The sequence below is a fragment of the Humulus lupulus genome, chromosome 9 (assembly GCF_963169125.1).
Source record: "Humulus lupulus chromosome 9, drHumLupu1.1, whole genome shotgun sequence".
Taxonomy (NCBI): domain Eukaryota; kingdom Viridiplantae; phylum Streptophyta; class Magnoliopsida; order Rosales; family Cannabaceae; genus Humulus; species Humulus lupulus.
The window spans coordinates 13270623-13342711 of record NC_084801.1 but is presented as its reverse complement, the minus strand read 5'-3'; the positions used below and the strand labels follow the sequence as shown (position 1 = coordinate 13342711).

Here is a 72089-nt window from a genome sequence, read left to right as displayed (position 1 = left end):
TTCGAGCTGTGACATCTCCCAGAGATCACGATACTTCGAGCTCATACTTATGTCAGGCTCGGAGCCCCTGATCTGAGGCCATTTGAGAACAGACGTGCTTTGATATCTGTCTTTCGAGCTTGTAATGGTTTCGAGGCTACCATCTTCGAAGTTGTCTCTGCTTTGCAAGATCGGTGCCTAGGTTGCGGACACGTTCCAGACATTACGAGTCCATTCCTTACAAATCCAGCTTTCGAGATCACAATTCTTAGGGCTCGAAATCTGGGTGTAACATTTTGCCCCCTCAAAAGTATTTGTTCGAATCCCATGAGAAGGAAACTTTTGAACTACTTTCTTCGGGAACCGCACCGTCACACACTTGAAAATGGACACGTGTCAGTTGAGCATTGCTCATTCAAAGTACTTGAGTACCTTGGAAATCCGCCCACGATCGTTCGCCTGCCACCTTTCGATACCATCATGTCATCAATCCTTGTTCGTTGGATTTTATAAGGATTCTGGTCAATGGCTCAGATTAATCCTTTTTTATCATCTATATATAAGACCCCAGTCATCGTCTTCCTCTTATTTCACACTCATCAGAAGAAAGAAGAAAATAGGCAAAACCAGAAACCATCCCATAGAAATTTTTGCTTGTGCATGTTCTCTCAACCGAAGAAACAAAGGACCGCCAGTTTGTTCGAGACCGTAAGCTCATACCTGCACCCTCTCCTTCAATCAACGATTTCTCTGCAATCACCATCATTGTGTAAGTATCTGATTATCTTTTTGTTTTCCTTTATGCCGGTTTCTGTCTGCGTTATTCTTTTATTTCTGGGAATGCACTAGTTTATTTTCTTAGTATGATACGCTAGGAAACTTTTGACCGATAGGCTTTCACGTTTAAGTCTCCATGCTAGGTTTAAGTCACTGGTTCCAAATCCAGTTTTGATGTAGGACAAGGTCTCTTTTTTCTGGGTTTCAAAATTTAAAAGACATATCTTGCACACCAAGATATCGGGTACAAAATCTTGGTTTTAAAGAACGCACGATACCCAAGATTACCATTCCTGAATAACCGTCACCCTTTTTCCCTGATATTTCGGGATTTTCAAAATTTATCTACTCTCCTCCTTTTACTCGTAGAATACACGTTCCGACTCTTAACTGAGCTTTTAGTATCGAGCTCGTTTCGTACCCGAGCACTCTCCAAGTTTGTCTTGTCAAGCTCGCTATTCTTGAACCCTTGCATGCATGGCCCTCACCATTTTTTCTTTCTCGCTAGATGTCACATAATCTGGAAAGACGATGGGGGTCGTTGCTGGAAATTCCTTAATCGCCGAAAACCCTGAGCCCAGAGTCGCTGTTTGCTCATAATCAACGTCTAATTCGTGAATACGATCTCGCGCGCGAACAGGAGGAAACCCGAGCTCACTATCGCCGCCAAATCGTCGAGGTCATAGAAAAGAAGAGGAGAACCCTTCGAGAGGCTCTTTATCCAGAATCTAATTCAGGGCCCAGGCCGATCCCCCTCGACCCTAGGTTAAAAGTGACTGTTGCATACAGTCCGGGAGAGCTCCAATTCTCACTAATTGGGGAGCCTTCTACCTCGCAACCGAGGAGGGAATTCTTTGAGGCCGAGCACTACTGGAGCTCGGTCACCTCGATAAATTAGATAACTGATATCCTGACCTTCCATGGTCTCAGGTTGTCAAGCTCCTTAAGGTGTCGAGCTCCGACCTCTAGTGAACGAAGCTGCTATGCTCCAAGGAATGGAAACCCTGACAACAGGCTGAGGTATGCGGCATGGAGCCAGGAGCACATGAAGGCAGGAGCGCTACTACCTTTGAAGTCTTTCTTCAAGGACTTCACGAACTTTGTTGGGTTGGCCCCGTTCTAGCTCAACACTAATTCTTATAGGGTTCTGTCTGCCCTGAGGTCGTTATACCATGAATTGAAGTGGAAAGGACCTTCACCACAGGAGATTTTGTATCTCTTCTGTCTGAAAAGCAACCCCTCCCGAGCTCGGGGAGGAGACGGCTTCTACTATCTCTCGAGCTACCCCAAAGAGAAAAAGGTGTTTGAGGACCTTCCTAACCATCCACCTGGCTTTAAGAAAGCCTTCTTCTGGACAGATGGCTTGTCCCCGTCTCGATGCTACTCATTCAGACGGATTCGTAAGTACCCCAACCTTCTTTATCTCTGTGCTCGGGCTTTTGTTTGTAGGTTCGTACTTAGTTGAAATGTGTCTTGTTTTCCAGCCAACTTTCACCGTCCTACTCCCGACGACGCGATGAAGGAGCATAGAGAGACCCTGCTCCAACTCCCTTATGGCAGGAGGTCTCTCTCATATCTTTTGCATGAGAGTAAGCTCTGAGCTTGCGGGCTTTTGGGAGATGGCCAGTCCATCTCGGATTGGTCCAACAAAAAGTACGACCACTGGGAGCTCATGCCTTTGCCTACAGGCATCCTCCCTCCAAGGAGAGAGGTGAGGCCCCCGCCTCCAGCTCGCCGAAGAAGCCCGCAATCGGGGAACGAGGCTAACGATGAAGCCTCGAGCTCGGACTCGGATGATCAAGGTACAATCATCCTTAGCTCAAAAATGTGGTCCCCCACCTTATTAAAACACAAACCCGATAGGTTAGTTTTGTGCCCGGATGATAAGGACCACTTCTATATATGGACTTGGGTAGATGACCGAGTTCATAGGTTTGATAGTTGGCTCGGGAAGTATGACACTATGTACAGTCTGAAGGAGGTGTGGGACGGGATAGCCGTCCAATATGGGACCAATGACTATAGGGACCTTTTGAGGTTGACGTCCACCTATAGGGAAGGTACTCCCCCCGCCTCTTCTGAAGATGGGGGAATTTCATGGTCTCCGAGCTCAAGCTCGGGGGAAAGTTCCAGTTAGGTCTTTCTTTACTTTTTTTTTATTTTTTATCTTCCAAGTTTATCAGTATTATGTTTAACTTCGATTGGAACTGTGCAGGCGCTATGGATCCCGAACTTGACGCTGTGCTTTTCAGTGATGAGGGAGCTAGAGCTCAAAAGAGCAAGCGCCCGTGAGCCTCACGGAGGTCCGATCGGCCATCCAAGGTCCCCGGACGCACCGAGAAGGCCCCAACGGCTCAGGCTGCTACGAGCACAGCTGAGGAGCCGAATGTCCAGGTCAATGCATCTGTTTCGACCGCGCCCACCTTGCTTTCTCCAGCCGCAACTCAAATAACAATCGGCTGGCCTCCGAAAAAACCCTCCATCTCCAAGGTCCTCCTGCCGACGGCCCGACCTCATGTTGAAGAGTTTGTGCTTGACGGTGCCGCTAGGACCCAAGGGGTTGTGCTTAGCTCGGATGTTCTCTCTCGAGTGGGTCAGAGTTTTTCAGGCTTCGGGGCTGACCACTGGGATCTTGTGCACAAGGCCCCAGACTGTAATACTCTTTATGATAAGAGTATTGAACTTACTGCCGCGGTAATTTTCGCAACTTTCCTTTAATTGTTTATGTCTTGGCTCGTGACCTAATTCATCCTTTGTGTTTCAGGCCCTCGTCGTTTCAGCACAGCTTAATTATAAGCTGAACAATGAGGAGCATACGAGCATGTCTCTAGCCCAAGAGTCCAGAGATCTCCAGCTTAAGATGGCTGATGAACTCAAAGACTCGAAGGCCGAGCTTGAGAAGGTGAAGGCCGAGCTCGAACAGGGGGAGACTCGTCTTGCGGAGGTGGAGAAGATAAAGGCCGAGCTTGAACAGGCGAAGACTCGTCTTGCGAAGCTGGAGAAGGCTAATGCTAAACTCGAGGAGGAGAAAGCTGCTACTTTCGAGATAATGGAAGGCGAGAAAGCCCGCCTTCTTGACGAGTTCAAAGAGCAAAAGGAAAAAGCGGTCGACCAGGCCATGTACAAAATTTGGGTTGACAATGCCGACCTCGACACTAGCTTCCTAGGTCCTCTTGAGGCGAAGTATGTAGAGCGGTGGAATGCCCGTCTTGAGGCGAGTGAAGCTGCTCGGGAGGCTGCTTGGAAGGATAGTCATGCTATTCGTCCTGGGGGGTCTAGTGCCGTTGATGCTGAGAAGGCCAAGGGAACTACTCCTTCCTGAACCTTACCTCGGGGCTGCATCCCTTTATCTTTGTAATTACTTTAATACATAGGGCTGATATAATTTTTATTTTATTTTAATACATATGCTTTACATTTCTTGGTTCGAAATATTTTGCACATTTTATATTAAAGAATCGCATATGTTTATTTATTCGTACAAACATAGTTTGGATTTAGGCTCGAGACTCAATGTATTCATGCATCGTTTACTCGAATTATCCGCTTCTGATCTCGTTATTTATCAAGGTCGGATATTACTTTAATCATGAACCTGAAAGTACTTGTATGGTGTGTAATGCAAACGGTTTAGTTATATCTTATTTCTTAGTTACTTTTTCTCGTCCTCGGTTATTTCTCTGAGGTTATGAGTTCGAAACTATTTTCCCATAAGATATTCCAGCCTCGATCTCGACTTATCTCGAAGTAGGTTTAGGTTCCAACTTATTGTCGATTAGTTTTAGCTGGTTTGTTCCAAACCTTTTAAGGTTGTGATTGGTTTGTAATCCATACACTTTTTATTTTTATAATTTGGTTTTTAGCTAGTTATCCTAGCTCGCGTATTTGGTTACATTTAAACACTTGTACGTTTTTGACAGCTTGGTTATATCCAAACCGTCTTAACTGGCGCATTTGGTTATCTCCAAACGCTTGCATGTATTTCGTGTATGTTATTTTACTTTTCAAGCTGATGGTATATATACCAATGATGCCCCCTTAATATCCTATGAGTGTGACCATAGGTTATTAAATTAAGAGAGATTGAAAAAATAAAGAGAAATATAACATATTGAACGAAATAGATCTTTATTTGATGGAATTCAAAAGTAAACAAAATAGTACTAATAAATAATCATGGTTACAGGCGACATCCTTCCTATACTACTGGTAGTAAGGTCTTAGGTGTTCGCCATTACATGCTCGCGGTACCAAGCTCCCATCCAATCTCGCTAGTTTGTAAACACTAGGTCGGATGACTGACTCTATCTGGTATGGTCCTTCCCAATTTGGCCCGAGCACACCGGCTGCTGGATCTCGCGTTGCCAAAAATACGCGTCTTAACACCAAGTCTCCCACACCAAACTTTCGATCCTGAACCCTCTTGTTGAAGTACCTGGTAGCTCGTTGCTGGTAGGCAGCGTTCCTCAACTGAGCTTCGTTTCTTTTTTCTTCAATCAAGTCTAAGGTTTCTTCGAGCTGAGTATGGTTCGAGCTTTGGTCATAAATGTGAGTTCGTATTGTAGGGATTTCGACCTCGATAGGCAGCATAGCTTCGCAACCATACGCTAGCGAGAACGGGGTATGTCCCGTTGATGTTCGAGCTGTAGTCCTATATCCCCACAGGACTTGGGGCAACTCTTCGGGCCATCGTCCCTTTGCTTCCTCCAACTTTTTCTTTAATGAACTCTTGAGAGTTTTTTTTACAGCTTCGACCTGGCCATTCGCCTGAGGATGAGCCACTGACGAAAAACCCTTTATTATTCCATTCTTCTCACAAAAGTTGGTAAACAAGTCGCTATCGAACTGGGTTCCGTTGTCGGATACAATTTTCCTCGGCATACGATGTTTTTTACCACGAAGTCAATGACCTTTTTGGAAGTTATTGTTGCCAACGGTTCAGCCTCCGTCCACTTTGTGAAGTAATCCACAGCGACTACAGCATATTTCACACCGCCCTTGCCAGTTGGGAGAGAGCCTATGAGGTCGATTCCCCATACCGCGAATGGCCATGGGGAAGTCAACATGGTCAGCTCGGATGGTGGAGCTCGAGGAATCGTGGCGAATCTCTGGCATTTGTCGCATTTCTTTACATACTCGAATGAATCCGATTTAATGGTAGGCCTAAAATATCCTTGGCATATGATTTTCTTGGACAGGCTATGCCCCCCGGTATGGTCTCCACAGAACCCTTCATGAATTTCTTCGATGATTTTCTTGGCTTCGGGTGGAGTTACGCACCGAAGTAATGGCATGGAATACCCCCTTCTATACAGCTTTCCGTCCAAACTGGTGTAACGGGGAAGCTGATACATTAGCTTTCGAGCCTGGTTCCGGTCTTTTGGAAGGACTCCGGTCTCGAGATATTCGACTATTGGGGTCATCCATGTAGGCTCATACTCAATCATACACACGTCTTCCTCCTCTGGCTCGTTAATGCTTGGTGCCGAGAGGTGTTCTATGGGCACAACATTTAGTTCGTCATTCTCGGTGGAAGTAGTGAGCCGAGCTAAGGCATCTGCATTTGAGTTTTTCTCTCGAGGAACCTATTCGATTGCGTAGAACTCGAAATGTTCCAATGAGGATTTTGCCTTCTCTAAATAAGCTGCCATTCTCATGCCACGAGCTTGGTATTCTCCCAAGATTTGATTAACCACAAGCTGGGAGTCGCTGTAACAATGTATTACTTTAGCTTTGAGCTCCTTGTCTATGCGAAGTCCCGCCAGTAAAGCCTCGTATTCGGCCTCGTTATTCGACGCCTTGAAGTCGAATCTCAAGGCGGAATGAAATCTGCTCCCTGCTGGGGTAATCAAAATGACCCCTGCCCCCGATCCATTTTCATTAGATGAGCCATCGACGTAAAGTTTCCACAGCTTGTGGGCCGGGGTTATCACTTCATCGTTGGTCATGCCAGTACATTCCACTATAAAATATGTTAGTGCATGGGCCCTAATGGTCATCCTCGGGTGGTAAGTGATCTCGAACTGTCCAAGTTCAACCGCCCATTTAAGAAGTCGACCTGAGGCCTCTGGCTTAGACAAAACTTGCCTAAGTGGTTGATCAGTCAACACATGGATGGGGTGTGCTTGAAAATAGGGTCGAAGTTTACGAGATGAATGAATTAAGCTGAGATCCATATTTTCCATCAAGGGGTATCTCGACTCTGCCCCCAGTAACCTTTTGCTGATGTAATAGACGGGTCTCTGTACCTTCTCTTCTTCTCGCACGAGCACTGCACTTATTGCGTGTTCGGTGGTGGAAAGGTATAGGTAGAGTACTTCTCTTGTAACAGGTTTTGATAAGATGGGGGGTTCTGCGAGGTGCTTTTTAAGCTCCTGGAAGGCAAGCTCGCATTCCTCTGTCCATTCAAATTTCTTGCCTCCCCTCAAAAGGTTGAAAAACGGAAGACAACATTCCGTAGATTTTGATATGAACCTACTTAGGGCCGCCATCCTGCCGGTCAAACTTTGGATATCCTTGTGTTTTCGAGGTGAGGGCATGTCAATCAGAGCCTGGATCTTGTCAGGGTTAGCTTCTATTCCACAAGCGTTCACGATAAAGCCCAAGAATTTTCCTGAAGATACACCGAAGGTGCACTTATGAGGATTTAGTTAAGTGTTATACTTCCGGAGCATGCCAAAGCACTCTTCAAGGTCATCAACATGGTTTTTGTTAAGTTGAGACTTAATAAGCATGTCGTCAACATAAACTTCCATGTTGTTCCCTATTTGTTCTGAAAACATCATATTCACGAGCCGCTGGTATGTGGCTCCGGCATTTTTAAGCCCGAATGGCATGACATTATAGCAGTATAGCCCCTTATCCGTTATGAAGCTCGTATGTTCCTGGTCGGGGGCATGCATGGGAATCTGGTTGTATCCAGAATAGGCATCCATGAACGACATTAGTCCATGCCCTGCCGTTGCATCCACGAGCTGGTCAATCCTCGGTAATGGAAAACAGTCCTTCGGGCAAGCTTTGTTGAGGTCTGAATAGTCAATACAGGTTCGCCACGTCCCATTAGGTTTTGGGACCAACACCGGATTGGCTACCCAGTCAAGGTAAAAAGCATCCCTGATGAATCGGTTTGCTTTTAACCTGTCGACCTCCTCCTTCAGTGCCTTCTTTCTGTCGTCATCCAGATGTCTTCGCTTTTGTTGCTTCGGAGGGAAGCTTTTGCCTATATTTAATGCGTGGCTTGCTATGTTCAGACTTATCCCTACCATGTCCGAATGTGACCATGCGAAGACTTTCTGGTTTTTCTTCAGAAAGCAAATAAGTTGCTATTTTGCCTCTTCCTAAAGGTGTTTTCCAACCTTTACCTTTTTCGAGGGATCGGACTTCTCGAGCTGGATCTCTTCGAGCTCCTCTAAGGGTTCGAGGTCAGCTTTCTCCTCAACCCTTGGATTGATTTCTTCATCAATCTCTAAAACTGTCCCGTCTTTATTCTGAACAATGACGAGTGCTTGTGCGCTCGTCTATTTCTTTCCTCTTAAGGAAATGCTGTAGCATTCCCTTCCTGCCAATTGATCTCCCTTCAATGTCCCGACGCCACTAGGGGTCGAGAACTTAATAGCCAGATGCCTTAATGATGAGACTGCCCCCAGTTCAGCCAGGGCGGGTCTTCCGAGCAGCACATTGTAGGCCGAAGGCAAGTCTACTACCACGAGCTCCATCATCTTGGTTGTTGAGACTAGGTAGTCTCCCAAGGTCACGGGGAGTTTGATGGACCCCATGCAGGCGGTTCCTTCTCCTAAAAAGCCGTATAGCGTAGTCGCACATGCTTTCAGGTCGCGAAGGGAGAGTCCCATCTTTTCAAGGGTTGCTTTATAGAGAATGTTAACTGAGCTCCCATTGTCTATGAGAACTCGGTGGACCCTTTTGTTTGCCAGCTGGAGAGTGATGACCAGTGGATCATGGTGAGGAAACTGAACATGGGACGCGTCTTCTTCAGTGAAGGTTATTGGTTGGGATTCAATCTTTTGACTTTTGGGAGCCCTAGGTTCGGGTTCATAGGGAGACCCGTTCCCAGTCTTAAGCTCGTTAACGTATCTCTTTTGGGCATTTCTGCCCATGCCCGCGGGATGAGGCCCTCCCGAGATAGTTATCACGTCTTCTCCGTCTATTGGTGGGGGCCTATCTTCTTCCCTAGCTTGGGAGTTGTTGTTCTGTGTGGGCTGCGGCGCGGCTGTTCTCTGGCTCGCGGTCGCTTGATTAGTACTCTGGTTCTTGACATATTTTCTAAACTAACCTCTCGAGATCAATCCTTCGATCTCGTCTTTCAGCTGTCGACATTCATGAGTAGTATGCCCGGTATCTCTGTGAAATCGGCAATATTTACTGGAGTCCCTCTTGGACTTCTGATTTCTCATTGGGTCCAGACGCCTGAAGGGGACCTGGTTTTCATTAGCCAGGTATATGTTCTCCCGAGACTCGTTGAGCTCGGTGTACACTTTGTACACGGAGAAATATCTCTCCCCCTTCTTTTTCTTTCCTCCTTCGGCCTCAGGGTTACTCCCTTCATTCTTTTTTCTCTTGGAAGGGTTTTCCACAGCAGGCTTTGAAGCTACTGGGTCCGCCGAGGTTGAGGCAGAGTTTATGTTTATCGTTGTAGTTACGGGCTAGGAAGTCACATTAAGTGTCGACCTCGCTTCCTCTACATTGAAAAACCTCTGTGCTCGTCTATTAAACTCGGTTAGGGACCTCACCGATTTTCTCTGCATGTCGTCCCATAGGGCACTTCTTGGCATTACTCCGGCTTGGATAGCCATTAGGTGTCCACTGTCATCCACATTCTGAGCTCGGGCAACTTCCAAATTAAACCTTGTAAGGTAACTTTTTAATGTCTCACCTGGCTGTTGCCGAACATTAGTTAGGGTTGATGCCTCAGGTCTAACCCCCATCATGGCTCTGAACTGCTTCTTGAAGTCTTTAGACAGCTGCTCCCAAGAAGTTATTGAGTGTCTCTTATATTTTTCGAACCAGCTTTTGGCTAGTCCTGTCAATGATGCTGGAAATAACATGCATCTGAGCTCGTAACCCACGTTACTGGCTCTCATTATGGTGTTGAACATACTCAAATGGCTGTACAGGTCGGACTTTCCCTCAAATGTTGGGACGTGAGGGATCCGAAACCCTTGGGGAAATGGAGTGTTGGAAATATGGGGAGCAAACGGTTCAAGCTCCTCATCAGAATCTTCATATCGATCCTGACCTTGCTCGTTTTTCAAAAGTCTAAAGGCCTTTTCTAACTGATCAATTCTTTCCTGACTGGGTCCGCAAAGGGTCTTGTCTAGAATTGACTGTCGTCGATCACAATTCCAAGTTCGCACCTCCGTAGGGGGTCTTTGCGCCTATTCAGGCGATCCCTCAGGTCCGCGTTTATTGGGTTAACATTCCCTCGGCTTTGATTCAAGTGTTCTCATAGGTCGGAGCGATTCTTGCAGCTCCTAGCATTCTTTCGACCTCGATCATGCATGCTGACCGATCTGGTATCTCCAGAGTCGTCACTAGTAAAACTCATTGCATGATTATTTCGAGTTCGGTCTTCTTCGTGCCGCCTCATTTCTGCCATGCGAGACCGGGACGTTTGACTTTTTTCAGATACGGCGCCTCTTCACTCCTGGAAAGTTTCCCTGTTTCCTTGTCTCCTCCCCGCATGCCTTTCGTCCTGATCTCGAACTAGTTGAGCATTCCTGCGAGGAGGTGAAGGATATCTTATAGGCGATGGAGGGAACCGTATGGGTGATGGTGGTTGCCACCCATTTCACGGCCTAGATGGTCTGGAGTTTGCCCGAGATGGGTTGGTTGCATTTGGTGCGCTCCCAGGGACTTGAGTCCGAGCCTCTGCAGGGGCTCGGTTGTTCTCAGTTCCCACAGGTACTCCCGTAGGTGGATTAACCGGGGCCCTAGCCTGGGTACTTCTCTGAGGCCTAGAGGGGGCCGACTGATCTTCTGGTGCAGGAGGTTGCTCCGACCTTCTTGTGGCAGCATTCTTTCGTGGACGCCCACGGGGTCTACGGGGAGGAATATGCACGTCCCTCGGAGGAGGGGCTTGGTTTTCGCGCGGAGGCGGGGGCTGAGCCGCCTGCGCCTCGGCGGCTATCCTTGCCAACTCCTCATTTCGCTTGTTGGCTTCTCCCAACTGCTGTTTCAACTACCGGTTCTCAAGTTCCACAATGGGAACATATCGCTCAGGATTGTAATACATATCCTCATCTCTTGGTGGTGCGGGTGGTCCCCGAAAATCAGAGGATCCGCTTCTCTCTTCAACATCTGGGTTTTCCATCGGCTGTTTCCCAAGACGTCTCGAATAATTTTCTTCAGAAACGTTCTGATTATTAGCGGCCATAACTTGTTCAACGACTGAATGCTTAAGGCTCTCAATGAAAGCACCAAAATGTTGACGCCGTTTTTCATCAACAGTGAAATAAGAGCACGAAAACAATGATTGGTTATGGCCAAGAAAAATATGATAACACAAATGGGATTTTTTACGTGGTTCAGCAGTTAACTCTGCCTAGTCCACGAGTTTTTGTTATTAAGACTTAAGATGAAATCTGGAAATCCTGTAAGAATGAATTCTCCAGAGCTTCTCTCAAGATCACAAAAGTTCGGTCTTTACAATGGTACATGATCTCTTTATTTATAGATGAGGTTTCAGAATACTATCCCACATATTTCGGGAAGTTATTCTTTATATGCAAATAAATTTAATGGCGTTAAAAGCCTATGATTCTATATACAAGGAAACGTCCTCTGAAGATCAGGGGGCGTATAACTGCATAATAAATATCCCTTTATTATAGGGGATTTACAACAATCAATGCAGACCGCGTCTCTCCAAAATGACTCGCTGGAATATCCCAAGTTATCAATCTACAGTATCAGTGTTGTTCCCACCTGGATCTCTTACTGACGTTCGAGCTGTGACATCTCCCAGAGATCACGATACTTCGAGCTCATACTTATGTCAGGCTCGGAGCCCCTGATCCGAGGCCATCTGAGAACAGACGTAATTTGATATCTGTCTTTCGAGCTTGTAATGGTTTCGAGGCTACCATCTTCGAAGTTGTCTCTGCTTTCAAGCTCGGTGCCTAGGTTGCGGACACGTTCCAGACATTACGAGTTCATTCCTTACGAATCCAACTTTCGAGATCACAATTCTTAGGGCTTGAAATCTGGGTGTAACAATCATAATTTAGACTTATCTTCTATTAGTCGTAGTAGTAGGGAATAAACTACTTTGATTGTTTTGCTTTTAGGTAAATACAATACTTGGAATATTATTCCCTAAAAAAGAAGACTCGTAATATTATTTTAAGGAAATTTTAATAATATAGGTTGTGTTTGGTAAAATTTTTATTTTTGAATTTTTTAAACACAAAAATATAAATATTATTTTTATTTTTGTTTCTTTATTTTTAAAAAATAAAATATGTTTGATAACTATTTTGTTTTTTGTTTTTAAAAAAAATAATAAATACGTTTGATAATTTTTATTTTTTGTTTAACAATATAACATGAGGTGTTGATTTAAAGAAGAGAAGAAAAAAAAACAAAAAGTAAAAAACGGTTTAAAAAAATTTTGAAAGTGAAAAATTTTTGTTTTCAAAATTTAATGAATTTTAATTAAATTTTTTAAAAATAATAAATAAAAATAGAGTTACCAAACACTATTTTATGTTTAATTTTCAAAATTTTAATTAATTAAATAAAAAACTATTTTTTTAAGTGTTACAAAAATGATCAAAATTAATTATATTGTAAATTTTAGTAAGTTTTATGAATAAAAAATATTATTGAAGTTTTTATAAAATAAAAAATTAAGTTTATTATATAACTAAAACTAAAAAATCAAAATGACACTGATACCTATAGTAAAAACTATAGTACTATAGGTTATGCCTATAATTACATTTTATTATTATTATTGACCACTATTTTGCTCAACTGATACTGAGTAAAGTTGAACAGCGATTAAAGATAAAAAAAAAATTTGAGTTCAAGTAAATGAGACAAATAATTTTATAATGGTTCGACCCCAAGAGTTGATAATGACCTACATCCACTTGTACTTTTATTAATCACGAAGATCCCAAACACAAGATCAGATAAACCGGAGTTAACTGAGTTTCTTAAGCCTGAGAGAGAAAATATAGTACAAAAAGGGTTTATGTATGAAAGTGCATAATCTAGATTTAAGATTCTAGTTCTCAGCCCCCCTCAAATGACACTGAGAGGTCTTATTTATAAAGATTCTAGTGGACCTTAGACCTTACAAGTGCGAAATGGGCCCTACACGCTTAATGTGGGTCTTTTACAACTGAATATGAAATAAAATACATTCAAAATAGATTTACATAAATATCTTGTGAAATGCGGATTGATCAAGTCGTTGAAGCTACTTCTGAAATCCTCATTCGACTAGCATTCCTTCGAGCAACTTGTACATAGTTGTCCTGAAGTCTTCAATCAGCAACCTTAGACATACTTGGATAAAATCAAGGAGGAAACTCTTCATCCCCTTCTCGAGGCCATTCGACCAGGGCTAGCAAAATTAATGTTTCTTGTTGTCACGTGTCATTTTGTCATGCCACATCATCATGTCTGTTTTTTGGATAAACATTTGCCCCCTAAGTTTATCATAGTGCAATCAACACTGGATAATTTTTACTCTTCGACCAGCCTGGAGTTCTTTTATATTCGGACACATTTGAAAAAGGAAAATCATTAATTTGGAGCAATGATGACTCTTTCCTTGGTAAGCCAACTGATGGCTTTTCAATTCCCCATGCTTGCTGACGTCACGTCAACTAGAGTAATGATGACTTTAAGCATGTGTAGTGACATCACGCCTGCTCACGTGGGTGGAGAACTATATATAGCCCTACTTTTTCCATTACCCTCTTACTCTTTCATCTTCTTCAGCTTTTTCTTTCCTCCAAAAATACTCAAGAAACCGAAGCTCTCTTGCTTTATCCTCAAATTTCGTGAAGCTTTTCTCGTAAACCCACAAAATCATCTTTCAAGTAAGATCTCGATCAAATCCTTGTAATGTTTTACTTTCTCAACATGATCTATATAGAATCATGAAAATGTCTCTATGTTCTTTGTGTTTTTGATAAAAAAAAAGTAGAAAATTTAGAACTTATCTCAGTAAAATACGAATTTTCCTAAAATATCTTGTTTGGGGAGTAGGAAAATGGTACTTAGGCTTCAAGCAGGCTTAATTTGTAGCAATTTATTGGAAAAACTGTAAATTCAAGAGAAAATACAATTTTCATCTTTTGAAAAATGGTGGGAAATTTCCCGCCTAAAAGGTAAGTGGAAAGATTTGTGAAAATCTTTTCAACTAACTTTTAAATCCAAATACGACCCTGGTCGAATACACTCACTTGTTTGTATTCGACCAATACACTTCCTTTTAAGCACACATGACAAGGTTGGTCGAATGACTCAGTCACTATTTATATTCATACCAGATGTATGCACGCGAACACTGGGGAAATGATTATTTCGTGTCACCAGACTTAATACAAATGTTGGTCAATTATTTTGAACAAAATTGACCAGATACTTTACTTGAATCAGGAACTCCTGGATCATCTTCTCGACTAGGGGTTCAACACCATCATTATCACTTTTCTCTCTCAACCAGGAATATAGTCGTAAGGTCGGGGAATTACAACAAGGAATTAAGAGTAACCCTCCCAAGGACTGGACATACATTGTCCATCCAGATAATATCCATACTCTTCCAATCGGAGTCTCGGTCAGTGGGAGATTCGCGAGTAACAATTCTTTAGTTGACATGTCTGTAACTGTTGTTATTTTTCCTCTAAATATGACAATAGTTAAACAAACAACACATCAAAGGACTGCTACAGACCCACAGGTTGCTAGGCAAGTGACCAGTGCGGGAAATGAAGAAGTCAGAACCGAGTCTGCAGTTGAGGTAACCAATACGACAAGTCTCCAAGCAAAGTTGAAGCTTCAAAAGAAAACGATTGTCTCACCCTAGAGAGTTATGCTGAAAAATATGGAATCCGGGGAATTAACATGATCACCCCAAGAGCCAACCAGTGTGTTAACCTTCTTGGAGAGACCTATAATGCATGGTCACGCTTTCACATCACTTTTGGTGCAACTCTTCCTCTGCACAACTTCTTCAAAGAGGTGGCAGAATATTTTGACATTGCCCCCTTCTAAATAACTCCAAATGAATACCTAATGTATTTTGCATTATATCATTTACCACCTTCATCACTAGGTCCATTATTTGTTCAAGTTAAAGTCCAAACCTAACCAGCATGAAACTAGTTTCTTTTACTTGTGTCATCAGGACACGATCATAGTTTTCTTAAGAGTGACCACGTTTAGGAGCAACACTGGTCAATATCACGATGAGTACTTCTTGACGACGAACCTGCTTGCCAAAAATTTATCATTCCAGCGAGGTTGTAATAAGTACCTCATCCATTCATATCCAGTCTTTTATCTTAGAATTATACTTAGTTACACTTCTCTTTATGTTTTAGGCCCATGGTACCAGCCTCTTCCTACTTAGGATATGCTCGATCAAGTAGACATTTTGGATAGCCTTGCCAGCGAGGAGAACAATTGTCAACATGTGGTTAATACCCCTAAGACATGTCCTCTTCAGACGATGAGAGCAACACTCCAAGTAATAATAAAATTACTTCTTCATTTTCTAAGTGTAATAATAGGCCTTATGACTTATTCTTTCCCCTTCTTGATCTGTTCGAGGGGGAGGCAGATGTTTCTTGGTCGAACAACACTTCATTTTTAAATTGTTTCTCTGAAGATAGTGTAGGCATGGGTACTTTACTTTTCATTAACTCTTTTGCTCGAATTATTTATTCTTTGCTCGTTGAGTCTAACAAACTTGTTCTGTAAGTAGCTATTTCAGACTTTGATTGTAACGCCCTGGTAATTAGGGTCTGTTGCCATGTGTGTTTAAATTAGTGTGGGACTCACTAAACGAGTCATTTGGACTAAAACATGTGATTAAGCCACTAAGGGTTCAGGTATTAAAAATCTTGGTCGAGGAACAAACAATTCCATTAAAAGAAAACTTTAGTCTTTACATGGGATCCCAAAAGACAAGTTTAAAAATTGTTTACAACTCAGGGATTACAAAATAAGTCGGCCTAAGCAGCAAAACAGGGTCCAACCCTAGTTCCCATGCGATATCTCGGCCATGGCGGTCGAGCGGACTGCATATGTACACGTCACCTCTAATGCTCTCCAACTCATGGCTGGTCAAGTTTCTCCTTACCCTTACCTACACTACATAGCACCCGTGAGCCAAAAGACACAGCAAGAAAACAGATTAACAAATTCAAGTAGTTCACATAACATAATATCATGCTTAGCAGTAATAACTGGAACCAAGCATACACATTGTACAAGTAAATGACCATGGGGTCACACAAGTACTGTTGCACTCCTATTTATTCATATAGCATCTGAGCCAGTTAAGTGCATAATGCACTCCCAGGGTGGCCTAGCCATAACGGTGTGTGTTCTACGTGCATAATGCTGATCACGGCTTATAAGCAGAGTCTTACAGACCCTCGACTTATAAGTCGAGCCTTGGAAACCCTCAATTTATAAGTCGAGCCCCTTTTAACCAAATATACCCCGATTAACAGGTCGAGCTTTAATCAGATGAAACAGACAAATTCTCAACTTATAAACTGAGCTTCCTAGCCTGAACAAACATCCACATGATACATTCATCATACATAAAGATACAATGCATTACAGTATACTAAAACAGATATACACATGCATAATTACAATCATGCTCATTAGCTGGGCCCGAGCCTTAATCACGTTTACATTTAACAAATAGGCCAAGCCCCAATCATATTATATTAACAGCTGGGCCAAGCCTCAATCATGCATCTCACGCATCAGGTGTAGTTTTCTTACCTCGATCCTCGTGCAAATAGTGGAACGACCTTGAGTGCTAATCTTGACCCGAGCCTGGTGGAAACCCTAGTCACAACACAAGTATACATTCATCAGGATTTAACCCTAGAACCCAAGTTCCAAACTGAACTCTAACTCTTAAAACCATGGTTCCCAGTTAACAGGGCACTAAAAATGTCCCCCGAGCCCCCAAGAAGGCTCCCAAGTCAGATTCCCTGAGCCCCCGGGCCTAGCCATAAAAATCATAAAACTAGCATTTCGGGGCCCCCTGGCGTGGTCGCGCCCACAGAAAGTTTGGGGCTTCTGGACCATTGCCGCAGTCGCACCCCTCCACTCGAGTCCCCAAATTGGATTCCAATTTCCCATTTTCAGGGACACTAGCGCGGCCATGCTAGGTCCCTAGAACCTGAAAATATGCCCAGAACATGATGTTCTTCCTCGAATCACAAACCTAGCAATTTCTCTACAATTTCAGACACTACTTTCAACTAATCCAGGTGTTTTTAACAGAATTCCACCCATATAAACTATATACTAAACCTAGCCAACAAAAACCACTACTCCAAACACCCATAAACATACAATTTGGAAATCAAAAACCATACAAACTCAAGAACACCACTTGGATATTAAAGCAGGGGAATCTCACCTCTAAATTCAAAACCTAGGGATGAGGATGGCCTTAGCTACTTCTAAATCCAATCCAAAGCTACCACTCCTCTAGGATTGCCTTCAATTTCCACAAAAATCTATGCTTAGTCATGCCTTGGAGTGTCTTAAGTGAGTTCTTCTAAAAATGCTCCCAACCAAAGAAATTCTTGAACGTGAATGAGATAAGCTCAATGGTTGGCTTAGTCAATTAACCCATGTGGTCAAAAGACCACAATGCCCCTTGTCCCATTACCCCTAAAGGTTACTCTTAAGGGTAATTTAGTTGTTTGGCATAATTCCTGCTAACCTCAAATTATTTCATACAAACCCAAACAATCTATCAAACCAATGTTCATCAATTAATTCCCGTTACTCTATAATTCCCAGTAATTTACCAAATTACAAAAATACCTCTAAGCTCACCCTGAGCCGGGTATTTGACCCTGTTTTGACTTTTCTGCTAACTAGCTCCCTAGGATCGCCTCGTTCCGGTTAACTCAAATATATCTGCATAATAATTTGGTCGCAATCATATATCACCCATATTTACACTTGTACCCTCAATAGGTCAAAATTACAAAAATACCATTCTAATAAGAAACGGGTCCACATGCATATTTGATACACTTAAATATGCAAGCATAATCATATCATAATACAATTCACATAATAACATGCTCATCACACATAAGCATCTAATTAATTCAATTATTGCCACTCGACCCCCTAATCCAGGCACTAAGCCATATTAGGGAAATTGGGGCGTTACATTGATGCATTCGAAATCTATGCCTCAGCCTCTCATGTTGCTCCAACAAGAAAAACCTCGTCGAAGAGAAAGGCAACTAGCTTTGGGTCGAGTCGAGAGAGGCACCCAAGGAAACAAGCTAAATGCAAAGATCTCTTGATTATTGACCCACCTACTCTAGTCTCATCCAAACAGACTCCTCCGACCAGTTTTGTTGGTACTGGTCGTTCTGCAGATCTTAATGTACCCCGGCCATCCTTGAGCTGCTCAAGGCTTCAGCTGGGGACATAAGTAACCAGGCTTCGTCTGAGTACTGAGACCTTCTCTTCATTGGTCGATGCGACCTTGGACTCTGCTTTGCTCGAGCTCTCTGTGAGACATTGTCAAAAAGTACTTTGTTCAAATTTTCTTTTTTACTTCATTTTTATATAAAATCCTTTCATTTAATTCTTATATCTTTTCCATCTTCTGCAGGGAGCAATGACTCTGAGCTTTGCTCGACCACAAGCAAATGAGTCATCAGAGGAGCTGAAGGCTTCACTGGAACATGCTCGGAAGATTGCTTCGAAAAATAAAGTGAAAGCTGAGCAGATCGGGAAGGAGCTTCTCGAAAAGAATAATGAGCTCGAACAGAAGATTGAGATTATCCAGTATCTCCAGGATAAGGAAAAAGTGCTTTTTTAAATTCTCGAGGATCAAGATCAAAAAATCAAAGAGGAGAAGGACAAGTATTCCTCAGATATGGCTCGATTCAGGAGGGAAACTTTCAACTGCTTCTATATGTTTTGGAAGCACAACAAAGAGGCCAACTTCTCTTATCTCCCCGAAGAAGTCTAGAAGGAGATAGAGAAGAGTCTTGCTCGAGAGGTTGTGGAGGCTATTGTTCCCAAGAATCCGGATGGCGTCGAGGAGAAGGGTGTTGAGGAAGGAGTTGACCAGCAGTGAGCTACTTTTTGTTATTTCTTTTTTTATTTTTCTTTACCAGGACACTCAGACATAACTGTTCATGGTGTCAAGACATTAGCTGTCCGAGCAGCTTTTAATCTTGATATTTGTAATATTTTTTGGGCATATTTTATGTGATGCTAATACAATTATGTTGCTCGTATGTTTTTCCCAGATATAACATTTGCATGTCATATGTATTTTCCTAGGTACAATAATTTTATGTCATACATGTCAATTTTTCCTCTTTAGTATTTGAACAAACAAAGAAAAAAAATTCTAAGTACTACTTAAGCGTACTTTTTACTCTTTTGCTTACGTTATTGTGGTATATACCCTATGTGCCCCCAAGTGATCGATGAGGTTAACCTTGGTCACTAGCTAAATAACCAAAGCTTGTTCGAACTTAACCCAACTGTTCGGAACATATCACAATGGAAAATATACTTAGACAATGAAATCATACATTAAGCAATACTTGTGAAAATTACAATAATTTGGCAAATTGAATGTACTAGCACACTCCCTTGTAAATAACTCATAAAAAATGGACAAAATCTTGTTTGTACGAGCAACCAATAATTGGTTTTGGCCTTATAAATAACTAATCATTTGAAGTGGGAAAAATAGTGCTTTACGATTAATTAGCAATCATAGAAACAATATTTAGTCGATATAAAATGGACATTCATGTATTTTGACCATTTTAGAAATTAATGAAAAATAACTAGTCGTGTTAAAGTGGGAAAAATCGTGACATGCAACCAGAAAACACAAAATTAAAAACATTGATAACTAGTCATTTACAAAGTGGGAAAAATGTGTCTTACGACCATTAATCTTAATCTTGTGAAATAAAATAAAATAAAAAAGACTGGCGCTGGGGCGCCAGCTTCAAACCAGCAGCTACATAGTTTTTCCCTCCTTGCGATTCCTCTTGAAACCAACTTTCTAAACCAATCCAAAACCTTCCCAAAACATCCAATTCAACCCCTAAACTTCACCTACATCACCCCCCCCCCCCCCCCCCCATCAAAACCCAATCAATCTTACACAAAAACTCCCATTGATTCCAACTATCCACATCAAAATCAAGAGCTGAAACTAACAACCAAAACAGAGCATACATGGAAACTAGTGGCTAAAAACTTACCTCAAGTTCAGGTTGTGGTGCTCTTCAATGGTGGAACACTCTCCCAAAGTCCCAAGGCCTACTTCCCAAGCTCAAATCCTCAACAAGATCACAAAAATTCACAAAGGAGATGGAGGAAGGAGAAGGTACGAGTAAGCTCCAAACTTGCTCTGTTTTCTCTTCAGTTTTACAGCTTAACTCAGTATATATCTATCCTAGGGGTAAAAATACCATTATACCCCTAGGTCAATTAAAGATTTCTAAAGGCTCCCAAGGGCAAATTTGACCTTTCCAACCTATCTCGTTAATCATAATTAATGCTCTCCAATTCCCGCTATTCTCAATAATCTCAAACACCAATAATTCATATCTCGTTACCCTTTTACTCCCGGCAACGTTCTAATCATTAAAACATCCCGAGACTCATCCCGAGCCTCAAACTTAATCTCGTTATGACTAAACCGCTACTTAATATTCAAAGATCGTCTCATGCTGAATAGCTCGAACAAATCGACATTATAATGTGGCCTTAACAATATATCACCGACATGCATACAAATATACAATTACGCCATCAATGGAACAAATTACCAAAATACCCCTGTCATGAAATGTGGACCCACATGCATGCATTTAACATCATATTATAATATAACCCACATATACATGCATTTTATCAATTAATGGCATAATTAAGCAAGTATGGCCCTCCCGGCCTACTATTCCCGCCATTAAACCATATCGAAGATTTCGGGGCATTACAAATCTCAAGATGGGTGACCTCCTGGGAAGTTTTCCCAGGAAGCGTGCGAGTGAGGACAAAACACGCTGGAAAGACTTGTGTTGGTTTGTAGGGCCAGTCGTCATTCCAGAAAGCAGCCATTGTGACGTGGGGCGTTACAGTTTCGTCAAGGTAGCCATTCAGAAAAAAGTTGTTTTGACATCCATTTGCCAAATCTCATAATCCATGCACGCAGCAATGGACAAGAGTATACGAATGGATTTTAGCATGGCTAAAAGAGAAAATGTTTCTTCATAATCAACCCTTTCTTTCTGTGTGTAGCCTTTGGCTATAAGGCTTGCTTTAAAAGTCTCTACTTTCCCATCCGCTATTATTTTCTTCTTGAATATCCACTTGCAACCAATGGGTTTGATATTCTCAAGTGGATCTTCAAGAGCCCAAACAGAATTAGAATACATCGATTATGTTTCTTGGTTCATGGCGTCTTGCCATTTGTCCTTTTCATAATCATTCATTGCATCTTTAAATGTCAATGGATCGTCTTTGTTTGTGTCAGACACAAGCATTTGAACTTCGTGTTCATAGCGTATGGGTTGCTTACTAACCTTCCCACTACAACGAGGCTCTCCACTATTCTGACTAGAACTAGCAGTTTCCTCTTGCCATTTTTCATTGGTTGTTGCTGGTGACTTTGCAACTTCATTCGAGACCATCTCCTCCAGTACATCCTTACTGTGAGGTTTGTAGTTATTGGCATAGTCATGTTCAAGAAAAGTTGCATTTGTCGATACAAATGTTTTATTTTCTTTTGGACTATAGAAAATTCCACCTCTAGTCTCTTTGGAATAGCCCACAAACATGCACACTTCAGAGCGTGATTCCAACTTCCTGGTCTTTCCTTTAAGCACATGTGTAGGACACCCCAAATTCGAAAATGGTGTAAACTAGGTTTACAACCATTCCATAATTCCATGGGTGTTTTTTGGATAGACTTAGATGGAACAACATTCAATATGTATTGAACACATTGAATTGCATAGCCTCAGAATGACAGTGGTAATGATGAGAAGCTCATCATTGATCTAACCATATCTAGTAACATTCTATTCCGTCTTTCTGAAACACCATTTTGTTGTGGCGTTCCAGGTGCTGTGAGTTGGGATTGAATACCATGCTCATGTAGATGGTCCTCGAATTCAAAATACAAGTACTCTCTTCCTTGATCAAATCGAAGAACTTTCAGTGATTTACCTAATTTCTTTTTAGCCTTTGCTTGAAATTCTTTGAACTTTCCAAAAGTTTCAGATTTTCTTTGCATTAAGTATAGGTAACCATATCTTGAATAATCGTCAACAAAAGTGACAAAGTATTCATAACCTCCTCTTTCTTGTACATTAAGTGGACTGCAAACATCCGTATGTACCAGCTAAAGTGGTTCTGTAGCTCTTGAACCTTTAGCAGAGAAAAGTCTCTTGGTCATCTTGCCTTCTAGACAAGACTCACAAACAGGGAGAGATCCAATAGATAGTTCTCTTAAAGGACCATCCTTTACAAGCCTATTAATTCTGTCTAGACCAATATGGCCCAATCTCAAGTGCCACAGATATGTTTCACTATCGAAATCAGTCTTTTGTCGTTTAATAGATCTAGGATTAGCTATTTTAAATAATTCAGAATAAAAAATTTGTCATTCATTATAAGTATGTAAATTTGTTTATCCCAAAGCATTTGCATAACAAGTGAATAGTTAATTTCTTTAAATAATAACTATTTTATTAATAAAAGATATAAATGTCATGCAAAAATAGAAATAAGTTTACAAACATTAATAATCAAAATTACTAATAATAAACTAAATTTCTAGACTGTAGTTTTCTTTGTTCAAAGAAATCTAGAATTTATAAAACAAAATAAAAATTTAAATTATTCAACTAACAATAAAATTTCTAAATAAAACTAATCTCCAACTCCTCCAGCTTTACTTGCTATCAAAATCCTCATCAGTCTCTTCCTCCTTTTCAGGGTTCTAATTCTGCAAAGGGAAAAACAAAGAAAAATAGATTAGTGGCATATATTTTTTAATCTTCTATCCAAAAAAAATTTAATCTACTATTCAAAGTTGAAAAAATATATGTAAATCTCATTTACCTTTTTCGTTTGATACAAATGATGAGACTCAGCAAAGACTTCCTTTGTCATTGCTTGCCACATCTCATAGGCTAAGTCATAGTGTATATATTTTTCCTTTGTTTCATCAGGCATGGTTGAAAGCATGCAATAACGTGCTAACCGATCGGATTTCATCCAATTTGCATATTTTTCTTCTGCTTCATAGGTAGTAGCCAAACGGTTCTATTGGAGGTTTGTTACAAACGGTTGACATCAATTTCTTATAAGGCAAAATTGTTAAAATGCCTCGAAACCAGTGTCGCAGGTTTTCAGGTTCAAAAACCAAAGATTTGAGAAAGGCATTGGTGTGTAATTCACCAATAGACTTTTTTGCTGGTAATAAATAAAAAAAAAATGAATTTATGCATATAATAAATATCAATAATTTTCGGAATAGTAAACGCGATGCATGAATGCAACAATTAAAGAACACATAAAAAAATAATTACTAATTCCACGATTAATTAATTTGAACATTAATGGACCAGCTTTAGGGTAGGTCAGACTAATTCCAAATTAATTTTGAGACAAGTTCTCAAATTTATAAGTGAAAACTTAAATCAACATTTCTCTTTTGACTTATAAACAACCGCTTGTTTGGTCAAGAATACACTAGTCTGCTCAAAAGCCTAATGTACCTTGTGGGTGTAACCCATTATTTTAGATCAATGACTTAACTCAAGAATGTGCCTTAGGGTCATTCAAACTTGAAATACATCATTAAATCTTATTCTTGAAAAAGAAGTTTTCCTTGAGAATAACACAGTCAGAAGCCTTCCTTAGGGGGACACAAGCAATGGTGTCGCGAGGCCCTCTCCATGTCACCTCGATGCTAACTAATAATGGAGACCATGTGACTTATTGTCATAACTCCCTCTCCCACTCACTATTTTAAAATATGTGTTTTCTCAAAACATCCTATGCTTTTTAATTGATTTGTAAAAATAAAGTGATCTATTTTTACCAAATGATATTCTAATAATTACTAACCAAATTAAGCAAAATTAAAAATATAGAACTATGCCCTTATTAATTCAATTTTAATTTGCTATAATTACTAGGAATATCATTTATTATTTAATAAAACAATTTTATTAAATACTAGAAATTAAACAACTTTTAAAATCTATTTCCGCTCTTGAACTAGTTAAAACTAGATTTATTATTATATGGTCCATCACATAAATCATATAATCACAAAGGACAATCCTAAGGCATGTTTCTACTCATATGAGATGCATGCTAAATACTATGTGGGCAATATATATGGCATGTCAAAAATGCATGATAAAGTATTAAACAATTTAATCACATTCAAACATTTAAATAAATAAATACTAATTAAATAAATAAATAAATGCGGGTCGGGTATCTTGGGTATTTCTAGAAAAATTACAACACTTGCAAAAAATATACACAAAAATGTAAGAAACTAAATAAGACCTAAAGAGAACACAATATTCAACTTTGGGCCTTCACAAGTAGTCTTGATCCATTAAGCCATTTGTCTATTTAATTTTGAATTAGAATAACTTTTAATTATCTTGAACAAATTTTAAGAATAATTAACTTGGGCTTTAATGCCCAATAAGTTATTAGGCCCAGTTTTGAATTTGGGCTCAAATAATTAATTCAAAATAAAAAAAAATTTAATTATGAGCTAAAATTAATTAGGCTCATAATTTAAATGAATAAGTTAGATGCAAGCCCTAGGGTTTAGAAACCCTAGGGGCGGCTACATGAGGCTCGACATGGGGCAGGAGGCAAGCGGCTGCTGGAAGCTGCGGCTGCAGCTGGTGGCTCAGCATGGGCACACGGGGCTGGCAAGCGCAGGGGTGCGGGTGTGCGCGGCAGCAGCAGGCGCAGGGGCGCGGGCGCAGGTGGGGCTGGCAGGCGCAGGGGCATGGGTGCACGCAGTAGCAACAGGCTCGAGCGCACGTGGCAGCAACAGGCCCAGGGGCGCAGACCAGCAGGGTGCGTGCGATAGCCTTAGGCTCGGGCTTTGAGGCTCGGACCTTATAGAATTTTTTTAAATAATTTAATGCAGAAAATTAAATTACAAAAAATTCCTATGCCTCAAAATGGCTTACATTTTTCATCTAGAAATTTAAGAACAATTCCTAAACCCAAAACACCATATAATTAACGACCCTTAAGAATAAACTTTAATCATACATGCATCCATCCATTCACACATATTACAATAACATAAGAATGCATATTATGCCCACACAGTAATTAATGTATGCAGAGATTAATGACCACTCTGATATCAATTGTTAGGAACAAGTTTCCTAATAAGCAGCGGGTTGGTGGTGGGTTGGCCCAGTGTACAACAAAATTTTTTGTAACATATTTAAACTACCTTTAAATATGTGGATCCATTAATATACATACATTAATCATAAGCAAGAAAAGAATAGAAAACATACCTCTTGATGCCTATCAAGGGTTCTTGCTATCTTTTCGTAATTTGAACGAATTTCCTATCCAAGCTGCTCTCAAGTACTCACACCAAGATCTTCCACAACGTTTTCTACACCTCAAGAAGTGTGTGGGCACTTATAGAATAAAGGATGGTAAATTTCTGATTCAACTTGATGTACTCAACACATGAGATCAAGAGAATAGGCCTGAGATTGGTTATTTATCTTTTTTAGGGAGAGATAGAAAAGTATCGTTCTTTTCTTTAGAGCGAATAAAATAGTTTTTTTTTTCTGATAAATCTAACTTAATAGAAATATTTTAAATTTAAAAAAATAAATCTGTAACCAATTTACAATTTATCTTTTAATTAATTAATTATCTCATTAATGAAAATATCAAAAAATTAACTTTTGAATTTTCCATTAATTAATTAATTAATTCAATAAGAGTGAAAAATCTATCCTTGAAAAATATGTGTCGTGTAGCACCCTATATTTTAGGGATATTTGATTTTTCCACAATTATTTATTCAAACTACCTTATCAGATAAAATCCAACAACTTGATAATTAATTCAAATTTGAATTAATTATCTTTTTAACTAATTATCAAATATAATTAATTATTTGAATAAATATTAATCTTTTAAATTCAAATCCAATTTGAACTTATCAGATTATTATTTCCCACTCAAATAAAGATATTTAATTAATTCTACAAATTAATTAAAACTAATTTTAATTAATATTTATTTCGAAAAATAAATATTAATTTTATTATAATTTCAAAAATTATAATAAAATTAATTATTTAATATAATTTCAAAAATTATATATTAATTAATTTTGTTAATTACAACTAATTTTTAATTAATTAATTAATCATTATTATCACATAATTGCATATTTGGCCCGAAGAACAAATTTATTCTTAAATATGTCTTTTTACCATTTTTCCTTTTATATCAACACTTGCCTTGAATAGTGTTGAGAGAGCCGTTGTGGGGACCTATAGACCTATAATTCCAAGCTCCGATAAATTTGAGATTATTAATTAAACTCTTTAATTAAATAATCTTAATTTATTAATCTCATGAATACTCCACTATAAATATGAGACTGCACTCTTGTAATTATAGACATTTCATTTACTGAGTACTTTATAACACTAAAACGTCCATTGATATAATCATTACATACAAATTAACCCTCTAATAATGGTTCATAATTATTGGGGAATAAAATTACCGTTTTACCCTTTTAATTATATCTTATTTCCTTAAGTACCATTGACTTTACCAGTGAAGGTTAATTCATAACTAAATTATGAATTTGAACTCAATAACCTTTTCATTCTCAAAAGTCAACCCTTAAGAGAACCATTATTCAATCTCTTACGATAAGGTATAGATTCTATATCTGTATACTATGTCCCCAACCATTTACACTAATGAGTTCCCAAAACAAAAGTTTCTAGCCTGATCATTCTGACACACCCTAACGAGTGAATCAAAGAACTCATATAACATAAACAGGAGTTCATAGTAACTTCAGGATTAGGATCTATTTGTATATGATCATCAGTCGATATATTTAATTAATACTTCAAAACAGTATTTAACTAAGTATTAATAAACATATCTAGTCAAGTTCTATATATTCTCTAATATATAAAGTATCTCCACTAAAGTGTCCTACTACACTAGTAATCTGGATCTAGATCACATGTATTCATAATACTAATGGACCGTACTTGCAGTAATTAATCTAAAGATTCCATAACTTTATTTTACTGCGAACTATTCAAGTTCATTTATCTCAAACACAATCCTCCCATACCAATACGTGGTTGAGATCACATATATGAACTTATGAATTTTTCTGATATTTACTTAATATTATCACAGAATAATATAGTCCATAAAATATATGCATAACAAATTCAGTTTATTTATTTATATCTTAAAATAATGTCTACTACATATGCTTTCAGGGCACAATTCCCAACATTAACGTCATCCTTGGTGAACGTGATGGGTTCACATTCATAGCGAGGCATTTTGGGAGTTCGCTCCTCGACAGCCAAGACATCATTACTTGGCTCATGGCGAAGTGTCCAGGCATATCTTTCTAAGGCCTTCCTATTTTCACCTGCCAGATGTGGTCCTCCATAGATTGTGTCTAGCCATCTAGCTACTGAGGCATGTAATAGCGGTTGACCTGGTGCATCTGGATTGCCTGCAGCAGGTGGCTGCTGGTAGTTTTGTCGACGAACATATCTTTTCATGGCTTGATGATTCTGCTGAATCAGAAACTTAATCCCGTCTTTGAGCTGGTTACACTCATTAGTATCTTGGCCATAATCATTATGCAATCTGCAGAATTTGGTCATGTCTCTTTTGCTAATGTCCTTTCAGATAAGTGCCAATTTCTTGTATGGGACTTCAGCTTGTGTGGCTTGAAACACTTTTGTTCGTGATTCCAGCAAAGTGGAGTAAGTGGTAAACCGAGGCACATATTCGTGCAGTTTATCATTGGTTTTAGCCCTTTTACCATTATCGTTATTTGTGTCACTGTACGAATTGTTGTTCCACTTACCACTTTGATTGCTCCTATTACGACCACTGTTACCAACCCGGTTGTGGTTAGAGCTGGTACCTTGATTATTGTTTGGGAACTGCTCATCCCCGCTACAGCTTGGTCTGCCTTTCTGATGGCCTCTTATAACTTGATAAATTCATCTACACGGTCAAAAACTTTATGGTCGAGTACACAGTTTTTCTTCTCATATTTGTCGAAAGTGGCCCCTTAACCTTTATCCCAGCCATGATAGCCATCAATGTTCCACCATCACTTACGGTCTTCAAACGCGCAACCTCTTGCATGAATCGTTGTACATAATCTTTAAAGGGCTCATCAGCGCCTTATTTCATATCCACCAAGTCATTAAGTTCAGCAGGCAAGGTTCGAGAAGCAAAAATTGTGAGTAGAAAAGTCTCACAAATGAATCCTAAGATTCATTGGTTCTTGGTTCTATTTTAAAAAACCATTGTTGACCAGAATTCGCTAGAGTAGCAGGAAAAATCCTACACCTGGTATCATCTTTGACGCCTTGCAGATCGGTCTGGATTTCGAAGTTGTTCACATGTGACACTGGATCTTCTTTCCCTGTATACATCTTCCAAGTAGGCATTTTGAACTTGGGAGGAATTGTTAGAGCATTTATGCATTCAGAGAATGGAGATCCTTCCTTTCTTTCCCAAACCATTTGAGTCAAAGTTTCTAGCTGAGCTTGAATGACTGGTGCAACCATGGGTGGAACAGCCGATATAATAGCAGGTATTGTTGCAGCTGCTTCATTTTGTGGTGTTAGAGAAATTAGAGGTGTGGCAAGTCCATCATCGTTTGATTCGTTGTCCTCTCTAAGTTGGTTGAGGACATTCCTCAAGTCTTCTTTCCTTCTATTTCTAAGTCTATTGAAGACGATAATTCCCTGAGGTCTCCCCCTAACGTTTTGGCTATCTCCTTGAAGAGCTACTGGGGGTGGTTTATTAGGATGGTTATGTTTCTTGGGCTGCCTTGGTGGGACAAACAGTCTTTCAGCATGTACTTTATCTCAATGGGGGATGTTTTGGGGCCCAAGTGGCCTTAGTGGAATATCATATTGCTGATTGTCTCTAGGATTGTAATATCCATTATCTCTCTCATCATCATTGTAACAATCTCTATAAGATGACCGATAGATACTGCTCACTTCTTGGTCATTTCTTCAGCAATACTGCCTTGGTTTCCATTGATAATTTCCAACCAAATGGTTACGTCGAGGTTATTGGTCTCGGATTTGACTTATTGGTTGATCATTCCTTTGTTCTCAGAACTGTTGACCAATAAATTGATTTTGAGGAGGAGGAATTACTCCTCTTGAGACTGATCGTCTCGGATGGCATTCATCAACATGTCTTCCTTCTCCAGATACTTGCCTCCCATGACATGGCTCCTGGTTACAATTAGGCAGGATTTGTTCATCTTGACGCAACTAGCGATGATGCACTGGTTGATATTCTCTGTTTGTGCGATTATTCCGAGTTTGTCCAGGAAGAACAACTTGATCTCAAGATCTTGTTGGTTGATTAGGTTCAATGAATTGACCAATGTGTCCTTGAACGTCATCAACTCGACCAGCATTGTCAGGTTGTGGGTTTGCTGGTCAGTTAAGTTGAGTTTGTTATAAGACAACTTATAGCAATCGAGTTTCTTCAGCATTCCTTTGATTAGCTTCTTCTTGTCGAACCTCCAGGGCCCTTTGTCGTTGATCCATGGAAGTTTGGAAGTCCTATATTTTCTTGTTTAAGGCTTCATCTACTGCCTCTTATGTTGTTGTCTGATTTTCATGCAGAGCAACAAACTGTTCTTGCATTTGGCCCAAGACTTCATTCAGTTGTTCGATATTAGGGTTAGGGTCTTCTCCCAAATCTATGCGAGGCTCATCACGACCAAGTATTTCGTGATGAGGCAGGTTCCCAGTCAGTGGAACCTGCAAGCCAGGATGCAATGGAGGAAATTGACTACTCAAAAAGCGGTCAAGTTGTGTGGCAGCTTGGTTTTCTCTCTGAGGTTCTTGACTTTGACTTATTGTAGTTATGGCCATCTTTTCGAATTCAATTGATGGATAGCCAAGGTGCAATGTATTTCTTAAGTTCAGCTCTCAATGAAAGCACCAAAATGTCGACCTCTGTTTTGGTCAGCCGACATTGAGTCAAGTTAAATGACGATTAAAGATAAAAAAAAAATCTAAATTCAAGTAAACGACACAAAGAATTTTATAGTGGTTCGGCCCCAAAAGTTGGTAATAACCTCAATCCACTTGCACTTTTCTTAATCACGAAGTTCTCAAACTCAAGATCATATGAATCGGATTCAGCTGAGTTTCTTAAGCCTGGGAGAGAAAATATAGTACAAAAAAGGTTTTTGTATGCAAGTGCGTAATCTAGATTTAAGATTCTTATTCTCAGTCCTCCCTCAAATGACAGTGAGAGGTCTTATTTATAGAGATTCTAGAGGGCATTGGGCCTTACAAGTGTGAAATTGGCTATACACGCATAATATGGGTCTTTTACAACTGAATATAAAATAAAATAAATTCAAAATATAGTTACATAAATATCTTGTGAAATGCAGATTGATCTAGTCATTGAAGCTGCTTTTGGGATCTTCCTTTGGCCAACATTCCTTTGAGCAGCTTGCACATAGTTGTCCTGAAATCTTCGATCAACAACCTTAGACAAACTTTGATGAACTCAAGGAAGTAACTCTTCATCTTCTGGTTGAGAGGTCATTCGACCATGACTAGCAAAATTAATGTTTCTTGTTGCCACGTGTAATTTCGTCATGTCATGGCATCATGTCTGTTTTTGGGATAAACAATAATTATTATTATTATTATTATTATATAGTTACACGTGAATTACGGTTTACTCTATACAGCATAATTTGCAAGATTTAACTATAAAATTGATAGAGGAAGTTAGAATAATCTATCATTTATTGAGGTTAATTTTTATCCTAGTAGTTTGTTTTAAGGTGAAATTTTATAACAATTTGTATTTTTTCCCCCTCTTAGTTGAAATTTATACAATTGCCAATCATGTCTTCTAATTTTAACAAAACCAGTTGAAAAGTTTTAGTAAAATATTTAGCAATGTTACACATCTTTGCAAATTATAATGAAAAATAATTTATCATTGTATTATTTATCATGATTGAAAAATATTTATCATCATGATTGAAAAATATTTATCATTGTATTATTTGTTAATATTTACTTCATGCAATTTTTTCCCCAAACCACTCATCATTACCACATAAATGGGCACATCATTCATGTTATTTCTTTATAATGATTTGTCATGATATCTAGTTTTATTTTCCTAGTTTTTTAATAACTACCTGAATCTTAAAACATATGATAATTTTGTTACTAATAAGTATATTTATTTATTAGGGCAATTATGAGTATGCTTCTAGATATATATATATACACATATATATTGAATTTTTTTAAAATAGTCATAATTTTAGAAGACAATCAGCGAACGAGGTATGCCAATTTGTGTGTCCAACACTTGATACAAGTGTATACAATTATTTGAGGGAAGGACAAGGATTTCTCAAGAGAACTTTCCTAATAAGAAGTAAAAGAGACCTCAACGGCTCTAAGGAGCTATGAATAATATGCATGATTAAAGAAGGGTTATACTTTTTTGAGGGTATCACCAACGAAGACAAACTCCTTTATAGATGAAGCCAGAGCTTGTTCACTGCTCTTTTACACAATACTAAATATGTTCCTTATGAGGTGACCTATGTCCCTTCCCAATCAAGATGTGAAAATCCCAACCCTTGATATGAATTGAGTGTGCGCTTTCAATATTTCATTCTTGTTATTTTGCATTTGAAACCAAGTGAAGAGTGGAACTCTTCTTGACATGTTGCTTCACACTTTTTTTTTCTTCCGATTTTTGAAAAAGAAAATTGTACTACTTGTTTCGTATAATTATCTTTCCTAAGATTCTCTTCTAACTTATCCTTGAGTAGTGTAGTGTAATACTAGGGAAATATTTCATAAGTTCTTCCCTTTTTAATAGAATGTCAAGTTTTTCTGTGGGGACCACACTTTAGTAGGACGGAAAATTTATATCTAAACAAATAATGAAATAGAACAACATTGATTCTGCATCAAAATTTAACAAAAACTCTGTTTTTTAGTATCCAAAAACAAATCGCAATAATCCTAGTTTCATCACATGTTTGTTGTACCCAGTTTTCGAGCCATGTTAAATATGACCTCGAAAGCTGGATTCGCAGCAAATGAACTCGTATAGTTTGAAGTATGCTCCAGGACTAAATATCGAGCCTGCAAGACATAGATGACCTCGAATATGGTGACCTCGAAGTGTTCATGATCTCGAAAGGTAGCTCCGGAGACGCATCCATCCTCAGGGATGACCTCGGATCAGAGGTCCCGAGCTCGACGCACAGACGATCTCGAAAGCCATGTGACCTCGGGAGATGTCTCTAGCTCGAAAGCTGACGAGAAACCTGGGAAGCTAAGGCCTTGGACATATATGATAAAAACCTTGAATATCTATAAGTGTTGTCCATACGAGATGTAATCCTCATTTATTACTGTAAATCCCCTAGAATCGTGGGATATTATTTGGTCAGTTATACGTTCCCTGGTCTTCAGGGGACGTTCCCTTTTATATCTGATTATAGGTATTTAAAGTCATTAATTTTATTTACACAAAAAGAGTAACTACCCAAAATATGTGGGATAGTATTCTGCAACCTTCTCTATAAATAGAGAGGTCATGCACCATTGTAAAGGACCGAAATTCTGAACCTTGAGAGAAAACTCTGAAGAATTCATGCTTAAGGATTTTCAGAGATAATCTTGAGTTTAATAACAGAGACTCGTGGACTAGGCAGATTTAACTGCTGAACCACGTAAAAATCGTGTGTTTGTATTGTGATATTTTAATTGGTCATTACCAGTTATTGTTTACGTGCTCTCCTTTCACTGTTGACGAAAAACGGCGTCAACAATGTTCATTTTTAAACAATGAAAGGTTTTTTGTTGACCAGGATGAAGTCGGAGTGGAGGACGGCGATGTTTGCTGCCATGGGTGGCGGTGGTCCAAATTTTCGAGGTTAGCAACGTGTGTGGCACATTGAAGGAGAGAAAGATAGAGTTTTTGAATGTGAGGGGCTTTTTGTCCAAATGTGTATTATGAGCATTCTTTTCCAATTTTTATGTTTGGTGGTGTATTTTTTTTTTAAATATTGGGTATTAGTAAGCATAGACCCCAAATTTCCCCTACTTTTAGGCCATTAGTTCGAGGGTCCAGAGAAGCACTTTAAGCCCTCACTTTGTTATGATACATTAGTTAGTGCTCGCAAATGGTAACCTTTGTGATTACAAAATACAAAATTTTCATTTGACAAAAGTCGGGGAGAGTTACTATCAAGATTGTTTTACTGTAGGATCTACTTTCTTTCTTTCTTTCATGTTTTTTTTTAACTTTTAAAAATAAAAATGTACAAAATAAGACTATGTTGCATTTGACTGTATTACAATAGGTTCTACGTTAATAAATGGCTAACATCTGTCAAATGGTAGCAGACCCTCTCATTTTGAAATCATTCAGCACAGCATAGGGGGGCCTGAAGTAATCCACTGGTCATTTCATACAAATTCTGTCCCAAAATGGCAAGGGAAAGGAAAAAACAACAACAACAACAACATTGAATCAACATTGAATCTGTTGCTGCTGCAAATCATGACTGTAGCCCATCTGTGAGGGGGATCATATTGGCAGCAGCATCACAAAAATAAAGACCAAACTAAAACCAAGACTTGAAATCCCATCATTGAGTTGTCATAAGCCTGATGAACCAGAGTATAATTTTTGTTTTTAAAAAAAAAAGAAAAGAAAAGAAAAGGAGGGGGTGACAACTTGGAAGACAAAAGGCTGGTCAATTTCCTTTTACAATGACACGATGGAGTGACCTGCCCTCCTTGTTGGAAGGCATAATAATCTCTCCACTATAGCTCTCTCTTTCACCCAGACTCAACTTTTTTCTATAATACAAGTACCAATAATAAGTTGGGTTGGGTTGAGATGAGTTGAGTTGAGTTGAGTTAAATAAATTCACTTTTCCCCTATGGCCTACCCCTCAGACCATGTCTTTGTTTTATTAATTCATCATCATGCTCTTCTTTCTTTGATGAGTACTTCACTTGGACAGTCAAACTTCTACCCCAGAAAATTTTTTGGTATCTATCTTATCCTTAATAGCATCTAAAGTTCAATGGATTTGATTTTTTTTTCCTTCACTCAATTTTAAGGATTCATACCTGGTTTGAATTGTTTGCACATGAAGAGTTTCCAAAAGGTTCAACTTTATTCATGCTGCCTGCTACTTCCATTTCCTGCCATTGAAGTATACAAGCATTTCTTCATAGCAATTTCATTGGAGGAGAAAATTATGGTTTGGTATACTAGCTCATCAAATCATTCAAAAACACTACTATCCTTATCAGAGTGGAAAAAAGAGACAATCATAATGAAAAATGTCAATGAAATGAGACAATCATAATGAAAAATCATTCAGAAATATTACTATCCTTATCTGAGTGGAACAGAAAGAATATAGAACATGTGCCCATTATATCAATCAAAATACATTCAACACTTGCAAAATGTCTATCAAATGAGACAATCATAATGAAAATCACTCATATGCTTTAGTCTCTATGCTGTTTTATTGAACTTGACTCTCAAAAGGGATACAGTAAGAGATGGTCAAACTCTGTGATCTGTAGTCTTCTGCTCGTGTATTTACCAGAAAATTTAGTTCAAATCACATTCAAGCAAATGAAATATCACTTAATAATCAAATAAACGAGTCAAAATGACACACACCCATCTTGATTCATTTCTTTTTCAGTATTCTTTGTGGCTTTTTGGCATTTTGCTTTTGTAATTTAAGGGATATAAAGAGAGATATAAGATGTAATCAAATGGTAAGGAACCTTTGCAGCATGAGATTAGGTGCAGCTAACCTGGGCAGAAAGCTACATCAAGAAAAAGTCACATCAGAAAGAAAGAACTCTAACCTATGAAACTCATAGAGGACAACACAGCATTCAAAAGAATCGTCGGAGTGTCAAAAAGAAAAACATGCATTTATTTTTCCTTTGGTGAAAAAGAAAATGTATTCATGACATAAATTAAATACAGCAGTAGCCAAATTAGAAGGCTAACAATGTAGATTTTGCAACCTGCAAAACAATATCCATCATAATATGGAATTAAATGAGAAGAACATAAAATTAGCTAAAGTAGTTTCTTTCAAAACTTATTGTTTTTGAGGAAGGGTTCTCTATATTCTTCCAAGTAGAAACTCCATTCCTCAGACCCCTTTTGAACAACTAGCTGAAATATCTCATCTTCATTCTTGAGCTAAAAATCTCAGCACAACAAACTAGCTTTAAATTCAATACTTGAAAACTATTTTAAAATGATGAATTGAACAATTTCATATTAGCCTCCCAGCAATTCATGCATTTAATTCTCCCTACACTTACTCCCAAAACTGCATTCATTGAACAAGTTGTACCAATCTTCAGTACAATTATGTCCCATATGAAACCACACCTTGCCATTCAAGCTTATCATCCGTCTCTTATGGCCCACTAGGCAAAGGATTTTCCGTCACCTAGTTGGACAAGATAATGTCCTAGATTTGGCACATTTACATGTTACAATATGCAAAAAGTATCTCACCAACCTAGATGCCTGTTTGAAAAGACATTAGTTGATTGGTCCATTATCTTATTCAAAGTGCTCTTAACTCAGCTGTCAGCTTCATAAGTCGTTCTCACGTCATACACAACTAATTGTCCGCTGATTTCGGCCAGAGTTCCGTCATATCGTAATGACCTTTCTAGGGCTGGTAATTTATTTCATCCCAGACCCCAGTACTTCCTTCAAGAGGATTGTGTGCAAAGAACATCCCATGTCATTATTTTTGGCAGAATAGTGACTATTTCTTGGTTTGAAAAAGCCAAAAGATCTAAAAACTGCTGCTTTATTGCAATCTTCAAGCTTCCTAACCCCGGGCCATGCTCCTCCTTGGCCTGAAAAAGAAAAAAAAATCTTAAACTTGGATAGACTCATTTGTGTTTCACAAGTAGCAAGCTGCTTAACATTTAACCTGTTTGTGGGATTTCGTCCACTCTAACATAAGAAAATAATTTATTAGTTGCAACTGCTATGTCACCGTGAATACGAAAAAATAAGCACCCCCAAACTATCTACAAATAAAACCTCAAATTAGATGGAAAAAGTGGCATTTAAAAACTCGTGTGCATTGAGAGAGACATGGGTTGGAAGGGAAACTTATAGATGTTGGAACTTATAATAACAAAGAAGGACATGTTACAAAAGCATGCAAGCAAGATTCTCAAACTAAGGAACTATTGAAGCAGTACGATAGACCCAATTATTGATAGCACATAACATAGATAATTAAAGGGTATATTGGTCATTGTAGTGAAGGAGTATTGGATGAGCTATATTAGGATAGTATATGTAGGAGGGTAAAAAGAAGAATGAGGGTTTTATGTTTACGTGATATGTTGCAAAGAGCTTTGTTCTAAGGAGAGTTCAGGTCTCTCGAATACCTCATTGTTCTAGTGTGCTCTTATCCCTTTAATCATTCAATAGCAATTATCAGATTTTCCTATTTTCCAATTTTCCAATTTTGTCTTGACTATTGATTCGAGGATCCCTACTTGGGGTCTATCACAGTAATAATGTACAGAGGCCAAGAAATGTTAACCCTGAAATAATGAGTCCTGAACCTACCAAGGTGAGAACAGGGAAAGTATAACTAAACTAGAAACTGCAGAACTCTCCAAATAATGCAGAAGACATAAAGCTAAGTGAAACAATGCACGAATACACTTGATGAAAGGGATAATGCCTTACATATACTATCTCCAAAGATAGTGTTCGAAAGATGAAGGATAAGAGGTTTCTTGTACTCAAAATAGTCGATGTCAACTTTACATCGACTCTTGATTCTGAGGTGATCTGCATCCACGCTCTACGAACCATAACATAAGGTTGTCTGCCTCTTTCAAATTTCCTTCTGACATCAGTCTTTTACTCAACTTCTCACAAAATTTTAAATCGGGTATCATATTTCGATTGAACATCCTATTGGCCACTCTATAAGCTGACATAGGAAATCCTCTGCTCAAAAAGCTATCCATAAGAATGTGGCATGTATTAGCATCAATTCTTGAAGCTGTTCTCAACACCTTAGTCAAGAGTTTTTCAGCCTCCTCAAGGTTTCCAAAACTACATAACTTCTCAATGACTTGATTATATACAGTCCTACTTTTCTGCCTCACAAGCATTCTTTCTAATAATTTCAACAAATCATCAACCCTACCAATTTGACAATACCAATGGATAACTGTTCTGTATGTCACAGGTGTAGGATCTACACCTTTTCCCAGCATCTTCATCATAAGTTTAGACATGTCGTCTATTTTACCTTTTCTCCCCAATGCATTGACTAGCGTTGTATAGGTGAATGCATCAGGGTGTTTGTTGCTAAGATACATGTCATCAAGCAATGAAAAAGCAGCTTCCAAGTCATCCTTTTGACAATATCCATGAATAAGAGTAGTAAAATTTACAACATTAACAGCGCACCCTTTCTGTAGACACCCCTCCATGAACTTCTTAGCCTTGTCCATATTTCCCTCTTGGCAGAGGGATTGAATCAGCAAATTTATTTCAACCGAGTTAGGAAAAAATCCCTTTCTAACCATATCTTCAACAAGATCACAGGCCTCAACCAATTTCCCTTCCCTACGTAAACCGTGCATCACAACACTATAAGTAACAGCATTTGGAGTCCACCATTCTTCCTCACTCATATTCAGCATCTCTCTTGCCTCTAATGTCTTACCACTTTGACAAAGCCCGTTTAATAAGCATGTATAGGATACAGTATTTGGTTTACAGCCATGCTTGTACATCTGTTGAAGCATCTTTTTAGCTTGATCCAGCTTTCCTTCCCTACAAAACCCATTAAGAACAGAGGTGTATGTTACAACATCTGGAATGCAAGCTTTCGAGAACATCTCATTCACAACTTCTTTTGCCATGTCGGTGTTACATTCCTTGCAGAATGAATGAACAATTGCAGTGTACCCAACCTTATCAACCTGAAATCCCTTTGCTTCAGCTTCCCTTAAAAATTCAAGGGCCTCATTTCCATGCCCATGCTTTGAGAGCATATGGATAAGGTTGTTATAAGTAACCTGGTCTGCGACCAATCCAGCATCCTTCATTTTCTCCATCAGTGTTCTAACTTCTTTGATCCTTTTTTCTTTGCAAAGAAAGCCCATAACAGAATAGTAACTAACTTTATCTGGGCTGCAATCCTTAAGTGGCATTTCAGCGATCAGCTCCAAGGCATCATCAATCCGATGCACATTACAATATCCTTTTATCAAACAATTGTAGGTGACAACATTTGGCTTAATTCCAACGATTTCCATACGTCCTAAAAATCTCAATGCCTTTTCCAATCTATTTCCCATAACTAGAACATGAATTGCAGTGTTGCATACTGACAAATTAGGTTCTATTCCTGCTTTTTGCATCAAGGTCAACATTCTCAGTGCAGTCCTCAACTTCCCCGCCCTACTATATGAAACCATCACAAGACCGAAAGCTTCAGGTGTACGTTGAATTCTTCGTCGAGCCATTAGTCGGAGGACCCTCTTAGCCCCCTGACACAACTTAGTCTTGCTAAGAATTTCAAGCATTGCATAGTACACTATCGGATCATGTTGATACCGCCATTGCCGATCAGCCCAATAAAACAATTTCAAAGCAATTCGTTCATCTTCAAACGAACGCAGAACAGCACAAACCTGCCTAGGCTTGAGGCTCCTTAACAAGTGTCTTAATTCCCCTTCAAGCTTTGAGTTCCAAGTTGACCTAAGATCAATTAACCTACAAACCTCTCTCACCAAAGGGTGTTTGGACTCATCATCCTGATCACCTTCAATTCTACAAACATTTTCTTCACGTGTACTACTTCTATTAGTCAATTGCAACTCCATATAATCCTCATTACCATCACTCTCCTCCCCTTCTTCTACTTCATCATCGCTGTCATCAGACTCGTCAAAATTAGTGTTCTGATTGTTTTCAGAATCACCTCTAGAACATCCAAATACACTAAAATTCTTATAACTCTCATGATCCATTTCCTTAAATCTATCGTACCCACCATTGGTGATATCAAGTTCTCCATAATTCGCTCTACTTCCCGTTCCAAATGCAGTTTTGTAATGCACCTTTTGCGTATAATTCATGCTGCAATAGAAAAATCCTTTCAGCATAAGAATGAAATTATATATATTATTTATTAAAATGAAAAACATCATGCCAAGAGCTGTCTTATTTACTGAGTTAGGAACTAATAATTAAAAATCGATTCTGATGGTCAACACTCTATATAAATCATTTTCAATACATTTAAAGACTCAACTATTCATATATAATTTATTGTTAAGTATGATAGTCTTTACTAGGTATAAGTGATCAAAATTGTAAAATACAGAATACAACAATCTGGTCGTTACAGAAGCAGCCAATTCACTGGCTTATACTTGACTGTACAGCATAAAGACCAAACACAAGACATGCTAAGAAAACAGAAATCCTTTTGGGTTCGACTAAAATGACATGACTTCACATACTTGCATCATATTAAATTCAGTAAAAACAAAAAAGAGAACAACATAAACTCTACTGGTTTCAACTTAACATGTGTAACCTCACAATTTTCTCGATGGCTTTCGGGGGTAAACACTGGAACATAGACAAATTGGAACTCAAAACAGGAACAAAGAACCATTTTATCAACAGAGAAGAAAATGGCATGATCATAGATCTATAAGTGCCAATATTATATGGCGCACCACATCTACTGATTCACAGCAGAAAAATCGGAAAAGATTACTACTCTTTTGATTGAGGTGTTTGCTTAATCATAACTTAAGTCTGAAAAGAAAATTCAAAATATGAGAGATGTTAAAAACATATACATACATATTAAGATATTTTAATACTTGGATGAATAATAATAGACTATAATTCTACATAGATTTTGCAACCAAATCACCTGATTCCAATTCCTAGCTTTAGTAAATCCATTGGTGGAAATCAATTCTATTCCATTTTGATACTTTCTGAAACAATTGTTTTTTATTCGGATTTCTTCATGTCAAAGTCCTGACTACTATACTTTTCATTATGAGGCTGATGCAGAATAGTATTAAATATTGTAGACTATCATTTTAAATAGATTTTAATTAGGTGGATATTAAGTTTTATTTAATTGTGACTAATGTATGTTTTAGCATGTTTTAAGCTCTTTAAATTAGATGAGTATTTAAAATTAAGATTTGTTATTTATTTATTTTATTTTTTTGTTGGTTTATCCAACGCTATATGTAAATATAATAGTTGTGTTAATTACTTTTCAGGGTGAGAGTAGGCCTCCTCCCTTGTATTTGAGGAAGATGGTGCGGCATTCGAAGTAGGTTCAAGTGAGGCATTCATATTCCAGTAGCCTTCGCCTTTGGTACAGCCAGAGAAAGGAGAAAGAGTATTAACATTGAAATAGCTCACTTTATAGGGGTTTGAAGATTTGTTTTTCCCATTATCATTCCTCAGTTTAAGTTAAAGAGAATTAACAAGAATTAAAAACAAATCAAGTTTTGCTCTCTAAGAATCTCCTCATTCTTCCTCAGTTCTTCTACTTCTCTCTATCCTTTCCAACTTTGTTCTACGTCACTGGCATTGACTTGAAATAATTTTACCTCATAGCTCAAATCAAGGTTAGCCTAGTAGGCTAATACTGACTTATGTCAGAGGAACAATGCAGTCATTGTCCCCAGGAAGCAAGCTAAAGTACTTAACATACTTAACCCCTCAAAGCCAGATTTAGTTATCAATTCTCTAGAGTTGCTTTCAGCACAAGCACTTCTGCTTGACTACTACAACATTCCCCATTCATGTTGAGCATTTCCTAATTTTATTCTGATTCCATAGTGCTCTATAAATGTTGTCAAGTAAAAGAAGGAGAAATTTGCAAAAAAAAAAAAGTAAAAGGAGGAGAAGAACAAATAGACCCGACTTTAAATATCAACTTTTAGGTTCTAGCATATGGAACAGAGAGTAAACGAAATAAAAATTAAAAAAAAAAAAAAAAAACTTAGAACCTTTGTACCTACAACGTTGATCAGATGTACATGTCATTTGCATGGTTAAACCAGTCACAAGCTGTTCTAGAACTGTGGCTAGCAATGCTACTACCTACAGTGTAAAGACAGAGATAACATAAAGATTGTCTAAACAATCATGATTCATGAAAAATGTATGCACTTCTGTATCATTGTTCAATATCACCACAATACTTACAGAATGTATAGACATACCTCAGTATATTTTAAAGCTGCAAGTGCAACACAAGCTCGAGAAGCCAGAAAATCTCTTGCTAATACTGATACCTGTGTTATAAATGACAGGAAGGATCAACCAAATCATTAAGCTACAGAGCAATCAAAGTTCTAGACAGGAACAATTTCTTTCAAGTTCCAAGGAAACATATACCTCCGCAACCACCATATCACGCAACCTATTAGCAACAAGTGAGAGTTCATCCGCAACAAGCGAAAAAGGGTCTAATTGTTCCTGAAAAATCAAATGCTCTCCCTCTCAATGGAGTAACTCAACAAGAATCAAGCCATAACAAAATCAAAAAGGAAAGCGAACCCAATACTCTACCTCAACTGAGGAGCTACTCTGGTGATGAATTTGGTATCTAGAGCCAGGAAAATCCCAGTAACAACTTTCTCCCAAACCGCCACAACCAAAACAAAAGCCGTCGAAACAGAAACCTTGATTAAACCCCGCGCGATTAAAAGAAAGAATCTTTTCACTAGCAATGATAATAACCTTCACGGTCGAATCTTTAAGACGATGAGTAGTGGTCCGCGAGTACCCGGGTCGGTGCGAGATGAACCAACGCGAAAACCCATTGAAGCTGGTCCTCGGAATCAGACGAAAGCCCCTTGAAAATAACATGTTAGTTTCGAGAATGGAGAAAGAGTAGATTTTGGAGCGGTCAAATGGGAAGAAGTAGAGGAGATGTCGCCGACTTTTGTTTGAAGTGGAAATTATGTGCAGTGGTATCTGTCTACTGACGACGCTGAAGCTCCGCCATGAATGAATGATACTATTACATTTTTTCCCCTTTTTGTTTTTAGCGTTCTCTTATTTTCCATTATTGGTTGATAATTAAAAATTGAAAAAAATAAATAAAAGCATAATACTAGAGATTCACGAAACCGCTTAACATTGCATTAAAATTTGCTGTATGAAACCCTCTAATGATTGTAAATTGCATTTTTATTAAATTTTGGAGTTTTGAATTTTATAAATGTGGTTTAATTAGTAATGCATCACATTGTTAAATTTATAAATAAATAAAAATTGGTCTCAATTTGAGCTATTTATAAATAAGAATACTATTTAATATGTAATTAGTTATACATTTTTCAAGTCATTCAATAATACTGGAATAATTATCCAGTCAAATAAATATATATATTATGTCATTTATTTGTATTCAAAGTATAAAATCAAACATTTATTCTATATTTGAATTACTTTTAATTATGTAATAGTTATTAGGGAGTTTTTATTATTATTGTTTTTAAAATTGATACTTTTGGTGTTTTGAAATCTTTTTGTACCTGTATTTAGTTATAATCTCAATTAAAATATAATTAGTTTAGTCCTAAAGTTATTATTTATATATATATATATAAAACTAGCCCATATAAAATTACTCCAACTATATCTCTTCTATATAAAGTGTGTACATAACAATAATTATTGGTTTTCACGTTTTTTTTTATTTTTTTCGTTAATTTTAACGGAATATTATTATATTTAACATAATATTTTTATATGTAACGTTAAATTGTAAACATGACTTAAACTTAAATCAAATTAAAAAATAAATAATTAAACAAATTAATATAGAATATTTTTTGAGATATTTTATAATAATTATTATTTAAAAATAATAAAAACATATATTTAATAATTTAAATAAAATTTAATTAAACTTAAACTCAATATTATATTAAACATATATTATATATTCTTTTGTTGTCACTGTCAAATTCAAAAACTATAACAAACATAAATTTAAACAAAAGTAAATTAATAAATTTATTAAAATATGATATTTTTAAGATATTTTATGATAATTTAAATAATTAAATTATATTTATTTAAAAATAATAAAGGTAAACATATCATTTTTTTTTATCAAGTGATCAAAAAAAAATTCTTCATCAAATTCAGCAAAGGACATTACGAGATACATGAGAAACTAAAAATAATTGATGCATGTATATTATTGTCATACATTATAACTTTATCTATTATTAATTTCTTTTTAAATATTATTGTATTTTATATATAAGTCATGTAGTCATGTAAATATATATATCTATGTTAACATTGTGTTTAGATGTCATATATGTAGAGACTATTGATATAAATATTTATATATATATATATTATAGAAATATAATTCATTCTATTATATATATATATATATTAAAAAATCAGTGAACCTGTTTTTATTAAAATTATAGATAATGTTTACAACTTTAAAACTAAGCAAATGTGTATTGCACATTGCTTCTAACTATATACATGCATTCTAAAATTGAAGGCAGTATATTATTGTAACGTCCCAAATTCCCTAATTTGGCTTAAAATCATAAGAACTGATAATGGTTTAAAATTTATAAACAAGGAATTTGATAAGTTGTGTTGATAATGGCATTATTAGACATAGAACTATAGTTCGCACCCCACAACAAAATGGGGTGGCTGAATGTATGAACCGTACTCTGCTAAATAAAGTGAGGTGTTTGTTGATTAGCTTAGGTTTAAGCAAGCCTTTTTGGGGGAAGCATTAATGACTGCATGTTACTTAGTAAATAGAAGTCCTAGTAGACCTATAGAGGATAGAACACCTTATGAAAAATGAAAAATGGACAAGAAAAGCACCTAACTTGACACATTTAAGGGCTTTTGGCTGCACTGCATATGCTCACCAAAAGAATGATAAATTAGACACTAGATCGGTTAAGTGCATTTTTCTAGGATATCCTTCGGGAATAAAAGGTTATAGGCTTTGCATTTATAAGAATAATCATTTTAAAACTATTATATCTAGAGATGTAATATTTAATGAGAAAGAGTGTCCTCACTTGAAAGCCAAGAAAGGCAATGTTTCACATGATGCAGGTGTAGAAGAAAAGAATGACAACCCTGCTGAGTCTGAAATTGAAATAAGAGGATCTGATGCAAACTCTAGTAGTCAAGCTCCTCATGATAAGGAAATCTCAAGAGAAGAAGAAGAAACAGTGATAGAACAGCCAGCAGAAGTAATAGACTATCAGTTAGCCCGAGATAGAGAAAGAAGAGAAATCAAACCTCCGAGTCGTTTTGCTGAAGCTGATGTCATTGCATTTGCTCTAGCTGTTGTTTAGCCAAGTGAAGTGACAAAACCAAGATCATATGAAGAAGCAATTTCAGGAGAACATGGTAAGTTGTGGAAGTCAGCAATGAAAGAAAAAATGGATGCACTAATTAAGAATGGAACATGGCAGCTTGTACCCAAACCAGAAAATCAGAAAGTGATAGACTGTAAATGGATTTTCAAGGTGAAAGAAGGGATGACACCAGATGAAAAAGTGAGATTTAAGGCCAGATTAGTTGCAAAAGGCTTCACTCAGGTAGAAGGAATTGACTACAGTGAAGTGTTCTAACCTGCAGTAAAGTACAAAACTATTAGAATTTTGCTGTCAATTGCAACACAGTTGGATTTCGAGGTATAGCAGCTGGATGTGAAGACAGCCTTCTTAAATGGTTTTATAGAAGAAGTGATTTATATGTCTCAACCACTAGGTTTTGAGGTGGAACATAAAGGAAAAGAAATGGTTTGCTTACTAAAAATGTCTCTTTATGGTCTTAAGTAGTCACCAAGGCAATAGAACAAAAGATTTGACTCTTATGTTGAAGATATTGGCTTTACATGTCTTTACTACAAAGACTTGGAGAAACCTACAGCCACTTTCTTATTAATCTATGTAGATGATATGTTTATTCTTGCTAAGGATAAGCATGTTATCAAAACAATTAAAGAAAGGCTGAAGAAGGAATTTGAAATGAAGGACCTTGGGACAGCTAAGATGATACTAGGAATTGAAATTTCAAGAGACAAACTGAATGGAAAAATGTACTTGAAGCAAAGCAAAATCAACAAATTTTTAAAGAGATTCAACATGCAAGAGGCTAAGAAGACAACAGTACCGTTAGCTGCTCATTTCAGACTTTCTGTTGAACAATGTCCGAAAAATGAAGTAGAACAGGCAGAAATGAACAAGGTTCCTTATGCAATGACTTTGGGGTGTTTAATGTACCTAATGGTAAGTACTAGACCAGATATTGCTCATGCTCTAAGCATTCTAAGTCAATACATGTCTAAACCAGGTCTAGAACATTGGCAAGCACTCAAATGGCTTCCAAGATACATCAAAGGTACTGTTGGTTATGGCTTGATCTATGAGAGAAAATCTGATAAAGTTTTGCTTGAAGGGTTTGTTGATTCGGATTATGCTGCAAATAGGGACACACGAAGGTCAACTACCTCCTACATTTTCATGACAAATCACAATTGTGTTTGCTGGAAATCTCTGTTGCAGCATGTTGTTGCTTTGTCAACCACAGAGGCTGAATTTATGGCAACCACAGAAGCATTCAAGGAAGCTATTTGGATACAGGGATTGCTGCAAGAGTTGAGAACGATCAAGGGTAAATGAATTATCTACTCAGATAGCCTTTCTTCAATACATTTATGCAAAAATCCTGTGTACCATGATAGAAGCAAACACATTGACATAAGGTTGTTTTGGATCCGTGAGAAAATTGAAGATAAGATTTTGGAGCTTGAGAAAGTTCCTACAGAAGAGAATCCAGCAGACCTTAGGACTAAGGTCCTTACACTCAGTAAGCTGAAACACTGCCTAAGCTTATTGAGTATTGGTGATCTGTGATTGAAAATGGAGTATACCACCAAAATTATATGTTACTGTTCGGGTTAAGACTAGAAGAAATAAGGTGGAAATTGTAGTATATTTTATTTCTCCTACTCTTAACCTTGTCTTATTTCTTTATTGACTAAAACAACTCAACAACAGAACCAACACGTCACACTTACACCAAACAAGTTGGTCTTATAAATAGAGACTTAACTGGTTTTGACAAAACATATATTTTTTTTTTGATAAAGAGATTAGACCGAGAGAAAGAGTGAGAACTTGTATCAAGAGAGAGAGAGTGACTTAAAACTGTTAGAAATTTGAGTGTTTGGATGTAATGGTGTACAGGGTGTGAGAAAGAGAGTTTGTACAGTGTGAAGTTTCTGTTCTCCTTGACTGTGTATAGTGTAATCTCTCTGTTCTTGTTGATCAGGAAAGGCCTTTTGGTGGTGCTCTTAAACTGGATGTAGGATCAGGAAACTGATCTGAACCAGTATAAATCCTTGCCTTTTCTTCTTTGTTTTTCTTGTTCTGCCATTTGCTATTTGTTTTTGTTACTCTGTTTTGTTGTTGTGTGCTCTGTTGGTGTTTGAGAAATTGTGCAGGTGAGTCTTTGTGTTGATTTGAGTCAACAGAGGAAGAAATGATTTCCTTGGAACCTCATTCATTTTATCTTCCTGCTGCTACACTACGCTGAGAACTTAAACTTCAAGGTAAATTAAATTTCATTATCATGCATGATCTTGTCATTGCCATTTCTGTGCTCATAAAAATTGACAAAGGAAGTCTTACAAATCAAGCAAATAATCTAAGATGGTTAATCAATAATATTCTTATTAGGTAACAATTCTTTTATTTACTCAAAACTTTGCTGTTTTTTTCCTTGTTTTGTGCACAGATTTCTTTTTACACTTGATAAGAATATGAGAAAGAAAACCCATTATTAGCCTGATCCAAGATAATTTTGGAGGAAGGGGAAGAAGAACAGTTTCATTACATTGTGCTGAGTTGGTATTTGTTAGCCTAGAAAAGTTGCTTTTTTTTCTTCCTCTGTAATGTATAGTTGTTCTTTTCATTTAGGTACTGTACTGATCAAGTTTTTTTCTCAGACCATACCATTTTTTTTTTGTTTTTATGAAATTTACATGATACCTGTTCAAGTTTCAGTTTACTGGGTTTGAATAATACTTGGAGTTAGGACTCACTCGGAGACAGGCCTTTCCCAAAGTTTAGGTATGCATGCATAGGAGACAGACTGATGATCATTAGCTCAAGCACAAGCACAAAACTGGAATTTAATTTTTAATTTTGCAAGAGGTTTGATATATAAAAGTACTAGCCCATATAAAATTACTCAAACTATAAATAAATCTAACTACATGAACTCTCTTAAATAAATATATAATAAAATAAAATAAAACCAAATGTATCTTGAAATAAAATAAAATAAAACCAAACGTATCTTAAAAGAAAATTGTAGAAGAATAAAAAAGTAGCTAATTCCTAGAGTGTGGGTACAAGCCAAACAGGGGGTCGATTATTCATTTTCTTTAGTAAATCTGATTCAATAGTAAAATGTAATTTAAACTCGTCATTCTCAAGATTATATAGGCATAAATCTGAAATCATAGGAGGCCTCGATGAACCATATAATTCGTCCACATCATGAGCAAAATAAATACAATTTGGTTGAAGCCCCGTAAAACTAGAAGCCAAAATCGATAATGAGAAGTTGTCACCCACGAAAAAGGACATTTGACCAAGACTTTCAATTTGAATCCAAGTGTTAGAGTCAAAACAATACCTCCAAACTTTAAATGATTTCGTTTTTCGACCTTTAACCTTGACTTGTTTGAACCCAATAAATCTTTCAACCATTATGATATGTCCATATGATTCCACCAGATATCTCTTACCAGATCCAATCCAGTCATCCATGGAATCTCATGAGCAAGTTCCCTTATTGTTGAGTTGACACTAGAGCATCTAAGATCGAAAGATCTTAAGTTGCCGTCTCCCGTTACCGCACAAAATAAATCATTATAAAACAAAATATCTTCTGAAAAAAAATTTGGCTCTATTTTTATCCAAGTTTGGGGGCCACCATTGTGTGAGAGTCTAATGAATGACAACTCGTTTACGTCGCTAAATATTACTATAACGATGCATTCATCTGGATTTGCTAGGGGATCATATGTAATCAGTGCCTTGTAAATATGGAAATAATAGACATTTTCAGAATCAATATATATATCGTAGTCATTCGGAAAATCTTCTAGAGGATCATATGGTTCAACACCTTCTTCATACTTCATAGGAAATAAGGGTGGAAGTTGAATAACGCATGTGTCAGCATTATTATTCCCATATTGAACCATAGAAAAAGGTTTGTAGAGTGTTACTATCCAATCTTTATTCACAATTACCACCCAACCCTTTGAAGAGCCACAAAACCGTTTATCATATGGCACTACAAGTTTTGTCTCTAAAATCTTATTGTTCATAATATTATATATATTCCATGTGTTGTCATCTTCAGTGGTAGGAGTTAGAAGCATTGGAACCTGGAAATCTCTATATCGATTATATAACGTTTTGATTCGTTGTTGTAGATTATCCTTCATCGCACAACGTCATTCACGACAAACAGCACAAAATCGTATAAAATCAATTACTGGTTCTATTTTTTCTAAAATTAACTCTAAGATATGTGTTGGAATCTCTGCCCAATCTGCAACTATTGATAAACAAATTACCATAGAGGTAGAATAAGATTAATTAATTCAAGGCTCATATAAACAACTTTTAAAAAAAATGTCGAATAATAAACATACCCGAATCCATATCCATGTGCTCTCTCAGTTAATTCAGTCGTACTTGCTGCTTGGATTTATGACCTACTATTAGTCGTACTTGCTACTAGGAAGAGTTAGGTTTCTAATATGATTTTGTTGTATTTCAAATTTAAATATACATACATCTCCAAAAATATCTTACAGAATTTTTTTTTAAAATATGTTAGTTTTAACAGAAACGATTAATCATTTGTTAATTAATAATCGATAAACAATATATTTCTATAAATGGTTAACAGAATTTGTTAATTGATTAATTATTAGAATGTTAAATTATAAATCTTCATATATGTTGTGAGTTTTCGTAGTACAGTTGCAAGTATTATAAAATTTAATAAAAAAAATATATTAATAATATTATTAAATAAAATATTACTATTTAATTTCTCAATTGTTCTCTCTATACTCTTACTGACTGCATTGACAATATGGCATTGGCGTTGTTGTAGTTTTAGAAATTTAATATGAATTATAAATATGTAAAGTTGCTTGTGATATATATATATATCTTCTATATAACAAGTGTGTAGATAACGGTAATTCTTGGTTTTAACGGATTTTTATTTTTTTAATGTTAACTTTAATGGAATATTCTTAGATTTAACAGAATATTCTTATATTTAACGGTAGTTTGTAAACACTTATCTCTTCTATATAATAAGTGTGTAGATAACGGAAATTTTTTGTTTTAACGGATTTTTATTTTTTTAATGTTAACTTTAACGGAATATTCTTAGATTTAACAGAATATTCTTATATTTAACGGTAGTTTGTAAACACTTAAACTTAAATAAAATAAAATAAATAATTAAAAAAATTGAAATATGATATTTTTGAGATATTTTACAATGATAATTATTTAAAATTAATAAATAATTAAACAAATTAAAATAGGATATTTTTCATATATTTTACAATGATAATTGTTTAAAAATAATAAATAATTAAACAAATTAAAATATGATATTTTTGAGATATTTTACAATGATAATTATTTAAAAATAATAAAATCATATGTTTTATAACTTAAATAAAATTTAATTAAACTTAAACTCATTTATTATAATAATATCATATTAAACATATAATATAATTTACTGTGAATTAACAACAATTTTTTTTTTTTTAAATTTAGCAAGAAACTTAAATTTAAAATCTACATATAATATTTAATATTATATTAAATAAATAAATTATTTAATTAAAATAGAATATTTATTTCAAAATTTATATGACATTAATATAAATTTAATAAAAATAATTAATAAATTCTATAAATACAATTAAAAAAATGTGTATATTACACGTTATTTGTACCTAGAATATATATTAAATATGAAATACATAAAAAATATTATATTTGTATGTGTAGTGGCATTAAATATTGTGACGTGGGTATACATGTTGTTTGCATCGATGTTATCCGGATAGAATAAGTTGATCATATCACCAATAATAATAATAATAATAATATGAAAAGGAAAATTGGAAAGAAAAAATAAGTGTAGTGTAGTAATATTATTATTAATATTTGTTTGAGTTTGGAAAGTTCTGATCCGTACCATTTCTCATTTATTAATTTACAACAAACACAATTCAATTGGTTAATTTATATAAGTAAAATTGTGTGCCAAGGCTAGTTTATCAATTGGATATGTATCATTTCTATATATAAAAAAATGGGTAGATAATTAAATTTTTTAGTTTTAACATTTTTTTTTTAATTTTGACATAATATTCTAAATAATTAACGAAATATATTCTTAAAACTAATTAAAAATAAAAATTTATTAATTATATTAATATAAATTCAAATATTATTAGATATTTATTAATTATAAATTTAAAAATTATAAAATATCATTATTATAATAATATTTAATACTAGAGTAGATATTTATTAATTATATTTATATAAATTCAAATGTTATAAAATATTATTATTATAATAATTTATAACATATAATATATATAATTATAATTTTTATAAAATTTTGCTTAAATATTTAGTAATTATATTAATATAAATTCAAATATTATAAAATATGGGAACGATTACAACACATCAACTTTTTGACAATACCAGTGCTGCATCTGGATAGATATAATTCCAATTTTTTTATATGAAAATATACATTGTAGTTATTTAGAACATCCTACAAATTTTTAAGAAATTCAAAATAGTTTACGAAGCCGAAAACAATGTTCAAAATGTCAAATTTTACATGCGTACACAAAAAAACAAGCATGCATGCAACATACAGTTTAAACCATGTTTTCAGTACCATAATTTATTTAGAATTTCTTGAAAATTTGTAGGATGTTCTAGATAGATACAATGTACACCGTCATATAAAAAAAATTGGGATTATATCTATCCTGGTACCGAAAATAGAAAAATGATGCATTAGTGTTGTAAAAAAAGTGGATGTGTTGTAGTCGCTCCCGTTTATATTATTATTATAATAATATTTAATACAAAACTAGATATTTAATAATTATATATATTAATATAAATTCACATGTTATAAAATATTATTACGATAATATATAATATAATAAATACATTATATATAAGTGACGTGTGTGTACAAATAATATGATTGTGTAACTAAATAAGAAATTAGAATAATATTTATCTTTTATCAAGAATAAAGAAAGTTTCCTCTCTAATCATTGAGGTGTGATTTGAATAATATCATAAATATTTTGTACCTTAAATATAGTAGTTTGTGATCTAAAATATTATAGTTTTATTTTAAAAAATATAATATTATAATAAAACTAAGAAAACGTCACGTAACTTGCACCTAGTATATATATATATAATAAAAGGAAATAAATTCAGAAAATAATTTGTAAATCTTATTATTATTTGTAGAAATTTTTCAATGTGATAACTCTTGTTTCGTTTGAGAATTTTTCAAACTTTCATTTCATCGATTGGAAAAGTAGTATTTTTGCTTGAAATCTATAAAACAATAGAATTTATATGCTTTGTTCTTTTATGCAAACCTTGTTAATGGGATCTTGGAGTCTGTGATAGTGTTAAAATTATTATTACTTAATTATATATGTTAATGTTAATGTATAAAATTAATATTTATTAATTAGTTAAATTATTTCTTAATGATTAAAAAGAATAAAAAATATTATTTTTTGAAGTAAAATTTAAAGGAGTGATTGGAGATGAAATAGTAATTTAAAGTGAAAAATATGAAAAAATAAAGATAAAGTTGATTTTAAATAATACATATATTAACTATTTTTTATTTTTAATGTATCCCACAATATCCTTTGGTGAATTTTGTAAAATCTATTATTGACATATTTGATAAAATTGACAAAATTAATTATAGATGTATTTTCGAAACATATTGTGCGGTATTTTCGAAATGGTTTGGTTCTTGTTTTGTTGTGAAATGTTTTCTAATTAGATTATTCTATATATGTTAATAAAATAAATATATAATTTTCTATAAAAGAATATATTTTCTTGACTTTTGTATATATGGAAATTATTGGTATTTATTTTAATTTCTTGATCTGATTTGTTTGTCTAGAAACCGTGTACACCTTGCAGAGATAATGTATATATTGCTTCCTTATTTATTTAAGGAAACCGAGTTTAAAAACTGTACAGGTTTAATGAATCTGTTTAAACGAATTGTCAGTCTGTTTGAACAGATTCTGATTTTCCTTTTTGGGAAGATTTTCTATTTATTGGCTGATTGATTTCTAATTTGTTTTCCACGACCTAAAGGGATTCTAAAGGGTATATATACATCCTTAGGTCGTTGATTTTTCTTATCTCTCTTGATGTATTATTTTCCAAATATTTTTCAAGTTTTAGATAAAGTTTTTATTGTGTGAAGAACTTGAGTCCAGCAGGTTCTTAGTGGTTTATTACAGTGTACTTCTGTATTGTTTTCTTTGTGCTAATTGTGCAGGTTGAACACACTTGGACATTGTTCATCAAGCTTCGGGAGAAGTCTTGCTCGTGAGTTACTTTTCGGGAGGAAAAGTGCAAGTGTTATGATTTGAAGGGAGTTCAAGATCTTAGCACTTCAAAAATTTGATTAGAAGTTTAGATTACAACAGTTGCGACAAATTCAAGAGGGAGTCTTTATTTGTATAAGTCAATTTGGTTTTGTAATCGTTTAGATATTCTTCTAATAAATTTCATTCTCTGGGCGTAGCCCCGTGGACTAGTAGTAATCTGCAAAGATTGCTGATACCACGTATAATTTCGTGTGTTCTTTACTTTATGTTCGTTTTTATCTTCTGGTCATAAACTATTTAAACATATATGGTTTCTATTCAAACAATCTCTGTGTCCATTTAAACATTTATGTAACAGTTCAGTAATTAATTATTTAATTTGAATAATTAAGTTGGTAATCATAAAAAACAGAATTTCAAATTTGATGAAGAAAAAGAGCTCCAATTACTTGATAAAAAATAAACTATCACACAAATTTATAAGATAAAAAAAATGATGTATGCCTTTATTATTTTTAAATATATATGATTTAATTATTTAAATTATAATAAAATATCTTAAAAATATCATTTTTCAATTTATTTATTTATTTATTTTTGTTTAAGTTTATATTTGTTCTAATTTTTGAATTTGACAGTGATAATAAAATATTATATATTATATGTTTAATATAATATTAAGTTTAAGTTTAATTAACTTTTATTTAAGTTATAAAATATATGATTTTATTATTTTTAAATAATCATTATTGTAAAATATCTCAAAAATATCATATTTTAATTTGTTTATTTATTTATTTAATTTTATTTGAGTTTACTTCATGTTTAGAATCTACCATTAAATATAAGAATATTCTGTTAAATATAAGAATATTCTGTTATAGTTAATGGAAAAAAAAATAAAAAACCGTTAAAACCAAGAATTTTTGTGAAAAAGGACTTGGAGATCTTGCGTGAGGAAATCGAAGATCGGGATGAGGTCGGCAGCGATGTCGGAGGTGAGAATCTTAGGGCACATTCCGAAGATCTTTTTGAGATCTTTTTGTTGGATGCCTTTGGATTTGAGGAAGGTGATGATGGATTCGACGGAGTCGAGTGTGGTAGAGTGGAGAGATGGGTTGTGGGCTAGAGCTTTGCCTGAGTCGATTCCCATGATTTCGAGGCAATCGATCTTTTCTTTGATTTGGAGAGAGAGGTTGGATTGGGTTGGAGCGTAGAGTGGGTGCTTGTGGAGAACGCTCTGGTTGGGTTTTGGTGGGATCAAAGGGATTGTGGAGAACGCTCTTGGTGACCGTTGGATCAAATAGTGGGTTTCTACCCTATAAATACCTCGACATTCTCATTTCAAACTTTACACATTCTATATATTCAGAGTAGAAAAGAGAGCTTTTTATGTCCCAATTTGCCAACGAGCTTCTCCGGCGATTAGTTCACTTCCGTGTCCATCTGTTTCCGACCAGACCTCTTTCCGTTCAGCCATCAGACAATTTAGTCTCGATTCAACCAGTAGACGAATTGTTGTATCATCTTCTCAGATTTAAGGCTAAGATTCTGCCGACTTTGTCACCCGAAACTCTACGAATTTCAAACCAGCACCACTCAGTAAGTTTTCTAGTTGTTTTTTCTCTGTTTATTCCTTTTTTTAGTCGTGTTGACTGTAATGCTATTCTTGCGACCATAAAATTGTTAGGATTGTGACCACCGTGTAGGGTGGTTCTAGGTAGGATAGTGTAGGTCTGAATTGTAGATTTTCTAGGTGATAATTCTTATGAGTCTAGTTGTCCCGAGTCAATTTGGACGTCCCAAGACTGATTTGGGAGAGTTAGAAGAACCTCTGATTTTTAGTTCCCGACTAAAGATCTTGGGATCTTTATTGATCCTGGACCTAGGTCCGGAGGGGACTTCTGCAAGAACTTTTAAGAGAACCCTCGTACCTTAACCAATTTTCTTTAGTTTTGGTGCTAACTGCTTTGTTTTTGTTTTCTTTGTCGCTTCCAAGTCCCCGATCATGAGTCATGGTGTCACTCTTCATCTGGAAGATTTCGTTCAATCGGGCCCCATAGTCCTGGAAGGGCATAAACTTCCCACTGGAAATACATGGGAAATGGATGGGGAGAATAACGAGTTCTAAAACTATCAAATGTTGGATGCTCTAGAGAAACACCTGCGAGTGGAGCTGACTCTAGGGATTTTCTACAACCTATTGGCCCGGAAGGAGGAGAAGGCTTATACCGACGTGGGCGAGTTTAGGGCTTGGAGTGTAGGCTACATCAGTGCGAAAGCTACTCTCCCGCTCCATAATTACTTCACGCGGTTCCTTAAATTCGTGGGGATCGCGCCGTTCTAGCTTCTGCCCAAAGTATGGTGCATATTCTGTGCATCGAAGGAGATCCCGACGCCTACCCCCACGGAGGTGCTATATTTTTACAAGCTGGAGTCGCAGCTTAACTCTAAGGACAAGACGCGGGACGAACTTTACAGACTGAAATCCCGTCCTATCCATCCGGCTCCATTCAGTACTTGGAAGCACCCCCTGGATGTAAAACATTATTGGCTTATGACATCTGGGTTCCTCCTAGAGAAGAACCCCACATTGGTGCTGGAATTCTAGCGCGTGGGTAAGTCATTTTTCTTCCTTGTTCACTTAGTTTCTTAGCTTTGTCTGCTACACACTCACGTTCCTGGAAAACGGGTCTGTATGCCCAGACTCAACTCACTAAATCCATCCTGGACCGCAAGAAGTACTACGCTACCCTTAGCGCCGAGGAGCTGGATGTGGGGGGCTTCGTGACCTTGGACAACCTTCATTTGGTCAAGCTGCTTGCCGCCCGCCAATCGATAGATGCCCCCATCTTTAGGGGGCTACAATGCGAAAGGGATCCAGCCTTGAGGGAGGAGCTGGCCCTCATTGACATTGAGGCGATGGAGGTCGCGGCCCAGGCAGACGCGGAGAAGAAGAAGAAAGAGCAGGCTCGTCAAGCGGAGAGGGTCGCGTCCAAAGAACTGGACGCCATTCTCGAGAGGAGGCAGCCAAACATTGGAACTCCCGGGGACTAGGAATATGCAACGATATCATCACTATCTGTCCGGGACCGTTAGCGGTATCGGGCTTCCTTGTCCCATTGTCGTGGATCTTTTGTCCCTCATGCACTCATCCTAGTTCCTTAGTACGATAGATTTTTAGACCCAGATGACATGGGGGATCGAATTCATGCTTTCGCACTAGGGTAGTTAAGTCGTGCCCGTTCGTTAGATAAGAGTTCGTCCCAGAGGACTTTAGACTAGTATTTCTCTTCTTTTTTTACTTCTATCCCCATTCATGTATTTTACTGATTAGTTTCATTTTTATATCTTAGGTGATCCAGAGAGGTCTAACCCCATGGCCAAAATGAAAGAAATGATCGAGGCCAGGGCAGTCGCAACCAAGGCTTTGGCGAAGAGGGCCACCAAGGGCCTGGCCAAGAAAAAGGCCATAAAGCTTATCCTCGGGGATGTTATATTGTTTTATAATATAATATAATGTAATATTATATTATATTATATTATATTATAATATAATGTTTTAGATTAAATAAATGTGACAAAGAGTGTCACATATTGTAACATATAATAGAGAGTTACAATATTTAGATATATGAGACATATCCAAATAATGTAACATATTTGGTGTTACAAATTTATAACTTCTAAATATTATCATTTATTGTGTAAATTTGGTGTTACACAATATTGAGATGAATTTCATAAAGCCATTTGAGAAATGGCTGTTAGAGATATGATTTTAACCCCAATAATGTGTCTTGGGGGTTACAAAATCATTTGGGAGGGTTTGGAACTGTTTGGAAAAACAACACATTTTCAAGTGCTGAAACTGGACTGTGGCCACGGCCTGGGGGACAGAAAGCAATGGCCGTGGACACTGATGTCCCTGGCCGCGGCCACAGGTGCATTTCAGGCCATTTTTTTTCTTCAGTTTTTTCCGAAAGTGTTGAACGGTTCCAAAAACCCAAATAACTCCCAAATCTCATTTTTAATTCCATATTAATCCAATTAAACATTGGTAACAGCCATGGGGGTTGGTGGAATTTGAAATTCAAATGGTGTCTCTAAACTCTATAAATAGAAGCCTATAGCTCACTTGAAAGACACAACATTTTTCTATCCATTAGAACACTTGGCTAGAAACACCTTGAGGCTTGATAATTCTAGAAAGCATTTCCAATATCTGTGAGAGATCCCTTAGTGCTTGAGTTAGGGGGAAATAAGCTTTTGGACAAAGGTTTCAAACCTTGTTCAAGTTGGTGATCTCCAACACTCTCCACTTTGGTTGTGTGAGTGAGAGTTTATTGTTTTTGTTCTTGTTCTTATTTTCTTCTATTGCTTTTCTTCTTTTTATTCTTGCTCTATTTACTTGTACTTTTTTTTAAGAGTTGCAATCATTTTATTTCCTTTGTTCAAACACTTCTAGTTTGTTTGTATCTTTTGTAATAGAGTTGTACTTTCTATTTCTATCATCTTACATCTCCTTCTCCTTTTATTTGTATTTTCAGTTATAGAGTTGTAACACTCCTTTTAATCAATCATTATTTATTTGTAATATATTTCATAGAGTTGTATTGTCTTACCATTTCCATTGAGGCAATCTATTTTTTCCTAACAGGGGATTCAAAGACAGGCCAGGAAGTTTTTGAGAGGGCTCCAGTTGCGAGTTCCCTCCCGGTGGCACACGCCGAAACAGTCTCGCCCCGATCTACTCTTCTCCAAGTTATCAATTTGGAGTAGGAGCCTTCTGGAGGAGGAGAGGCAGCCAAGAGGAAAGCTGACTTTGTTGTTGTAGAGTCCCCGAAGCGGGCCAAGAGGGCCAGCACCAAGGATATTTCCTTTGCCGAGGAACAATCCTCTGGGGAGAGCCTGATCATCACGCCGCAGCTTCCGGATGCACCCAGGCTTCATGTCAATCCAGTTCTTCCCGAGGAGGAGGACTTGAACCTACGGGAAGAAAGGATGAAAGTGGTTTCCCGGTCTTAGGATAAAGGTCAAGACCAACGGGATGAAGTGGATCAGGCTTTACCTCATTGGGCAGAAGGTGGAGTTTTCCACTCATCCAGAGGCCTTTAACGCTCCCCAAACCATCGTGGACCGATTGGTAGCCGAGATCGAGTTTCGACCTAGGCTGGGCCAAGACACAACTTTGTTGGCTGCGGATTTGTTAGCCCAGGTGGGGACTACCATGTCCACCCTTCAGCTGAGGCACTATGCTACCATGGCTAGCCACGATACCATTTTCGTCTCCCAGGCCACCGCTGTAATGCCCCAAAATCCCTAATGAGTATTATGGTTGGATTAGAAGGTCAGGAGGGCTATAACTGATTTATTATGCCATTAAATGATTATATGCATGTTTATGTGAATTATATTATTATATGATGATAAATGCATGCATGTGGATCCACATTATATTTTCATGCATGTTGGTGATTTATGATGAGGCCACATTATAATGTGGAATAGTTCGAGCTATTCAGCATGAGACAATCTTTTAATGCAAATTAGCGGTTTGGTCATAACGTGGTCAATTTCGGGGCTCGGGGTAATTTGATGATTAGTACATTACCGGGAATAAAAGGGTAATGAGATATGATTTAATAGAATTTGAAAATATTGAGAATAACGGGAATTGGAGGGCGTTAATTATGATTATCGGGATTAGAGGAGAAAAGACGGTTTTGCCATTGGTGGATGTTAAGGGTTTTATAAGCCTATGGGTATTTTTGTCTTTTGACTTAAGGATATATATCCCTTGAGAAGGCTGTAGAACTGAATCAAAACAGAGCATAGTTCTTCTTCATCTGATCATCATTTCTTCTTCTTTTCTCTTTGAAATTTTGAGCTTCATTTGAGGAATCAAGCTAGGGAGTTAAGCCTTGAGGGTCTAGGGGTTGTGTTCCACCATTGAAGAGGGTTCCATACTGAGCTTGAGGTAAGATTCTAACCATAGAAACTCTGGTTTTCACTCTGTTTTCCATTTGATTTTCAGGTGAAACTTTGATTTGGATAGTGATAATTGATGGGAGTTTTCGCAATGATTGATTGGGTTATGATGCCTAGGACTTGTAGAGTGGATATTTGGGTTCATTTGGGAGTTTGACTAAAGTTTGGAATTAGGTTTTGAAGCTTGGAAATGGAGAAGTCGAAGGAGGGAAAAACCAGGGTTGAAAAACCCAGGTTGTAGCGCTACAGCGCCCAAAGGAGGGTGCTACGACTCTATCCAGGGATAGTCATCCCTGTCTGTAGTGCTATGGAGCTAAGGAGGCAGTGCTACCCTATTTTTCTAGGGGTCCTACTTTGGGCACTTTTGAGGGTGTTTGACTCGGGGTTTCAATTCCTAAGGCTCAGGATCGAATCTACTAACCATTTGGGTACGATTCGAGGTCCCAGGAGTGAGGTTTAGGTCAAGAACCTTTTATTGTTGATTTTCATTGATGGAAGTTATATTTGGTTATGAATAGGTGGCCACTAAGGAATCTAAGGATCGATCGTTCTCAAGGGTCGCTCTTTTAACTTGTTTCACGCTCGAACCAGAGGTAAGAAAACTGCACCAGGTATGAGACATGCATGGTTTTTTTTTTATGAAGCATGTTGAGTGCTCTATTTGTATATCTGGAATGCATATTAAATGCTTAGCAGTTTGCTTATCTGTGTATGGCATTGACCTATGAGTCAGGAATCGACAATGGTGTCAGTATTGATTGTGAAGTTGTGACTTATTAGTCAAGTTCAACAATAGTACTGAGCACTGGTCGTATGGTATTGACTTATGAGTCAAGAAAGGCATTAGCATGTTTAACGCAAGTCGAAAAAAATTAGATCTAATCGACATAAGCATTATTGTCAAAAGCATGAAATGCTTGACTGACCTTATGTTCGATGAAAACAAAAGCGCTTATCTAGTCTAAAGGCTAGTTACTTAGAGCCATTGCCAAAAGGCCTAGGTGACTGAATCATCACATGGCTAAGGGTGTGGAGCCCAAGTTCGTGACTCACTCATTAGTCACTTATCTGATTTAATTTTGTGACTCCATAGTCACTTATCTGGTTTAAGTTCGTGGCTCACTCATCAATCACTTATCTGATTCAAGTTCATGACTCCATAGTCACTTATCTAGTTTAAGTTCGTTACTTACTCATCAGTCACTTATCTGATTAGGGCTATACGCCCCATCATGATTATCAGAATCTCTATTGAACTTCACTTATCTGATCTAGGCTACAAGCCCGGTATGATTATCATAATCATCATTTGATATTGTATATATGCAGTAATGAGTTTTCTTGCTGAGCCTTGGCTCACGGGTGCTATGTGGTGCAGGTAAAGGGAAAGAAAAGCTCACCCAACCTTGAGTGGAGAGCTTAGGTGGTGATGTATACATATGCTGCTGCTTGACCACCACGACCAAGGTGTTTCTCAGGTGAACTAGGGGTTAACCCTATATTTTGCCGCTTAGGTCGGCGGGTTGTAATTTTTACACTGTAATGACCATTTTGGGTTGTAAATAACTTGTAAACACTTTTATGGGCTCATGTACAGTTTTATGTTTTCAATAAAATATATCATTTCCTTTTGATCGAGATTTTTTTCACCTTAGCCTATTAATAACACCTAGATGCACGTTTATAACCAAATGACTCGATTAGCGAGTTAAGCACGGTTTAAAGTTCACAGTAACGGTCTTGTAGTAACCAGGGTGTTACAACTTGGTATCAGAGCGTGCCAAGGTTTAGGGTTCCTGTAGACTGGCTGGGCATGTACACTCGCCACTGAAGACAAGCTCGACTTATGGTTTGGTAACTATTTATGTAGTTATATATTTAACTGCTTAAATAAATTATATATGCTTTATCTGTCTTCATGAAATACATTGATAAGACTGGGCCTTAACTACTGCATCAGCAGCAAGAACGTTCTTATTAGTACTGATATTGCTAGAACACGCTCATTAGTATTGTTCATTGTGAATTATCAATTAGTACGTGTTAAATGCTAAATGTTATGATCATGTATCCATCTGTATATCTATATAATTGTGGAATATGGGTGATTATCTATTGATCTTGGACCATGAGATGACAAGAGGTTTAGTTATCACTACCTAACTGGCTGCATTGGCCATTGCAGCAAGGTTTAATTTATAAGAATGATTCCAAGACAGACAGATTCATCATCTGTCCAGGAAGATCAAGGCCAAAATAACAGACAGGGTCAAGAGAATGACCAAAATCAGATTCCACACCTAGCTTCTGATAACTGGTAGCAGTTTTTTAATGATTTACAGGCCAGAGTATTGAGGCAGGAAGAAGAAATCTGCCTCCTGAGACAGCAACAAGTTCCTGCAGGGGACGTTTTACCTGAGGCACCACCTGTATCGGTGCCAACAGTTGAGCAGCTGCCTGAGGCTGGAAACAAATGGGAACCTCTTTATGAAAGGTTTAAGAAATAGCAACCTCCAGTATTTGAGGGCAGTGCAGACCCAGCAAAGGCAGAGAAATGGATGGGTATGATTACCACCATCCTTGACTTCATGAGGGTGATTGGTAATGAGAGGGTGGCCTGTGCCACGTACATGTTTCGGGAGGATGCCCAAATTTGGTGGGAGGTTATATCACAAACTAGAAACACCAATGCCCTAAGTTGGGAAGAGTTTCAGACTATGTTCAACGAGAAGTATTACAATGATGCCATCAAGGCTGCTAAGGCTGAAGAGTTTATTAGATTACTTCAGGGGAGTTTATCAGTGACTGAATATGCCCTAAAGTTTGATAGATTGGCAAAGTTTTCCATGGCGCTAGTGCCCACTGATGGGACCAGAAGAGGAGGTTTCTCCAGGGGTTACAGCCTAGATTAGCCCGGGACGCTCGTATTACCACTGTGATTGGGGTTACTACCTATGCACAGGTGGTTGAGAAGGCAATCACAGCTGAGAGCGCAGAAAAAAAGATCTGGTGAGACAATGCAGCCAGAAGAGAGTTGAGGAGGACAGGTCCTCCATTTGTGGGTTCTGGTAGGGGTGGAGGCCTCAGTGATCAGAAGAGGAAGGTTCCTGACTCCTTCCCAGGTCCAGGTCCTGACAGGCAACCACGTGGTATTACAATGGGTCGTCATGGTGGCAGTGAGTCCTGGAAGACTTATCCTGAGTGCCCTAGGTGCGAGAGGCGCCATTTGGGAGAGTGTAGGGCAAAGGCCTGCTTCTTATGTGGAACAATGGGTCATTTCAAGAAAGACTGTCCAAAAACAAGAAAGGAAGAACCCAGGAAGGCAGAAAGCTCGGCCCCAGCTCGAGTGTTCGCATTGACACAAGCAGAAGCTGAGGCTTCACCCTTAGTAGTTACAGGTCAGCTTCTTATTGCTGGAACCCCTTATACTATTTTGATTGATTCTGGTGCTACACATTCTTTTGTTGCTATTAGAATTATTGATAGATTATGTAGACCATGTGATTATTATGCTATGGGGTTCGGGACCTTATTACCCACTGGGGAGATAGTAGTATCCAAGAGATGGGTAAGATCTTTGCCAGTGACAGTGGAGGGCAGAGAGTTGTCGGTGGATTTGATAGAGTTAGTTATGAATGACTTTGATATGATTCTGGGTATGGACTAGTTAGTGAAGTATGGGGCAACCATTGATTGCAGAAGGAAGATGGTCACCTTTGAACCTGAAGGTGAGGATCCTTTTTTGTTTGTTGGTACTGTGCATGGACCCCATATACCTATGATTTCTGTTTTGTGGGCTAGAGACCTATTGCAAGGAGGTCGCATAGGATTCTTAGCAAGTGTGGTTGACACCACTTAGGTCATGCCAATGAGACCAGAAGAGACCAGACTAGTTTGTGAGTTTCTGGATGTGTTTCTAGAAGATTTACCAGGGTAGCCACCACATAGAGAGATTGAGTTTGTGATAGAACTGGCACTAGGGACGGAGCCAGTGTCTAGAGTACCTTATAGAATGGCCCCAACTGAGTTAAAAGAATTGAAAGTACAGCTGCAGGAGCTGTTGGATTTGGGTTTATCAGACCTAGTTTGTCACCTTGGGATGTTAGAAATAATATAGCGGAGAAGAACAAAATATACATTAATATATTTAATTGAAGAACAGAAATACAAAAATACATTATAAAGAATAAACCAAAGCTGAGGCACGCGAAATGCTTTCCTTAAAGCAGATTTTCCCCCTCTACCTAAACGGTGCTAGAGGATTTGTGAGCAACCACTTCCCAGGATACAACAGCTATCAAGCAGGACGAATGCACCACTGCGTCTACTTAGGTGAAATCGAAACAAACCTTCCCTCTATCACCAAAAATTACTACACAGACTGAAGAGAAAAAGAAAAAAAAAGAAAACTAAGTGTGTGATGCTCTGTATCTGTGTCCTATAATGAGAGGAGAAGCCTCCTTTTATAGGCTTCATGGAGAGTTGAAAAATGTGTGAATCAAGTGCATTAATGCCCAAATATCCAACAAATCTGGTATCTTAATATCTAAAAATCAATCAGAATTAATTACCCTTATTCTGGTAATATCAGCAGTTACCCAAAGTGATTTTCTGATAATCAATCAGAATTAATCACATTTATTCTAGTAATATCAGTTGTTACCCAAAGTGATTTTCTGACAGTCAATCAGAATTAATTACACACTATTCTGATATCTTAATTTTGACCAAAGTGATTTGCCAAAATCAATCAGAATAAATCACACAATATTAAAATAATATCATTACCATTTTAGGCATCAATTTCTCATTCACTCAATTTTTTTTCCAACAATCCCTCACATGAATGAAATTGATCAACGTTAAGAAACAAAGACTCGACACGAATCGACACAACAAGGTGATAGAGTTCTCTGATTGATACCTTCATAGGATAGGTGGGTGTTATCCTTTGAACCTTCCTTTGTGAGAATATATTTACTTTACTAACTGATCAGTAGACGCGATGTCTTTGAACTGTTCTGCCATTTGTGTAAACGATGATATATCTCACACAGATATCTTTCCGGCATAGTTTCGGTTCTCATGGTTATGTTCATTTTGGCTATGAACATCTACCTGGTTCTGTGAGAGGTTTTAGAGAATTGAGCCCCCACAATTCTCCTTCGAAGCGGCCCCACTTCTCTCTCACATAGGTGACCTCTTATCTAAGAGCAATCCCGCATTACTCTGCTCAAACTTCTGATGCGTATCAGTCATTAAAAGCTTGAGCTTAGCCTCTTTTACAATGGGCATCACTCTTTCAGCATTGGAATGGATAGGGGTAATCCCCCACAGTGATCCGACTCAGTGTTAATAACTAGGTTGTCCCATTGAACCTAGATCTTGGGATCTCTAGTCAACTAGGTTGGGCTTCCTTTATATCGACCTTAATTTCCTTTGGGCTTAAGTCTCATTCCTTCTGATGTCTTTTCAACTTGATCTCTGTTTAACCCTTTGGTTAGCGGATCCGCAATGTTATCTTTTGATTTCACATAATCAATCGAGATAACTCCAGTTGAGATCAGTTGTCTAATGGTATTATGTCGTCGACTTATGTGTCTAGACTTACCGTTATACAAAAAATTTTGTGCCCGACCAATTGTTGCTTGGTTATCACAATATATGCATATTGCAGGCATAGGTTTAGGCCATTCTGGAATATCATCCAAGAAATTACGCAGCCATTCTGCTTCTTCACTACAAACTCGAATTCCATCGTGGATCTAGTGATTATAGTTTGTTTCGATGATTTCCATGAAACAGCTGCGCCACCGAGAGTAAATACATATCCACTAGTACCTTTCGAATCTTGGATGTTAGATATCCAGCTTGCGTCAGTGTATCCTTCAAGAATAGTTGGTTCTCTAGTATAGTTCAACCCATAGTTACGAGTATACCGCAGGTACCTAAGTACTCTTGTAATTGCCTTACAGTGTTCAATACCTGGATTACTCGTGAATCGACTTAAAGTACTTACAGTGTAAGCAATATCTAGTCTTGTACAACTCATCAAGTACATTAGACTACCTATCACTCTAGCATACTATGCTTGAGAGACACTGTCGCCTTTATTCTTGGACAGATGATGACTTATGTCAATTGGTGTTCTGGACACACCAAAATCATTTTTACCAAATTTGTCAAGAATCTTGTCCCCATAGTGTGACTGACTCAAACTAAGTCCAACTGGCGTCCTTGTAATCTTTATTCCTAGAATTACATTAGCCAGTCCCATGTCCTTCATATCAAACCTTGAGTTCAACATATTTTTGGTAGATTTTACCATTCGTTGGTTGCTTCTGACAATGAGTATATCATCTACATACAAACAAAGAATAATATATCCATCCTTTGTATTTTTGATATAAACACATTTGCCACTCATTGATTTTGAAGCCACTGGTCATCATGATATTGTCAAATTTTTCATGCCATTGTTTTCCAGCTTGCTTAAGTCCATATAAGGATTTTACCAATTTGCACACTTTCCTTTCTTTTCCTAAAGATACAAAACCCTCGGGTTGTTCCATGTAGATTTCTTTCTTCATCAAGATCCCCATTTAGAAAGGCAATTTTTACGTCCATTTGGTGGACTTCAAGATTTCACAATACAACAATTGCCAAAATCATCCTAATGGAATTTATTCTCGTCACAGGAAAATAAGTGTCAAAGTAGTCATGGCCTTCTTTTTGTTTGTAACCTTTTTGTTATCCCCAAAATTTGAAAACGATGACGTGGCAATAAAAGTGACAAGTGGCAAGAAATGGCTGGGTCAAAGGTTTTAGATTAATCTGGTGATATTACTGGCATGGAAATTGTTTATCTGGTTTGGAAGTGATCTGTCCGACCTGGTAGAATTTTTTTCTGACCGGTAAAGATTTTTGACTGACCAGTCGCCTGTCTTGGCCGACCAGTGGAGTGTTTGGCCAACCAGTGAAGTGCTTGGCCGACTAATCAGCTATTTTGGCTGACCAGTCGAGTGTTTTGGCCGACTAGTCTTTCTTCAAGGAGTGAAGTTAGCCGACTAGACAGATCATCGTTATGCAGCGAAATTCCAGTAACGGCTTCGGCTAGAATTAGTCGTACCTACGCGGGAATCTCTCAGATTATCCCAAAGAAATCGCATATTGTTGTATTTTAAATGTTATTTTAATTAAATATTGTGAGAGTAACATAAATATCCCGATTATAAGGGATTTCAGTTTGTACGATCCTGGGCCTATAAATACAAAGCTCATGGCATCATTGAGGGGATTTGAATTCGGATTTTCCTGAGAGAGTATTTGTATTCTGAGAGATATATTGTATTCTTTTCATTTTACACTTAAGAAACTCAATTGACACAAGTTCATTTGATCTTGAGTGTAGATCCATAAATCACAACTCTAAGTGGATTAGGCTATTACCAACACATTGGGGCTGAACCACTATAAAAAATTATCAGTGTCATTTTTTCTCTTGAAGGTTTATTGTAGTTTTGACGTCTACTCGTCGTTGGCCAAAATCGTGGTCAACACCTTTTATTACAAGTCTAGCCTTATACTTATCAATTGTTCCATCTGTTTTCATTTTCTGTTTGAAAATCCACTTGGACCCTAGAGGTTTACATCCGGGAGGGAGGTCAACAAGTTCCCAAGTGTGATTTTGCATGATGGAATCAATTTCGCTTCTTATGGCTTCCTTCCATAAAGGACCCTCAGTAGAGCTCACAACTTCTTTATATGTACGAGGTTCTGCTTCTACCATATAAGTTAGAAAATCTGGTCCAAAAGAATTTTCTATCCTTGCCTTTTTGCTTCGCCTTGGCTCTACTTGGACTTCTTCACTCTCCTCTTCTATTTCTTGCTCATGGATATTCTCATCCATGGTCTTAAATGTTCATTTAGAAGAGCTTGGTTCATCCCCATCAAGTTTACAAGGAAATATATGTTCAAAGAACGATGCATTTTTGGATTCCATTATCGTATTCTTGTGGATGTCAGGGCTTTTAGACTCGTGTACAAGGAATCGATATGCGTTGCTATTTTGCGCATAGCCAATGAAAATATAGTCAACAGTTTTAGGACCTATTTTCATCTTCTTTGGCAATGGTACTACAACCTTTGAAAGACACCCCTACACTTTTAAGTACTTGTAAGAAGGTAGCCTACCTTTCCAAAGCTCATAGGGCGTCTTTTGTTCTTTCTTTTTGGGAATCTTATTTAAAAGATAGTTAGTCGACAAAACGGATTCACCCCACATGTTCTGTGGCAATCCAGAACTTATTAACATAGCATACATCATGTCCTTTAGAGTGCAATTTTTCCATTCTGCTACTCCATTGGATTGAGCAGAATAAGGTGGTGTGACCTCGTGAATAATTCCGTGTTGTGCACAGAATTCACCAAAAGGTTGTACGTATTCACCACCACGGTTACTTCTTATCATCTTAATTTTCTTATTAAGCTGATTTTCAACCTCTCGCTTATAGAGAGTAAATTTCTCTATAGCTTCATCCTTGCTTTTTAGCAAGTATACATAACAATACTTTGTACTATCATTGATGAAAGTAATAAAGTACTTGTTACCTCCTCTTGTTTGAGAAAACTTTAAATCACAAATGTCACTGTGAATTAAATCAAGGGGTTTAGTGTTTCTTTCAACTGTTTGGAACGATGACCTGGTTAGTTTTGCCTCTGCACAAGTTTCACACTTATGTTTGGAATCAATATTAAACGTGGGTATGTGATTTAAGTTAATTAGTCTACGCAAAGTATCATAATTAACATGACCTAGTCTACCATGCCATAAATTTGAAGACTCAAGCAAGTAAACGGAAGAAGTAGTAGTATTATTATTATTAATAGTCTTTGGCTTAATAGCCATTACATTCATCTTCCACATTCCCTCTTTCACATAACCCTTCCCAATAGGAACATCACCAGTACAATTTTCTGGGACTCAAAAACCATCTTGAACCCGTGTACGCTCAGCAGCATTCCAGAGATCAGATTCCTGCGAATGTCAGGCACATACAACACATTCTGCAGCTTGACACTCTTTCTAAACGTCATCTTCAAGTACACAGTACCTTGCCCCTTTATCTCAGAGTTTGCCGAGTTGCCCATGTAGATCTTATCCCCACTTTCCACCAAAGTAAGGTCGGAGAAGGCAGACTTGTTCGCACAGACATGATGAGTAGCTCCAGTATCGAGCCACCATTCTTTTGGATTAGCATCCACCAGGTTTATTTCAGAGACCACAACACATAGGTCTAGGTCAGCGATCTCTTGGGACATGGCTTCCACAGCATTAGCCTCATTTCCTTTCTTTTTCGGTAGTCTACAATCTGACAATTTATGTCCCGTCTTGTTGCAGTTAAAGCACTTCCCTTGGAATTTTGGCTTCTTTGAAACTCCACCTTTTGGTCCTAGTTTGGACCATGGCTTGGCCTTAGGCTTCTTCCCCTTGGATCCTTTGTCATGCGCCACCATATTAGCCTTGGCGGCATTGGGATTTGAGGATCGCTTCTCAGCTTGTTATCCTCTTCAATGCGAAGTCTACGAATAAGGTCTTCAACACTCATTTCCTTTTGCTTGTGCTTCAGATAATTTTTGAAGTCTAGCCATGTAGGGGGTGGCTTCTCTATAATAGCAGCTACTTGGAAAGACTCACTCAAGACCATCCCTTCAGCATGTATTCCATAAATAATCAACTGTAGATCTTGCACTTGGCTTATCACATTTTTGGAGTCCACCATCTTGAAGTTCAAGAATTGGCCAACCAAGAATTTCTTGGCTCCATCATCTTCGGCTTTGTACTTGTGGTCCAAAGACTCCCACAATTCCTTAGTCGTTTTCTTCACACTGTACACACTATACAGCGAGTCAGACAAGCCATTCAGAATGTAATTCCTACAAAGGAATTCAACATACTTCCATGCCTCAACTGCATGTTGAGTTTGCACATCTACTTCGTCCACTCCAAAAGTGGGAGGATCATCTTTCAAGAATCTCACAAGATTCAATGTTGTTAAGTATAATAGAATTTTCTGCTGTCAGGTCTTAACTGGTGTGAATTTTTTAGGTTTCTCATTATGGTTCACAGGAACCGTTGGAACCGAGACTTGCACAGGCGAGTCCCTTGAGGATTGGTTCTTTGTGGTCAAACCTGGAGTTCGGGGAGATCCACCAATGCTTTCAGTAGGAATAACATCCATATTTCCAGCCATATCTGAACGGTTACATAATACTTAAAGAAATAAGTACATATACATTTATATTGTAAAATAATATAAATCTGCATGTGAAAATTAAATATCCATTATGTATATATAATATAAATAATATATTATGTAATACTCAGAGAATACATGTATACACTTGTATCAGACAGTATATGCAATATATTAATTCCCATGTATGTATACATACTTTATTGTAAATATGAGTATGCAAACATATGATAGAAAGATAATATATGTGAACCAAAATAAAAAATTATTCATATCAATATATATAAATATAAAGTATACATGTGAGTTTATATATGAAAAAGGACGCAAAAAAAAAATCACATACATTATATATTCAGTACACTCAAGAAAAGATTGATACATTTATATAGTTAATGTAAATATATGAGTACTTGTATAAGTATACATATATATATATATATTTATATACACATTACCACGGAATGGGATATAAAAAAAATTTGGCATATATCCATATATACATATACATGTTTGTAAATTTAGGCTTAACATAAATCTCCCTAACTATGAATGGAATCACGTGTGGATGTAAAGAATGAGTAATATGTATTAATAAATGAGAAAATGACATCAATCATATAAAAATATACAAAACTTTCATATCAACATATATATATATCTTAAAGAAAATTGAGAGCATAGAAAGATAATAAAGAGATTATCAGCAGCGATTAAATAGCAAAAAAAAAAATTCAGAAATGGTTTCCGCCCTTCAATCTGATCGTCTTCTCTGAAGGAGTCCAAATCTGCTTTAAGATTGTTAGAAATAATATAGCAGAGAAGAACAAAATATACATTAGTAAATTTAATTGAAGAACAAAAATACAAAAATACATTATAAAGAATAAACCAAAGCTGAGGCACGCGAAATGCTTTCCTTAAAGCAGATTGGCCCCCTCTACCTGAACGGTGCTAGAGGATTCGTGAGCAGCCACTTCCCAGGATACAACAGATATCAAACAGGACAAATGCACCACTGCGTCTACTTAGGCAAACTCGAAACAAACCTTTCCTCTATCACCAAAAATTACTACACAGACTGAAGAGAAAAAGAAAAAAAAAAACTAAGTGTGTGATGCTCTGTATCTGTGTCCTAGAATGAGAGGAGAAGCCTCCTTTTATAGGCTTCATGGAGAGTTGAAAAATGTGTGAATCAAGTGCATTAATGCCCAAATATCCAACAAATTTGGTATCTTAATATCTAAAAATCAATCAGAATTAATTACTCTTATTCTGGTAATATCAGCAGTTACCCAAAGTGATTTTCTGATAATCAATCAGAATTAATCACATTTATTCTGGTAATATCAGTTGTTACCCAAGTGATTTTCTGACAGTCAATCAGAATTAATTACGCACTATTATGATATCTTAATTTTGACCAAAGTGATTTGCCAAAATCAATTGTTGACGCGGTTCTTCGGCAACAGGTAATTAAGAGAAGAAGAGAAAGAGATTAGTACTTAAAAGTAGAACCGCCGCAGATATGAAATCTTTGTGAGAAGAACTAGGTGACCCTAAACACGTTTTTTAAGTGGTTCGAAGGTTAAAATCCTTCTACTCCACTAGTCAATATTATTGATCTTTTCTGGGTAATTGGTTTACAAAATATATAGTTCTTACAAGACTATTTTTTCCAACCTCTATCAATTCCCAGGGTCTCCATATTTATAGGAGAAGGCACCTGGAAATTGGTAGGGAGGTCATCCCGTGACCTTACCATTTGTCATATCAAGTCTGTGATATTCATGATTACTTCCTAAACCTGACACACAAGTGTGGTCTAATCAGTATGGAAGGAGATAATGGGCCGCACGGCCCAACCCATCCGTGGGTGTCTGAATACGCACATTCCTGCGGCGTGTCCGAGAAGTCAGGGGGATATTGGACACGTGATGGCAGGATTATGCACGTTTATCTTGCGTGTTGACCTCCCATAGGGTCAGAGCTTCCTGAGAAGCTCGCTACCAGAGCAATCCATAACCCGAGCTGATCCTTCAGTGGTCGTCGGATGTTGTTCCCAGCTCCTGGAACAACAAGAAGGAGCAGGAAACTCCATCCTGAAGATAAAGCCTCTGGCCTGTGGGAGCCTCGGGCTAAATCATGTTTAGTCCGAGGATCGTCCTGCTAAACAGCCCGTGGGAAATCCAGGGCGTACATCTGCCCCCCAAGCTCCTGCTCGTGGTCCATGACGTCAGATATGGGAGACCACAGTTGGAGCTTTTAGACTTCTCCCACAACCCTTCGCATTCCATGCTTTTCGCATGCGTCTGATACGTGGAACGCCGCGGGTGGCGACGGTACATTCTACGAGAACCGCATTAAATGGCCTAGCCTACTGTCCAGCCGTCGTTTCACATTTCGAGTGGAGGGTCTCCCAGGAGCCTTTTACACGTGATCCCCCCTTGTATAAAAAGGGGGTGGTCATCCCACGCACGGACCACCTTACCATTCAGAACCTCTCAAATTTCCTTCTTTTCTCTCTGACCTTCCGAAGAGCAAAACCCTCATTTCCATTGCTCTCATCTTCTCCGTTCACGAAGCTTAAGCGTGCGAGTTCCTTCAAGGCCTTGGAGACTACTGTG

General features: G+C 37.2%; 2 protein-coding genes and 1 long non-coding RNA gene across 6 annotated transcripts; 1 reads left to right on the top strand and 2 right to left on the bottom strand.

The window, feature by feature from the left end:
* Positions 1-36122: 36122 nt before the first annotated feature.
* Positions 36123-42474, bottom strand: LOC133802451 (pentatricopeptide repeat-containing protein At5g41170, mitochondrial). 4 transcript variants are annotated; one of them, XM_062240760.1, is made up of 6 exons: positions 42016-42474; positions 41842-41922; positions 41667-41738; positions 41459-41544; positions 37123-39537; positions 36123-36269 (listed from the first exon to the last, which is right to left on the bottom strand). In XM_062240760.1, exons 1-5 carry the CDS (start codon positions 42313-42315, stop codon positions 37200-37202), a joined length of 2877 nt encoding a protein of 958 aa, XP_062096744.1. In that variant the 5' UTR covers positions 42316-42474; the 3' UTR covers positions 36123-36269; positions 37123-37199. The 4 variants fall into 4 exon arrangements, with proteins under 4 accessions (XP_062096744.1, XP_062096748.1, XP_062096747.1 ...); XM_062240764.1 differs by lacking the exons at positions 41459-41544; positions 42016-42474 and having other exon boundaries at positions 41842-41879; XM_062240763.1 differs by lacking the exons at positions 41667-41738; positions 41842-41922; positions 42016-42474 and having other exon boundaries at positions 41463-41544.
* A 3591-nt stretch (positions 42475-46065) lies between these two features.
* On the top strand, positions 46066-47543 carry LOC133800766 (uncharacterized). The gene is made up of 2 exons (XR_009876603.1): positions 46066-47071; positions 47257-47543. It is a non-coding gene; the product is annotated as an uncharacterized LOC133800766 (long non-coding RNA).
* A 692-nt stretch (positions 47544-48235) lies between these two features.
* LOC133799446 (uncharacterized) lies at positions 48236-48982 on the bottom strand. The gene has a single exon (XM_062237462.1). The coding sequence runs from the start codon at positions 48980-48982 to the stop codon at positions 48236-48238; it is 747 nt and encodes a 248-aa protein (XP_062093446.1).
* Between the last annotated feature and the right edge of the window lie 23107 nt (positions 48983-72089).

What these genes read in the sequence shown, in the direction of transcription:
- LOC133802451 (XM_062240760.1), bottom strand. Translation starts at nt 42,315, where the DNA reads ATGTTATTTTCAAGGGGCTTTCGTCTGATTCCGAGGACCAGCTTCAAT. An exon ending in AGAGTAGCTCCTCAGTTGAG is followed by an intron (nt 41,923 to 42,015) that starts GTAGAGTATTGG and finishes TTGATTTTTCAG; the next exon opens with GAACAATTAGACCCTTTTTC. An exon ending in ACATCTGATCAACGTTGTAG is followed by an intron (nt 39,538 to 41,458) that starts GTACAAAGGTTC and finishes TTTCTATTGCAG; the next exon opens with CATGAATTATACGCAAAAGG.
- LOC133799446 (XM_062237462.1), bottom strand. Translation starts at nt 48,982, where the DNA reads ATGAAGGATAATCTACAACAACGAATCAAAACGTTATATAATCGATAT.